General features: G+C 37.2%; 1 protein-coding gene across 4 annotated transcripts; it reads left to right on the forward strand.

Moving 5' to 3' along the window:
• The first annotated feature begins 10,882 nt into the window (after positions 1 to 10,882).
• LOC103973187 (calcium-transporting ATPase 5, plasma membrane-type) lies at positions 10,883 to 43,009 on the forward strand. 4 transcript variants are annotated; one of them, XM_009387689.3, is made up of 35 exons: positions 10,883 to 11,090; positions 11,257 to 11,398; positions 16,503 to 16,587; positions 16,667 to 16,709; positions 16,862 to 16,971; positions 17,047 to 17,178; positions 17,260 to 17,349; positions 23,158 to 23,227; positions 25,468 to 25,538; positions 25,622 to 25,705; positions 25,787 to 25,864; positions 26,261 to 26,332; positions 27,691 to 27,774; positions 27,852 to 27,934; positions 28,011 to 28,119; positions 28,221 to 28,276; positions 28,368 to 28,410; positions 28,486 to 28,569; positions 28,745 to 28,882; positions 31,539 to 31,601; positions 31,683 to 31,781; positions 32,319 to 32,429; positions 32,499 to 32,666; positions 33,335 to 33,394; positions 33,786 to 33,947; positions 37,770 to 37,886; positions 37,961 to 38,059; positions 38,141 to 38,278; positions 38,571 to 38,671; positions 41,400 to 41,445; positions 41,626 to 41,760; positions 41,850 to 41,957; positions 42,288 to 42,379; positions 42,498 to 42,592; positions 42,657 to 43,009. In XM_009387689.3, exons 1-35 carry the CDS (start codon positions 10,913 to 10,915, stop codon positions 42,695 to 42,697), a joined length of 3,387 nt encoding a protein of 1,128 aa, XP_009385964.2. In that variant the 5' UTR covers positions 10,883 to 10,912; the 3' UTR covers positions 42,698 to 43,009. The 4 variants fall into 4 exon arrangements, 3 of the variants coding, with proteins under 3 accessions (XP_009385964.2, XP_009385966.2, XP_009385965.2); XM_009387691.3 differs by having other exon boundaries at positions 10,951 to 11,090; positions 16,471 to 16,587; XM_009387690.3 differs by having other exon boundaries at positions 10,957 to 11,090; positions 11,222 to 11,398; positions 16,471 to 16,587.
• Positions 43,010 to 72,089: the final 29,080 nt, after the last annotated feature.

The raw sequence follows: 72,089 nt of genomic DNA on the forward strand, positions 1-72,089 counted from the left end.
GTTGTAAGAAATACTTTCACAAGGTAAAAGATCAAATACCCCGACAAGCTAAAGAGAGCACCAATGCAGACAGGACACCACATCAGGCAGCACACCCCAAAGTTACTCAGCAATTAGGGTTGGTTGCATGCATATAGCAATGTACAAAGAACGAGATTAAGATTTACAATTTGTGGAATTGCACTCTCTATCCCCACCTGATATATAGATACATTATAGTCTTTTCAAGCTCTTAGTTCCTTGCATCAATCTTCTGCTTATCCACCTGAGCATTCTTTCAGGTTAAGTGACAATGAATTGCCAGTGCCTTCTTCTTATCAACCTCGTCCCTCTGGCGGAGCCTGTTGTTGGAGCACTGGCAATTTGTCGTCACTTTTGAAGCTCTTCTGAATTGCCACTGCTCCAACAACAGGCTCCACTTCTGTGACGATGACAGCATTCAGATCTTGTGCGTTTGTATACCTGCTGCTTCGGAAGACGTGGATAATGGGGTGGTAGGCTGGGGCTCTTTGCCGCTAGATTCCGTGTTTCTCTGATTCACATTTAAAGCCGTGGTAGACTTGCAGATTGCTGCTGTCTTGGCCTTCGACTTAGGTCTAAGAGCATGTATTCTAGTATATAACCTGCACAGGTGCAACATTAAACCATGATAAATCTCCATCCTTTGCGCTTATCGAAAACCAACCCTCTCCATCCTATGGAGTCATCGAAAACCAACCCAAAGTGGATAAAAATACTTCCCGTAAAATGATCCGTAGGAAAGACAATTCTACTACCTATTAATGCATTTTGAGTGTTCCATTCACTCTGATAGAAATCATCAACTTAGTAACTATACATCCCAATAGCTAAAGAGCTACGAGACATATGAAATGCAAATTCACACTCAATTGAAACAAGATTGATCGTTCAAGATTGAAGTAATAAAAACTATTCTAATCACTTTATCAATAAAAAATTAATAAAATAATTAGAATAACATTTTGATTTCCTTAAAACGTCATAAACTAAGAAGTTTGATAAGTTAAAAGGAAAAACAAAGAATTTTGGGTTTTGAACACCATAGAAAAGTTTGATAAGTTTCAAAGTTCATGTACTAACTAAAAAATAAAACACTTAACAATAGTGAAAAATGATTATACTTCTGAATTACCTAGTTACAAAGGGAGTTGGCCTTGTTTATATGTTACAAATGCCAAGTATAAAGGGTAATTCATTAAATGATATTCATATTCCCAACTCGTAAATGTATATCGTTCATGAATCTGCTTTGAACTTATTTGAATGGCTAAATATTAGATCATTCGTGAATAAGTCCATAATTCCTAATATGGTCTAACATGGCTGAATGACCTTTATTCTTCAAAATGAGTTAAAATTCGTCATTCTCTCAAGGCTAGACTTTCTCTTTATGATTTGGACTTATTTGAATCATGTTGACTATTTTAGACTCTTTTTGCATCTATAGAACTTTGACCGAGTCTTGACCAGCTTGCTCCTTCAAATAAACAAGTCAAGGCTTCTTTCATTATTTTATCTTTAGTTCTTGTCAATAATCCTCCATGAATAGTTGAAGGGTCTTTGGTAGAATTGTGATCAACTTACTGGTTCATATCATTCCCCATTTCCTTGAAAGGATTCATCCTCAAATCAGCACCTTCATCAAACAAAGATAAATAAAAAACATTAAAGGTTGCACTATATTGCTATACTCACCTGATAGTTCTAGCTTGTACGCATTGTCATTGATTTTTTGAAGGACTCCAAATGGATCATCTACTCTTGCATTAATGTTTCTTTGAGTGTACCCAAACCCAATTACTAGGTTCAAATACTACTTGCTTTCGGCCTTTGTTGTGTTGTTTCTCATATTATAGAGTTTTCTTTTCAATTTGTGTCTAGACTCTTTCATGCAATGCTTTGACAAAATAATCATTTTTCTTACCATCCAAATTGGCCTTTACCAAAGGTAAAGATAGCAAATTTATAGGAGTTTATAGATTGAACCCGTACACAACTTCAAATGAGGGATGGTTTATTGTAGTATACACACTTCTGTTATAAGCAAACTCCAAATGTGACAAAGATTCCTCCTATTTTTTTAAATTCTTTTGAATTATAACCCTAAAAAATATTGATAAAGTTTGATTTACCACCTTTCTTGAAACTAGGCAAGGAACTTCTTTAGATTAATATATAATTTTTGAATTATAACCCTAAAAAGGAGTTGGCCTTGTTTATAGTTACAAATGTGAAAAAGAATTTTTGAATACAACAACCTTGTACCCAACTTGCTCCAAAGTGTTTTCCAAAAGTGGTTAAGGAACTTCACATCTCTATCACCCACAATTGTCCTTAGAATGCCATGCAATCTCATAATTTCTTTGTAGAACGACCCCGCAACATGTGTTGTATCATCTGTTTTGTGGCAAGGAATGAAATATGTCATCTTGCTAAACCTGTCAACAATAATAAAAATATAATATCTCCCTTCTTTTGACCTAGGTAAACCCAAGACAAAGTCCATGGATATATCAACCCAAGACTCACTAGTTATAGGAAGAGAAGTATATAACTCATGAGACATTACTTTAGTGGCAAAAAAAAAAAACTGATCACTTAACACATCTAAAGTTTTTCAAACCCCAAAATCCCCATTAAACCTCCACTATGTGCCTCTTTTACAAGTAATTCTCTCATTGAACATTGAGAAACACACAACTTGTTTTCTTTAAAAAGAAAACCATCATATCTGAAAAACTTGTCAAAACCCCCTTTCTCACATGCCCCATAAACTTTCGTAAAATCATGGTCAGAATTGTATAAATCTTTAAAGTACTCAAAACCCATTAATTTTGCATCAAGTTTAGAAATTAGAGCATACCTTCTAGAAAGAGCATCGACAATCACATTTTCCTTACCTTGTTTGTACTTGATGATGTATAGAAATGATTCAATAAACTTCACCCATTTAGCATGCCTGTGGCTTTGCTTTCCTTGTCCTTTGAGATATTTCAAGGACTCATGATCAATGTATATAAAGAATTTCTTGTACCAAAGATAGTGCTGTCATGCCTCTAATACTCTTACGAAAGCGTAAAACTCCTTGTTATTTATCGGGTAGTTAAGGCTTGCTCCACTTAGCTTCTCACTAAAGAATACAATGGGTCTGCCTTCTTCCTCCAACACCTATTCCACTTGCATCACACTCAATCACAAAAGTTTCAGTAAAGTTAAGTAAAGCAAGCAAAGATACTAAACTGAGTTTGTTTTTAAGCAAGTTAAATGTATCATCTTATTCTTTACCCCCCACCTAAATCTCATATTCTTTTCGATGCATTCAATTAATAGTGCAACAATTGTAGAAAAATCCTTAATGAATCTTCTATAAAAGTTAATAAGATCATGAAAACTTCTAACATCACAAACTCTAGTGGGTTTTGGTAACTCCCTAATTATTTTTTCTTGATTAACATGTATTCCTTTATTGTTTACAACATATCCAAGAAAAATAATTTCATTAGTACAAAAAGTACATTTCTTTAGATTAATATATAATTTTTCTTTTTTAAGTACATCAAAAATAATTTTTAAATATGTTATATGCTCATCAAAACTTTTGCTATATACAAGTATATCATCAAAATAAACCACTATAAACTTTCCAATGTAAGCATGCAAAATATGGTTTATCAATCTTATGAAAGTGCTAGGTGCGTTAGTTACCAACCATTCACATAAATCATGTTTAGTTTTGAAAGCAGTTTTCTATTCATTACCCTTACGTATTCTTATCTGATGATATCCAGATTTCAAATTAATTTTTGAAAACACACAAGAACAATGCAATTCATCCAACATATCATCTAACTTAGGAATAAAATGTCAATACTTTATCGTGATTTTGTTGATGGTGCTGCAATCAACACACATTCTTTAAGATCCATCCTTTTTAGGCACCAACAGAACAAGAACTACACATTGACTCGTACTTTCTTGCACATACCCCTTTTCCATAAGCTCACTTGCTTTTAGATTTCCTTGGTCTCTTTGGGGTTGCATCTATATGCTGGCCTATTTGGTATGCTTGTACATGGAATGAAATCAATTTAATGCTCAATTTCTCTAATTGGTAGTAAACCATTATGAACTTCTTCGGGAAAGAGATCCTTATTTTCCGACAAAAGATAAACAATAACACTACGCAAACTCTTGTCAATTTTATTAGAAGCAATCAAAACGTCCTTATACATAATTACAAGTAAGGGCTGCCTTATGGTTAAGGCTTTTTTCATATTACTTATTTTTCTTTCACTCAAGCTTTCCTTGTTTTCTCTCCCCTTGTGTTTCCCAACATTCTCATTTTTACCACTCAATTCATCTTTTTCTTTTTTCTCTCTTTCTTACTCCATTTCTAAAGTTTTGGTTAACGAAGACTCAAGCTCCTCATATTATTGTTTTATGCGCATTTGGTCTTCAAAAATTATCTTTGTAGGCAAAGGTCCAAGTTGATATTTTTGTCCATGGTTCTTAAACTCATCATGTATTATCCTTAGATCATATTGTCATGGTCTCCCCAACAATATGTGACCAACATACATAGGTAGTACATCACACTAAACTTCAACCTTATATCTACCAACTGAAAAAGAAACTAACACTTGCTGATTTACTTTTACTACATCACTATCATTCAACCATTGTAACTTATAAGGTTTTGGACGTTTGATAGTAGGTAATTTTAATTTCTCCACGAGTAAGGTACTTGCTATATTTGTATAACTTCCTCTATATCATATTGTACAACTTGTTAGCAATCAAACAATGAGTATGTAACAGATTTTCATGTTGTTTACCATGTTTATCAATTTTATCTTACAAACTAAGTGTGTTGAACAACTAAATTTTCACCTTTAGTATACTTTACATCACTAGCATCATCATCTTTTCTCTCACTTTCAGATTTCACAATCACATCCCTCGTGATCATAACTCTCTTATTAGGATATTCACGTGTCACATGCTCATACCAACGGTACTTAAAGCACTTAATGTCTTTAGTTTGATTAGATTGATTCTCACCTTTACCCTTGTTGCCTAATTCATTTTTGTCTTTAGTTTTATCAATTTGAGGCTTAATAATGAGTTTATCATCCTTTTTACTCCAATTTGGTTTCCAAGAAGAACCCGAATAAGGTTTTGAATCATATCTTGTGCCTTTTCTTTTGAGTTGCCTCTCAATCTTCATGGCCACATTCACCATGTCCTCAATCTCCACATAGTATTGCAACTTCATAAGATCAGTAATGTTCTTGTTTAATCCACTTAGGAATTAAGCTATGGTAGCCTCATGGTCTTCCTCCACATTAGCCCTTATCATGGCTATCTCCATCTCCTTGTGATATTCCTCAACACTCATGGAACCTTGTGTCAAAGTTTACGATCGTTGATGTAAATCCCTATAGTAATGACTAGGGGCAAACTTTGACATAAGGTTCCATGAGTGTTGATGAATATCAAAAGGATATGAAGATAGCCATGATAAAAACTAATGTGGAGGAAGACTATGAGGCCGCCATGGCTCGATTCTTGAGAGGATTAAACAAGAACATTGCTGATCTTCTAGAGTTGCCATATTATATGGATATTTAGGACATGGTGAATGTGGCCATGAAGATTGAGAGGCAACTCAAAATAAAAGGCACAAGGTTTGATTCAAAATCTTATTTGTGTTTTTCTTCTTCTTGGAAATCGAATTAGAGTAAAAAGGATGATAAACCCATTGTTACGCCTAAAATTAATGAACATAAAGGCAAAAATGAATTAGGCAGCAATAGTAAAGGTGAGAATCAACCTAATCAAACTAGAGACATTAAGTGTTTTAAGTGCCTTAGGTAGGGACATATGACATATGAATGTCTTAATAAGAGAGTTATGATCACGAGGGATGAGATTATGGAATCTGAAAGTAAGACAAAGGAGGATGATGATGATATTCCAGCTGTAGAGGATGCTAGTGATATAAAATATGCTAAAGGTGAAAATTTGTTTGTTCAACGCAAACTTAGTTTGTAAAATAAAAATGATGAATATGGTGAACAACATGAAAATCTATTTCATACTCATTGTTTGATTGTTAACAAATTGTGTAATGTGATTGTTGATAGTGGAAGTTGTACAAATGTGGCAAGTACCTTACTCGTGGAGAAATTGAAATTACCTACTATCAAACATCCAAAATCTTACAAGTGGTTGAATGATAGTGGTACTGTAAAAGTAAATCGGTAAGTGTTGGTTTCTTTTTCAATTGGTAGATATAAGGATGAAGTTTGGTATGCTGGTCACATGTTGTTGGGGAGACCATGACAATATGATCGAAAGGTAATACATGATGAGTTTAAAAACCATTATTCTTTGAGTATGGTTGAACAAAAATATCAACTTGGACCTTTGTCTCCAAAGACAATTTTTGAAGACCAAATACACATAAAACAACAATATTTGGAGCTTGAGTCTTCATTAACCAAAACTTTGGAGAGGGAGCAAGAGAGTAAAAAAGAAAAGATGAGTTGAGTGGTAAAAATGAGGGTGTTGGGAAACACAAGGGGAGAAAACAAGGAAGACTTGAGTAAAAGAAAAATGAGTGTTTGTGTCAAAATGAGTGATGTGAAGAAAGCCTTAACCATGAGGCAGCCCTTACTTGTACTTATGTACAAGGATGTTTTGATTGCTTTTAAAGAAATTGACAAGAGTTTACCTAGTATTATTATTGATATTTTGTAGGAAAATGAGGATCTCTTTCCCGAAGAAGTTTCTAATGGTTTACCACCAATTAGAGGAATTGGGCATCAAATTGATTTTATTCTGATTGCAAGCAAACTAAACTACCCTGAAAAGACTAAGGAAATCTAAAAGCAAGTAAGTGAGCTTATGGAAAAGGGATATGTGCGAGAAAGCATGAGTCCATGTGTAGTTCCTCTTTTGCTAGTGCTTAAAAAGGATGGAGCTCGGAGAATATGTGTTGATTGCAGCAGGGTCTGTCGTACCGAGCCGTACCGCCCGGTACGGGCGGTACGTACCGGTCCGACAGGTTGTCGGTATGCGGACCGACTGTTACCGGTCCGAAAGTACTGTAGTACTGTAGCACTGTAGCATTACTACAGTACTCGGTACACCTGGGTGTACCGCTCGGTATACCGTATCGTACTGGTACCGAGCCCAGGTCGAAATACCGGTACGGTACGATATTGTGAACCTTGGATTGCAGAGCCATCAACAAAATCATGATAAAGAATAAACATCTTATTCCTAGGCTAGATGATATGTTGGATGAATTACATGGTTCTTTTGTGTTTTCAAAAATTGATTTAAAATATGGATATCATCAAATAAGAATGTGTGCCGGTGATGAATGAAAAACCGCTTTCAAAATTAAATATAGTTTATATGAATGGTTGGTGATGCCTTTTGGCTTAACTAATGCACCGAGCACTTTCATGAGATTGATGAACCATGTTTTGTGTGCTTATAATGGAAAATTTGTAGTGGTTTATTTTGATGATATACTTGTGTATGATAAAAGTTTAGATGAGCATGTAACACATTTAAAAGCTGTTTGATGTGCTTAGAAAAAAAAAGTTATATGCTAATCTAAAGAAATACACTTTTTATACTAATGAAATTACTTTTCTGGGATATGTTGTTAATGATAAAGGAATACATCTTAATCAAGAAAAAGTGAAAGTAATTCAAAACACACTAGTGTCAGTGATGTTAGAAGTTTTCATGGCCTTGCTAGCTTTTATAGAAGATTCATTAAGGATTTTTCTACAGCACCATTAATTGAATACATAAAAAAGAATATGGGATTTCGGTGGGTAAAGAACAAGATGATACTTTTAACTTGCTTAAAGATAAATTCAGTTCAGCACCTTTGCTTGCTTTACCCAACTTTGCTAAAACTTTTGAGATTGAGTGTGATACGAGTGGAATAGGTATTGGAGAAGTCTTAATGCAAGAAGGCAGACCCATTACGTTCTTTAGTGAGAAGCTAAGTGGAGCAAGTCTTACCTACCCGATATATGACAAAGAGTTTTATGGTTTGGTAAGAGTGTTAGAGACATGATAGCATTATCTTTGGTACAAGAAATTCATTATACACACCGATCGTGAGTCCTTAAAATATCTCAAAGGACAGAGAAAGCTAACTTGTAGGCTTAGCAAAATGGGCAGAGTTTATTGAATCCTTTCCGTACATCATCAAGTACAAACAAGGTAAGGAAAATGTGATTGCCATTGCTCTTTCTAGAAGGTATGTCTAATTTCTAAACTTGATGCAAAATTATTGGGTTTTGAGTATATTAAAGATTTATACAATTCTTACTATGATTTTGCTAATGTTTATGGGACGTGTGAGAAAGGGGATTTTGATAAGTTCTTGAGGCATGATGATTTTCTTTTTAAAGAAAATAAGTTGTGTGTTCCTCAATATGCAATGAGAGAATTACTTATGAGAAAGGCACATAGTGGAGGTTTAATAGGCCACTTTAGGGTTAGAAAAACTTTATATGTGTTACGTGATCATTTCTTTTGGCCATACATAAAAAGAGATATTGAGAGATTGTGTGAGAAATGCATTATTTGTAAATAAGCTAAATATACATTAATGCGTCATAAGTTACATACTCCTCTTCCTATATCTCATGAGTATTGGGGTGATATATCCATGGACTTTGTCTTGGGTTTACCTAGGTCAAAAGGAGGGAGATATTATATTTTTGTTGATGTTGACAAGTTTAGAAAAATGGTACATTTCATTCCTTGCCACAAAAAAAATGATGCAACACATGTTGCAGGGCTATTCTTCAAAGAAATTGTGAGATTACATGACATTCAAAGGACAATTATGAGTGATAGAGATGTGAAGTTCCTTAGCCACTTTTGAAAAACACTTTCAACCTAGTTGGATACAAAGTTATTGTATTCAACCACTTGTCATCCATAAATAGATGGACAAGCGGAGGTGGTAAATTGAACGTTAATAATACTTTTGAGGACCATAATTAAAAAAAAAATTAAAAAATTGGGAGGAATGTTTGTCACATATGGAGTTTGTTTATAATAGAGAGAGCATGCTACAACAAACTATTCCTCATTTGAAGTTATGTATGGGTTCAATCCATTAACTCTTTGGATGGTAAGCAAAAAGTCGATTTTGTCAAAGCATTACATGAAAGAGTTCGGACACAAATTGAAAAGAAAAATCTACAATATGAGAAACAACACAACAAAAGTCGAAAGCAAGTAGTATTTGAACCTGGTGATTGGGTTTGGGTACACGTGAGGAAGGAAAGATTTCCTAGTCAAAGAAAGTCTAAATTAATGCCAAGAGGAGATGGTCAATTTCAAGTCATTCAAAGAATCAATGACAATGCATACAAGCTGAAACTACCAATTGAGTATGACAATGCTAATGTAACCTTCAATATTTAAGATTTATTTTTATTTAATGTAGATGAAGAAGATGCTGATTTGAGGACGAATCTTTTCGAGGAAAGGAGGAATGATATGAACCAACAAGTTGATCACAATTTTGCCAAAGACCTTTTACTATTCATAGAGGACCAATGACAAGAGCTAAAGTTAAAAGGATGAAAGAAGCCTTAACTTGTTTATTGGAAGACATTTGGAAGGAGCAAACTAGTCAAGACTCGATCAAGGTTCTTGGATGCAAAAAGAGCTTAAAATGGTCAATATAATTCAAATAAGTCTAAATCATGAAGAGAAAGTTCAGCCTTGAGAGAACGATGAATTTTAGTCAATTTTGAAAAATAAAGATCATTAAGCTATGTTGGGCTATATTAGGAATTATGGGCTTATTTTATTTTAGTTTGGGTTTTATTTTGTTAAAATGAAAGATCATGTGTCTTTTGATTAGTCATAGGGAATTTCAAGGCAGACTTATAAATGGTCAACATTCATGAATTGGGAATATGAATGTCATTTAATACATTTAATGGGTTCATTCCCTTTGAACTTGGCCTTTGTCCTATATAAACAAGGTTAACTCCCTTTGTGAAGAGATAATTTTCCAGAAATATAATCATCTTTCAACACTTGTGAGTGTTTTGTTTTTATGTTCTTGCATGAACTTTGAAACTTACCATGCTTTTCTACTTGTGGCATTCAAAACCCAAAAATCTTTGTTTTCTTTTCAACTTATCAGACTTCTTAGTTTGAGATGTTTTAAGGGAATCAAAATGCTGTTCTAATCATTTTATTAATTTTTCATTGATAAAGTGATTAGAATAGTTTCTCTTACCTTAATCTTGAATAATCTGTTTTATTTCAATTCGTTGGAGGGCGACAATTTATATTCCATATATATCATAACTCTTTAGCTATTGAGGTGTATGATTGCTAAGTTGATGATTTCCATCATAACTTGGATGCCTCGAGACACTTAGGCTTAATAACATTTGATAGAAGATTCTCATTCGATAAAAGAATGCCTTAACAAAGACACTTCCTTAGCAACATGGATGAACTTACTAGTTACTACTTACATGATAAACCTCCCTGGTATATACTACTTACATGATAAACGCCCCATGCCGGCAGGTCAATTGGCGCAGTAAACCGTGATTCTCACCGCATGGAGTGTTGTGAGTCACGAGGATGACGTGGACAGACGAAGGACACATGAAAAGGCAAATTACCGCCTCCGTTCCACGTGATACAACTTGCGGTCCGATGTTTAAGATGCCAACATTCCCAACATCTCAAGTCGATTGTATCTTACTTTATGGAAGTGCAGACGCTAACATTAGGAATATTTGAGGGATACATATGTAATATTATGATTTAAAGGGGTTAAATGCGTCATTTGATCGAATGTTGCTCGAGGTTGGTAATGGGCATCAAAGTGAGAAATTACCTGGAAACTTCCAAATCGTCTTCTCGGCGAAAAAAGAGCAAAGAATCCATGGATATGGGGTATAAGTTGGCGGAGGAGGCAAAGCTACGAGGAAAGCTCCTCCGCTTCTCTGCTTGGGGTTTCCCCTGCCGCACGTTTCCCTCCCCCAGAAAAGGTAAGCGCCGAGCCCCCAAACGTCTCTTGGCTTGTCGATGGCGGGAGGGCATCTCCTTTGGGAGCCCTTTTCTTCCGATCTCGATCGGTTTGCAACCGTCAAGGGCCGCTGATGCTCATTGGACGCCCCAGGTCCCGCGGACTGGGTGTCATCTTTCCTGCGACAGCATGGCCCAATCGTCGGGGAAGTCGTCACCCAGCGGGCGGTGGGACGAGGAGTGTGGCGGCGGTCGTGGTAGCGAAGACATCTGCGGTCCCTTCGACATACCTCCCAAGAATGCGCCGGTGGAGTGCCTCAGGCGGTGGAGGGTATGCTTTTTGATTCTTGAACCCTGGGGTTGTTGGACCTCCAGGGTTTTGTGTGGTTAGCATTCTTGTCGCTTCACTGAACGTCGATGGAGGATATCCATCTTGAATCTTGAATCATGGAGTAGTTATAACCGGAGTCTTATTCTATACTGAGAGACAACTTCTTTTCTGATCTTGGATGTTGAATTGATGCCAGGATAGTTATTTTTTCTTTCTTGATGTATGGTTGAATATCAATTGAGGAATAGGGCTTAAATTCGTAGGGAAGGATTGAGTGGAATAATTGGGTACCAGGTAGATGTTGGAGGGGACAATTCCCGAACAAAATATTTTCGTTTTGCATTATTTGCTGGGAGTTAGCTACTGATGTAAAACAATGAAGAGGATTTGATTTTCCAAAAGATGTATGTATTGTGTCTTGGAAAAAGCCTTTTCTGGAGTTGTTTCAATATTACAAAGGTTCAGAATGTTCAGACAAAGCACAAAAAGTTGACAAACTTTACTGGTCATGTGAACTAAATACTCCAACTGAACAAAGAAATCATTTCTTTAAGAACCTTTTGTCTTCGGTCTTGACCTTTTTCTCCTTAATAAAATAGTTGATATGCTTAGATAAGTGTCTCATAGGAGACACTTGTCCATTGTATTTTACATTAGCACTATGTTTTGTTTCTTGGAAAAGCCTTTTCTGGAGGAATTTCACTATTACAAAGGTTGTTCGGAATGTTCAGACAAAGAACAAAAAGTTGACAAACTTTACTGGTCATGTGAACTAAATACTCCAACTTAAGAAAGAAATCATTCCTTTAAGATCCATTGTTCTTCTGCCTTGAGCTTTTTCTCCTTAACAAAATAGTTGATATTGCTTACATATGTGTCTAACAAGAGACACATGTCCACTGTATTTAACAAGGATTGCTATTTCGGGTATCAGACCCGTTTCGGTGATCTAATCGGACCGGTACATACTGGTCGGTTTCAGAGTACCATTGTCAGTACATCAGTATGTATGGATGTTTTGGAGAGGAAGAAAAAGAGGGAGAAGTGGAAGGGACGATGTAGGAAGTAGGAACTAGATTAGGAAGAAGAGGAAGAAGGAGAGGCAGCGGAGGAAGAAGGAAGAAGAAGAAGGGGAAGCGGTGGAGGAGGAAGGAAGAAGACTGAGCAGTAGAGGAGGAAGAAGCCAGGGCGGTGGAGGAGAAGGAAGAAGGGGAAATAGTGGAGGAGGAGGAAGATGGAGTGATGGAGAATGGAGTGGAGGAGGAGGAGGAGAAGGAAGAAGGAAGAAGAGGAGGAGGAGAAGAGGAGGGCGTGTACTGGAGAGACAAATAGGCTGGTGACATCCAATAGCGACAGTGGCAACGGCAATGATAATCGTCGAAGCAGCAACAACAACATTGTAAGAAATGGGGAGAAACGGGTTGCAAGTTCTAATTAGGGGTGGTGTCACATGCAATTTTAGGGTTTATTCTTTTTATATATGATTTGGAATTGACCGCTTGAAATGCGAGTGGTCCGCCTACCAGTACATACTACCTTGGTTTTTAATATAGCACAACAAACTTATCAGTAATCACCCACCTGTTTTATCAAGATAACTTATGATAGATTTAAAAACATATACTGCCAAATTAAACCAAGGATGAGCCAGTAGGGTCTCTAACACTATAAATTGTTTGTCCTGATCTAACCTGATGAGATAATTGAGCTAAAATGATTAATCCCAAATTAGTAGTAGTATACCATCAGGTCATTATAGGTCAGTCTAAATCCTTGCTCACTTCTGATGTGGGGCTAAACTGGGCTTTACATTGTTATTTGAATTCAGTAGTAGGTGAAGGGAGTGTTGAAAAAGGCTTACAATTGGGCACTTCAGAGCTCAAAGTTTACAATTGCTTTTTAATTTTAAAACTTTGAGATACATTACAAGCCAAAACGTTTTATGAGAAGAATTCTAATATGCCTAAATCTTCTAGGAAGATATAAGTGCATGTAACATGAGACTATAAATGTAAGAGCTGACTTTGGAAGATGAGATTTTATACTTATCATCTATTTTAAATCTTAAGAAAATAAAAACATTATATATAAGTATCTTGGACTAAAGAATCAGCGATATTCCCAAACTTGTTTAAGACTTTTGAGTTAAGCATGTGTCAATGAGATAGAGCATAATCATCTATAGGATAATCACCATAGTTTTATGGACAAGCTAATGTTTATGAAGTTGTTCTGCAGCATTTGGAGACGAGATAAGCTTGACCAAAAGGCTGAAAATGGTGGCAAATATAAGCTCAGTCTGTTCTCTTTTTGGATTGTAAAGGAATACTAGTTTAGGTTTTCTTTCAATATTAAAGTATGCAATTTTCAACTTCCTTTCATCCTTGGTAATTTTGTATCCTGCATCTTCATAAACTTAGTACTACAAAGTTATTCTGCCTCGCTAAATGCGGGGACATTTAGGGCCAGGAGAGGGTATATCATCAGCCATGTCTTTGATAGGTGTATTGGTGTATCTCCTGCAGTTTCGTGAACTTGGTACTAAGAAAATCAGGCTGCCTCAATGCAAATCTGGCTGCCAAAATGCCATTTTTCCCTCTGTGTCTGGCATGGGATTCCCATTATATTCATTTGCATGTTTTTTTAGGACTAGTCCTTTGATTAAATTTCAAAGATAGCAAGCTCAATTAAAGACTATCTAGTTTTCAAGGACACTAAACACATTTAGGTATGAGCAGTCTTTCATAGAACTTTATTTCTTGAGGTATAGAGAATCTGAAATTTCTGATCAATGTGGGCTGGGATCCTCTTCTATACTGGAATCTAGTGCTGGGTGAATAGAAGCCACAAATAATTAAGGCCTTTTCTTATGATATGCTATATTATCTTGTCTCTAAGAAACACATTCAACATGCTATTAAAATCCTTCAACAATCTGTTGCTTGAGTTTACTTATTTTGCAGGTATCTTTGGGGATTCTAAGGTTTTTGTTAGATCTAAATTTGAAACAAACTGATGCAAAACCGATGTTGATCTACATCTATAGATGACAATGTGCACAATGACAAATGGATTTGGCTTTGCTAACAAATTGTATTAAATATTGTGTTGGCATGTTTTGACTATCAACATACACAAGACATTCTCAGTCACAGTTTGAGTGCTATGAAGAAATCAGATACCTGTATCTTCCTCTCCTTTAACATTCTCTTCTTTGCTATTTAAATATGTTCCACTGGTACTTTGGCTGGTGCACTTTGCAGTTCATTTGTGTAAGCAATATTAATGTGCAAAGGGTGCAAGTCTGCAAGATCAAAGTCAACTTTGAGATGCGGGCAGTCGAACCACAGTTTTTTTTTTGTAGTTGTTTAATCTTTTCATTTCAGTGGTGGACAAGAAAACATTGATTCCAAAGTTTTTAGCAGGGGGAAATATTATCATGGAATTTGGGATTCTAGCTCTTAAGAGATTAGAGGAGTAGCTATCTTTTATCCTCCTCTCTCTATGGGCAATAAAAGAAAGAGTTAAAGAGGTCTCAGTTGCCTTGACCAATCACTGCAGACCAATAATTTGCTGTCTATCTCAGCATTGCAACATTGTTTGTTACAATTAGAAGTTGAATGTAGAATGCCCTAGAACTAAGAGAAGGTAGTCATTCTTTCTAATATGAAAATGACGAAGCTAATAGAAAGTACATCATATATATTCAAACCATTAAATTATTACTTGGGTTCTCATTCTGCCCCTGATGAATTTTGTGTGATCCAAAAGTTGGCCATTTAGGATTCAGGTTGAGTTGTGAGTTATCGTTGCTCATTGACAGCATCGTGATAAAACATGACAAAACATATTTCCAAATTATCTTCTATATTATGGTATCGTTGAGAGATCATGACAAAACATCAAATTATCTTCTATGTTATATTTCCAAAATTTGTGATGGATTAGTGTTCTTGGATGTCAAATAACTATATTAATATGTTTTACCATTTTTTATCTTGATAAAGCCAGATGATAGGTTCATTTCTTTTTAGATCATGGATTGATGTTCTCATAAGCCATAAATTCAATGAGCAATACATAAATACTTGTTGATTCACTAGTTGAAGAGGTTCGTCATGAGTCTCCTCTACTGATATTCCCTATCTTATATATGTAAACTTGCTGGAAGAGAACCAACTATTTTTGTACTTACCTTAGGATGAGCACATGGTTGAAGTAAGAGGGGTGGGAGAAAAGAAAGAACTGAATAGGATTTTTTTTGTAATTTTTATTTAGTTAGATAATGAACAAATATGCTTTCTTAGACTTGTTTGAATGATACTGGAAATACTTTAAGAGCTAGAGGAGAAAATAAAGCTAATACAAGTATGCAATCATCCTTCCAGTATTAGGTGGTTGATCTTGCAGGTTTCATCAATTATAATTTTTAGGATTAAGAGTTGATAGAACCTCTGGGATATGAATCAATTGGTAGTCAGCTTGTATTGCTTTTAAAATAATATAGGTTTTGTTTGTTGTTCAGCAGAGTCATTTGCATCATTATGTTCTCAAAGCATAATGACAACAATTCTTATGTTGCTTAGAACATAAAAATCATCAAAACCTACAAAGTCACATGCTTATTTTGTTTATTCCAGCCTAACCTTGACTGTCATGCATTGTCAATTCTTGTCACTGACTCACTCTTTGGTTGTGTGCATATGTGGCAGGGTATATTCCTCAATAGATATTAAGACCATGGTGTTTAATACACCGGACAAAAGCTTTCTGTGTTGCTAATTCTTTTCAGTTAATGTTTTGTCTTCTCTTTTGTGGATATTTTAAAAAACACTAGTTGGCACATGCTAGATATTCTAAATCCAACAGTGCAAAGAATGTTGGCAGCATTCTTTTATCCACTAAGTGGGATAAGGCCTTACAGTTGTGCATTTTTTTACATCATTAGGGGAGCATGTGTCATTTCAGATTCTTTCCCTTGTGTCTATTTTTGACATTATAATATCATTACCATGTTGAAGTTTTCTTATTATAACTTCTGCTTAAACAACTGTTTTCTTGATTGTGTTCAGCAAGCAGCTCTTGTGCTAAATGCTTCTCGTAGGTTTAGATATACCTTGGATTTGAGGAAGGAGGAAGAAAAGGAGCAAGTAAGGAGGAAGATCCGAGCGCATGCTCAAGTGATAAGGGTATAATTTTTGGTATAAAAGGTGCAACTTTTAGGTACTTCAAAATTTCCAGTCTGCTTATAAATTTGAACTTTTTCAGGCAGCATTCCTTTTTAAAGAGGCAGGGGAGAGGGAGAAACCAGGTTTTTGATATGTTATTGTTTTGCAAATCACTTCAGTCTTGGTTTCATATTTTCTACTATATTTTAAGTTCTACTGTGGTATGTCACCATTAATTTTAAACAATATGCATGACATCCTATGTGCGTATTTTTGCTCAAACAATTTGACACAGGAATTCCTGGAGTCCCAACACTTCCAGCTATTGGTTTTGGAATTGGACAAGAAGTTCTTACTAAAATAACCAGGGAACATGATTTTTCTGCTCTACAAGGATATGGAGGGGCAAGTAACAAGTTATGTTTCAATATTGTATCTATCCTGCCCATTATTTGAATGCATAATGTACTGCTGATTTAGGTTAAAGGACTATCAAGTTTGTTGAAGACCAATTTGGAAAAAGGAATCAGTGGAGATGAAGCTGAACTATTGCGCAGGAGGAACTACTTTGGGTCCAACACTTACCCTCGGAAGAAAGGAAGAAGTTTTTGGGTATATGCTGAACTCATTCAATATCTCAACTGTTGGAGTCAAAGTGTCCTGTTGTAAAATTCTGTACGACTTGTGCTTTAGGTTTTCCTATGGGAAGCTTGGCAAGACCTAACCCTTATCATCCTTATGATAGCTGCAGCTTTGTCATTGGTGTTAGGCATAAAGACTGAGGTGAGATTGGCCTTGTAATATTTGAAGTTTATTTACTTTTTACTTAGTTCCAATGGTATTCTAAAGCCTAAGACACCACTATTTCCTGCCAATGTTTTGCCTGGTCTTAGGTCTTTTTAATAGTATCCATAAACATGTCTTGGCTCACATAAAACCAGTTTCTGTGTTTTTTAATTTGAAGGAGCACAAAAATTCTTTTTGTACTAATGTTGCTTGGTCATAACTTGTTTTTGTGCAACATGTCATATCCTAGCAAATTGCAACAGTTTATTCCTTGCACAAGAGATGAAGTTGCTTATGCAAACAATTAACACATAGGTCTTTTGGTGAGAATTATATAATGCATGCTATGCCACATGTAGAGGACGGGCCATGATACAATGGTTAGGTTACTCCCTTTGTGACCTGGGAGAGTTTGAATCATAGAAATAACCTTTTTAAATATTTAAGGTAAGACTGCGTATATTGACCCTATCAGATCTAGACCCCGCATTGGTGGGAGCCTCGTGCATTGCCCTTTTTTTTGTTGTGCCACATGTCATATGAGAGCAATGTGTTCCATCTGCTGCATCCAAAAACTTCGAAAATACTTTTGTTAGGTTGATATCGACAATCTAAATGGCTTATTGCAGTAATCACTTGCAGCTGCCATTTTAGGTTGGTGTGTAACAAATGCTATGATCAGCCAACTTTTGGTACTCAGCTGCTGCTAATATGGCCATAATGACCACTCTAAGCCCAAAATTTACAAAATGTACTCAGTTTGATGCATGATACGTTGTAAAAAATTACAACAAGTACACTATGTGACACACGACAAATTTTTTAAATATCCTAGTTATATGTCTTGAGTCTACTTTAGATTTATCTACAGTCTAATTTTTGTTTACATTTTGAGTTATGGAGTGATTTTCATCAGTATATTAGGTGATCTTTAAAGGGTGTTGATATGTTGGGTTTGGGAGGTCTTAGGAATCAGTCTTGTTGGTTATTTGAACTCAAGACGTTTTCTGTAGATTTTTTTTTTTCCTGTATCTGAACTTATAAAGACCAGAGAGCTCCTGTAGCCAACTCATTAGAGTTTGCCCTCTAGGTAGTAGAGAATCTAGAGATATTTAGAATTGAAAAGTTATGATTTGGTCCTAGGTCTCAAATGTCAATCGAATCAATTGGCATGGACCACTAATTATCTGTTCGACCAGATGCTGGTATTGAAAGATATTGCTCAATACCATACAATATGTCATATATTATTTTTTGTTATTTTATTTAATGATACTAGGTGGTCTAATTCAGAATACCACTCGTTTACGGGTACTGCACCAGTCCTACTTACTGTAGTGGTTCTGTAGTTTGTTCCAACAGAGGCTTGTTGGGTAGTTTGTTTCTCCCTAGGCTTGTTGTGCACTAAACCTCTCTCCGGCATCACTTTGCACATCCCTCTTTCTTGCTTTCTTCTTTTTCTTCTTTTTTTCTTTCCTTCTTTCCTTTTTCTGCTTTCCGGAAAGAATACAGCAGAAGATTCTCTTATTTTCTGCCTCTTCTGGTTCTCTATCTGCTAGAAGCCATGGGAAGCAGCTGAAGGTGCTCTCTTGATCATCATAAGGGCATTTGTTTAGAGATTTAGTTCAGAGCTGACACAGATATGATCTCTCTTGTTCCTATGTCAGTTCTTCAATAACAACATGCTGGAAGAAACAAATTTGCAGCAAAAACTTTCTACTTCCGTCAACTTAGCTCTATATTGAGCAATGGTTGAGCTATCCTATATCTTTTAGATATTGTACTCCCAACAAGTTGATTTTACCATCGATGTGTGTACAACGACTATCGGTCCTTTTTCTACATAAACTGGTGTTAGAGCTAAATCTGGGAGCTGATGATATTTGTAGATCGATTCTATTTTTCAGTGGTGGGAATGTCGGTCCAGTCTCATTGAAGGACTTACAGGATTGACAATTATGCCGTGAAATATGTGTTGGAAGAATCAGGCTGAGCAAGATGGTGATTGGAACATCCAGATAATGGTCATGAACTCTAGGTGCCTTTACCATGGGTTTTCTATTAGACTTTGAAAGAATCCAAAAATGCAAGGACCAAAGTTGTAGAATGCCTGAAAGATGATGACAATGACAAACAGTGATCTTAATGCAACTGTCTATTTTTATCAATTTACTTTTGAGAAGCCAATAAACAACAGTAAGTATTATTTCTTTCTTGATCATCCCAGGATATAGATAAGGGAATATCTAATGATCTACACCTGAGGGTGGATTAGTCAATTTGCAAATGAGGGTTTGGTGATTTATTTATTTGTACTTGGTGCAAGCATCAAACTTCACCATTAGATCATTTGTGATGACAGCTTGATCATTTGTTAATCATTTCAGTGGACACAATTGGAGACTTGGAGTAAGACAAATTGTTGTAGTTTTTTTTTTTAAAAGAAAACTGTTTGATTAGCCTTGAGCCATATTGGCCCTGAAAAAGTGTCCGTTTACAAAAGAGTCAGCATCATTAACTCCCAAGATAAGAGTTGATCTTTGAGTTCTACCTAAATTAGCAAAGTTTGTGCGGCAAAATGATTGCATTTCTATTGACAAAACATAACTGTGTCACATTGAGTTGTCTGGCCAACTCCAAAATATCTGCTACGAGTGACCTAAAGCTCCATGGGACCACCCCACTCATCCTATTTAACTAATTTATCACTTCCAAAGCATCAGATTGCACCAATAAGTTCTGAAGGCATTCCTACTTGGCACACTTTAAATCTTCAAGAATGGCCATGCATTCAGCTTCTTTTATGTTGGTTCCTTCACTCGCTGTTTCTAATAATGTATCCTATACCTGCAAGAAAACACGGTGAAATGAAACATCAGATTCAATCTTGTAATCTTTCATATCCAGATTCACAGGTTTGGGGTTTTTGCTTCCCCCAAAATTCCCCTCAGGTCTATATTGGTTTAGAAAGAAATCATTAGTGATTGCGGCCACCTTACACCACAAGGAGAAAGGCTTGTTTTGAGGGTTACAAATGTTGAAATCATTACGATTAAGCCAAAGATACCTAAGTGAATTCTCAATAAGACTCCCTACTAGAATAAACTACAAATTGTTGTAGTTCTAAGCTAGGTTTATAACTTCGGTCTGTACCGGTGTACCGACCAATGGTCAATATAGTATGTACAGAGACGTATCGACAATACGCCCAAAAAAATAAAAAATAGCTCCAAAAATGTCTAAAAATAGAAAAAAAATTAGATTAGGTTTCTTAAGTTGGAAATAAATATAAATTTAGTTTAATTTTAGCAAAAATAATCTAAATTAGGAAAGAATAATGACACATCCTTTTTGGGTTTTGAGGAGTAGCTTTATGGTATGTTCTAAACCATCCTTTCATTAATATTGAATTATCTAATTGTTAGATGTTAGTGAGAATGAGTTTGAGGGATTTGAAGAAATTGAGAGAGTAATATGAGTTGGAAGAGGGGGGAGGAAAGGGCTTAAAAACCCTTTCCTATGGTTCAAACGATCAATTTGACAATTTGAAATAGGGCGATCGTAGCCCTTGATTGGTAATGGTTGAAATCCGATTGTTATCGACTGGTACAGGTCGATAACGGTCGGATTTCGACTGTTACCGCCCAGTGTAGACCCCGTATCAATCCCTTGTCAGACGATATGTATTGCCCATACCAAACGGTATAGGTCAATACTGCAAACCTTGATTTTAAGTATGATTCGTCTCATCGGTTTGGACTGGTGTATCGATTGATCGTCAGTACGGTACGTACCAATCCGTACCGACACATAGTATGGTGGGGCATATTGATAGAACGATATGTACTGCTTGTACTAGTCCCTTATTAGGCCGGTACATACCACCCATATCATGTGGTATGTTGTGGTACGATGAACCTTGGTTTTAAGTTGTATATGATATATCATTATCTATGACTTTTCTATTTATTGGTTTTTTCAATTCAGTATAATTTTCAGTGGAGTTTAGAGAATCGAGATCCATTGTTTTTCATTTTTTTTCGGTCAGATAAGAGTCTTATTATGTTTTTTTTATTAGAAGTCAGAATTTTTTAGACAAGAAAGATATGAACCTTTTTTAGCTCTGTTTATTTCCTTTTCTCCATAGGAGTTTTAAAGGACTTCAGTAATTGCTTGTATCAAACAAAGGATATGGCTTTATAGATATTTAAACTATTTGGGATTGGAAAGTCACTACCTTTCCCTTTGTTAGTAACCTTCTTTTCTTGAGTTTCTCCTTCTCCCTTCCTCACCTATTTCTTCTCTCTTTCCTTCAATTTTTACCTTAGAGGGAATGCAACAGAAAATCTATCTTGTTGTTCTCTTTCTCTTCACTCTCTGCTGGAGTTTCACAGACAACAACCAAGCACAATATCCTGTTCAGAAATGCATACAATAGAACCTATATCTCCATATTCTCTTCCTCTTTTACTTCTTTTTTTTCTGAAAAATCATAGACAACAATGATGTTTCTTATGATCACCCACATATTCAATTTCTTTGTAGTCTTAGATCAGATCTAAGTTGCTTGTATGTACACCACTTCTTGAGATCAGTCTTGCTGGAAACAATAAATCTATAGCCAAATTATGATGTTTTCTTTGATATAGCAGTATCTTGAGTGCTTAACAGTGACCAGATGAGCTCAGAAATGCCTTGAATCAACTGCAAAGCATCATCTTGCTCTGATTAGTCTACAATGGCTGTGGGGTCATTTTCAATAAATATTCCTGTTAAGTCAAACTAGCAAGGATTGGTACATTTTGGGGATGGGACCTGTGCTGGTCCATAGCTGGACCAGTATGGGTCCAGTTCGTTCCAGCATACTGAGTCTCATTATGCCTGTATATACCTGAGACAGTTGGGAAGGGAGAGGAGGGGAGCAAGAAGGGGAAGAAGGAAGAGGAAGAAGAAGAAAGGAAGAAAAAGAGGAAGAAGGAGGGGGAGGAGCAGGATGAGGTGTATTGACATATGGGTGGCGGCAATAACATGTGGGCGATGGGCGGCAGTTGGTGGAAGGATCAAGACCCCTCTTATATGAGTTGCATTGCAGCCCTAGGTAGGTAAAAAGAAGAAAAATTGTTATACAACAGACTCAGACTGAACCACTCGGTTGGGCTGACCGGTTGGTGGTTGGATCAGCAAAGACTGGTTGAACTGTATCTAACTGGTCAGTTTTGCAGTTCTTGCAAACAAGTATACTTAACAGTTATTCTCTTATGTTTGTATGGGTTGATCAATAGATATATTATTTCCACATGTTTAACTTGGTTGACACACTTCACAACAGTTATAATCCCAGATCTAGATTCAGTATAAAAGGCGCCTCACCATTTGCATCATCTCTTTGACTCTGGATAAACATAAATTTCTGTGTTGGTTATTCTTAAGCTATATAAAGCTGTCAGAATGGAGGTGCCAGGAGAGAGATTGGAAAACTAGGAAACTTGGTTTGAAACTATAAGAGATGGCATGATAAAGGCTTTTATATATAGTGACATTCTTCTTGACAGAGCCAAATTCAGGAAAAAAGGATTTATATAGACAATGCCAAATAGTTGAGCTTTGGGAATTACAAATACTAGTTGTTGTTATATGCTAATTATTCTTCAAGTTGCTTAAACAAGTTTCAGTAGTCTTTGCGATACTCTGCTAATTGCATGTTTGGATTTCCTGGTATATTTTTCCTATTATATGGTGTTGTGTTATTCATCCTGCATTCATTTTATTGTTCTTAAGTAAAAAGGTAGGTATTTATTCCTTCAGGGCATTAAAGAAGGATGGTATGATGGCGGAAGCATTGCCTTTGCTGTTATTATTGTCATACTTGTAACAGGTTTGTGATCTTTCATCTATTCTAATTTACCTTGAATGGTTAACACTAGCAAATGGATTATTGTCCTGTTTGTCTACTTTGTTCATGCCAATTGTAGCTTAGCCACCTCAGGTAAGATGTATAATCTGGACATAATACAAAATTGACAAAGGATTAGGTAATATACACCGACCCTTGGGTACCTCATGCATGTATAGGTTAATTATTTGAGTTTAAGACTACTTCCTTGTAAGTTTGAACTGCATGGTGTTCCCACTTGTTCTCCTGATGACTTTTTGCTTTCCTTGAAAGTGCATGAAACTGGTATTGTTGGCTTGAACATTTTGAACGTTCTTGTGAAGGCAACAATTTACTTGTTTTGATTGAACCAAGTTGCTTATCCAATCGAATTAGACATGAATCTAGACCCATCTTCACTCGGGCACTCGCTCAAGGTGCCTGACGCTGGGCTCAAGCGAGACCGCCTAGCTGCGCTTTGTCGAAATGCCTCGCCCAGAGGTTTTGCAAGGTGCTTGGGCCTCGCTTGAGTGCCTAGGCGAGTGCTCGAGCGCCTTTTGAAAACATTGTTATTGACTGATATGTTGACGTATGTGAGATAACTTGAATTATTTCTTGTAAAAAATCATCATTGTTAGATCATTCGTTCAGAGATTTTAGAATGGGGAAGAAAAGCAACTCCATCATTATTTGAGCAAGTGGAATTTATAATCAAATAGTTTTATTTTGTTAGTGAGAAAGACTTGGACTACCTGTGATTTCATTTTTACTGTAATTGGAACTTGTTAGGAATATGTGATATTGCTTGCGGATTTGTGTTTGAAATCAGAGAGTGCATGGCAATGTGTTGCACAAATTTTAGAGGCTTGCATCAGGAGAGGGGATCAGAGTTTCGTGTTGTGGAAACCAAAATTGGAAAGGCATGCATCAATCAAAAGAGGGCCTCATATGGGGTTCAGGAGGTTATCAATGAAATATGTATGAAGAAATTAGGAAAACATGCTAAGCATCAACTAGTAAATTAAAAATGTTCCCCATCATTGTCGTCATTATTATGGAGTGGTTGCTTGATTTAGCATCTAAACCTGTTGCTAATTTGCAGACAATGCTATCTGTTTAGTAAAATTCAATTTTGCAAAATGGAAACAGTAAGCTTGTTGGACATCTTCTAGAGTAATTAGTAAAGAACCTACGAACCCATGTAGAAAAAGAAATCTTTTTAACTTGGGGCTTTTTGTTAATCTCATTTGGCACATGTTCATGTTTCAAGGATCATCATTGGTTAAGTTGCAAGCATCTTTTAAGAAATTATTGTTTGGATTAAAAGGTTTTAATCCTATGGCTTGTTGTTGTTGTTGTTGCTGCTGTTGTTGCTGCCATTATTGTTGTATTAATAGGTCCTCATGCATTCTAAGATCAATTGTCAACTAGGTGCAATGCTTTTGTTCCTCTACAATATCAAAGTTAACCATAACACTATGAAAATTTTCTATCTTATTATGATGTGTTCTTCTTGTTTGAATAGTGTATACACAGGGAACCACTGAACGCCAGAGTACTTGCTGATGTGAAATAGTGGCCTTTGCAATACGATGGGAAGAACATTTAAAAAGACTATTTTTTGAAGAGTTTTGTTCTTTTTAGCTTTGCCTACTTTTGCAGTCCATAGATATGCAACATGCTTATTTAAAACAAAATCAAGTAATAACCATGAAAATTTGTGCAATCGACTTTGACGACATTAACCAGACAGACAAAACAATAGCACATGTTTACAAGGATGAGCTCTCCTTTTCTATTGTTCTGTGTGTCTAATATCATGTGTAGCTGAGACTTCTGAGTACACTATTGAAGTTTTCAGAGAATGGGTTCTAGAAATGATTTGTTGTTGCCTTATACAGCACTTTCGCTTCTAATTGCAGCAACTAAGCTTTTAGCTACCTTAAGAAAATTAAATATGTTGCCTAGTTGCTATCTTAGGCTACATGATTCCCTCTCAACGTGTGTTTTATGGTTTGAACTTTTAAGTTTATTTGCTTCTCTTCACAAGACCAATTTATTGTCTGAAGCAAGGTTAACATATGCTGGGAGACATATATCAAAGACTCGATGTTCCATTTCATTCTGGTGTTTTGAAAATAAGGATAGTTTTTTATATGCTTGGCATACATTAGTTCTTGTTCATAATGCTTGAGATTTGTGTCTCAATATTTTTCTTTACTGGATTTCTTATCTTATGCTAGCTGTCAGTGATTATAGACAATCACTACAATTCCAAAATTTGAATGAGGAGAAGTCGAACATACATTTGGAGGTGGGTTTCACTGCACTTGAATATTTATTTGGTTTTTTCTTCAATTTTTTGTATTTTATTTTCACGAGCTGTATAATATCCAGGTAATTAGAGGTGGCAGGAGAGTTGAAGTCTCCATTTTTGATCTTGTAGTTGGTGACATTGTTCTCCTCAAGATTGGTGATCTGGTAAGAATGCAGCAATTAATCTTTGCTTCTGGGATTCCATGTATGTTCACTTTTATTGAGATATTCTTAAACTTCTTCTAGGTTCCTGCTGAAGGAATTTTTATAAGTGGTCATTCTCTTGCAATAGATGAGTCAAGCATGACAGGGGAGAGCAAAGTTGTAAGTTCTACCTTCTCTTTTCTTTTTGTTATATGCTTATTCTGTTCTGTTAGGACCCAAAATCCCTTGTTTCATATTCTTTATAGTTAATTCCACAGAAGGATCTAGAGATAGCTCACTATCTTGGGACTTTATATAAGGATCCTTTCTTTTAATTTCTAAACAGAAATGTGAACATAAACCATCGACACATAGTATCTAGTAAGATATACTTAAATCAAACTTTTTCTTGTCCTCCTAATATGACCTACAAAATAGTTGTCTCATTTGACCATTTAAGCTATTTTATTATGTAACAAATAGTGACATCATAAAATGTTCTACATAAAATTCTGTTGGTATTAAATAAAATTTCCTCGTTATTAGCATAATGGAACTTATGGTGCCTTCTTTCAGGTTCACAAAGATCAGAAGGCACCATTTTTGATGGCTGGGTGCAAGGTTGCTGATGGTTATGGCAATATGTTGGTAAAAGTTTCATATTTAAAGTCCTTTATTTTGTTTGTGAACTTGTATTTCTAGTGTATGTTGACTTGTGCTTTTGGGAGAATATTTTTAGAAGAGAGGAGACCGAGTTTGTTTTGGATTGTAAAGCTGTTTATTTTTATGTGTGGTGGCATTCCTTTTGAAACCCCATTTCTTTGAGAGATCTGGAATAATATGTCTCTAATTATTGATTTTTGGTAAAAGTGTCGTCTACTTGTTTAAATTCATGGTTGTAGGAGCAGAATTTTAATCTAGAAGTTCAACCGTGTAGGAGAGAATGGTGGGAGGTAGAATTTTGCCTGTAATGTAACAAATCTTTATTATGAATAATTTACTCAGGTCTATCTGGATCATAAACTATAGTGGAATTATATGGTAATCTCAAGCAGAGCTTCTGTGAAAGAGTTTCTCTTTTTGGATTTGAGGTACGGTCCAGTGAGTTTGTTTCTAATGTGGAAATCATGGTGCACTGAGGGTGGTGAATCTATAATCATTGACAAGCCTGTACACAGTACCTTGCTGTCACCTCGATCTCATTCTATAACTATAACAGGTTCAATCATGATAGAAACTTAAAACTGAAAAATATCCAAAGAATGAACTTCAGAAACCTGCTCAAATACTTCCTGATTATGGTAAACTGATCTGAGTTTTAAGTAGCTTCCTGGTCTCTCAAATGCAGTCTTGGTCGAGACATCGGTTAATGCAAATGCCAATATATTTATATATACTAGAGTCAAATTAATAAGGATTTCGTACAAAATGATGTGTGCAAGGAACATATCTACCTTGTAAATTTTAATGACCTCAACATGCTTATGTATATTGATTCTAGGCTTGGCCCAAATGCTAATTTGTTTGTTTTTTGCAACTCAATTATGTAGAGCTTTAGATTTTGCATATGGGTAATGCTGGCAAAGTCTAGGCCATCTGCACACTTTTGAGATGTCTCATGGCTGCAGCATGGGCATGTTATTGCAACAGTTTATTTGTTTAGGTCAAAGAATTTAAATGGACCACAATAAAAGTCATTTGAAGAAAATTCAACATCTTCCCAGTTCCCGGCCACTTAGTATGCCAGACGTAATTGTACAAGTCAGGGCAATTAATTTAAAACCTGTTTTGTTGTGACAGATCAAAATCTTGATGTCTAGCTGATTTAACAGGTAATTCTTGCCCTTATAGGCAAATATTTTCTCCAAGTTCTCAAGAATTATCAAGTACAGAAGTTCTTTAAAATATGGATGCCATGCTTGATTATATTTTCAACTGTGGTGAATATCTTGAAGCAGCTGGTAATTATTTGTATGCATCGTGTTGCTTATTTATATTATATTTAGGTTTCTGCAGTTGGAATAAATACTGAATGGGGCCTGTTAATGGCCAGTATCTCAGAGGATAATGGTGAAGAAACTCCTCTGCAGGTTTGGTTCCTTATGCAATATATGTATGACTACTATCAGTAATGAAGCCCATCTCATCAGAATCATATTCTGAATAGGTGCGCTTGAATGGGCTTGCTACTTTCATTGGTATAGTAGGGTTGACTGTTGCTGTTGTTGTTCTTGTAGTCCTTTTGGTCAGGTAAGTGACAACTCTCTTTTGCCCTTCTAACACATTTAATTACTTAATCACCACGAAGATCATTATGACTTCTCAGATATTTCACTGGACATATCAAGAATCCTGACGGATCTGCACAATTTATAAAGGGACAGACCAGTGCAAAAGCTGCAGTAAATGGAGCCATTAAGATCTTGACAATTGCAGTATGTATTTAATTCTATGAACTTATACTAATCTCCTAACTTTGCTGCTTATCTCCATGTATACTTGGTCTGAGTCATCGACGACTATGAAACTTGAGTAGGTTACTATTGTGGTTGTGGCTGTACCCGAAGGACTTCCATTGGCTGTTACTCTGACGTAAGTGCATAAATCTTCTCTCATAAGCTAGAGAAGCTAGCTTCACTTATTTTACTGTCCGGATTTTCCTTATTTCCTTTATTTTGATCAGCCTAGCATATTCAATGCGGAAGATGATGGCTGACAAGGCTCTGGCAAGTGTTTACTCGAGTTGTGATGTTGTTTTTTGACATACATAATTAAATTGTTCTAAGGTGATTGTTTTGCAGGTGCGGAGGCTTTCTGCATGTGAAACTATGGGGTCAGCTACAACAATTTGCAGTGATAAGACTGGAACATTGACCCTGAATCAGGTTGGCTAATTGTTTCGGTGATGCTTTCTTGGTGTTTGTTGTTGCACAGTGACTACACTGGTTTGGTTTCTAATAACCGTGGGGAGAATCCTTAGTAGTAGTATTTGACTTTTTTCTTGAAAAATATAGATTTTATATGTTTCTTCTTGATTTCTAAAAATAGTTAACCATATAGATGACTGTTGTGGAAGCATATATCGGAGGAAAAAAGATTGACCCTCCTGACAATGTGCGGTTGATATCTTCTTCTGTATCTTCTCTTCTATATGAAGGAATTGCTCAGAATACAACAGGCAGTGTGTTTAAGCCAGAGGTAATCTCTCCCCCTCCCTTTTACCGGTGGATATAACTTATTTCCCGTTGTGTGTCCAGATCCATCTAATGCTGTTAGTCTCCTGACCTGTTTCTAACATATTGGCTAGCAAACTGATGCAACAATATAACTATATGAAAAAAAATGCAGAAAGTCATGGAGAACAAAGTTGAGAAAGGAGAAAGTGGATAGTTGACTTAGGATGACTATTTTGCCTAAATATGAATAACCAAGACAATTTGCATTCTCCTTCTAGAAACCCTTGAATCCTTTTTTTTAATTTTTCAAGTATATAAACTAAAAAAAAACTATTCACCCTTTTTCCTCTTTTCTTATTAACACTGAATAGTGCAAAATATGGAAGAAACCAAGGTTCGCAATTTCGCTTCATACTCAGGTATGGTACGTACCGAGGCATATCGATGGTACGCTAGGGCGTACTGAGCTGTATGCCTTAAATAGCTGAAGTAGTATTTGTGAGTTGGTAGGCGTACCGAGAAGTATGCCTACCAACTCATAGAGCTCGTAGTATTTGTGCGGGGAGAGCAGAGAGGCCCGTAGCTCCAATAGCATCTTCACCGAGTACCTGAGCGCGTCCTTCAAGTCATTGGAATCCTAACACAGGATAGGAGATCAGGGTCAAACAAGAAGCAGAACAACTTTGGGCTAATGGTGAAGGTTAGGGTTAGCAATTAGGGCATCGTAAGGGGATTGGGTTCCAACCAAGGCGCAGTGCATGTAGAAGGCATTGTGCTGGATGCCAGCGATGCCCTCTGCCAGCCACTTCTCCTCATCATCGCCATGTGGTAGCATCTCCATGCCCTACAGTCAATCGATGCAGCTCCTTCTAGTGTTGCCGTGGCGATCTCCCCTTGATCTCGATCTTCTTTCTCTACCTTGGATTTAATCCCATTCTTCTTCTTGCAACTAATATTCTCCGCCATTGCGATTTGGGTTGGAAATTTGATGACGGGATTGCTTGCATCAATATTCCCTGCGTTTGCATGCTGAAAGATCGAGTTTTATGCTTCCGCCCAATACAACCCCATATCGCTTGATGCGGGGTAAAGACTTTGGTACTGCCCGATAGCGAGCGGTCCGTGTGGTAAGAAGCTCTCGGACCAATACGTACGACGCGTATCGGGCAGTACACATCAAAATTGAAAACCTTGGAAGAAACACTTATGTTAAAAACGATTACTCTAGCCATCTGGTTTAAAAAGGAAAATCATATTTGTGAATTCAAAATGGTACATATAAGCAAGGTATGCAATTTCGAATAATACCGTTCGGTACGAGCGGCACGTACCGGTTCGTCAGCTGACCGGTACACGGACCGCCCATTACCGGACGGAACGGAATACACACACACACACACACACACACACATACACACACACACATATATATATATACACACACACAAGGCGACGTCGCCTTTTATAAATAAAATATATATAATCTTATATATATATATATATATATATGTATATATATATATATATATGACCGGTACACGGACCGCCCATTACCGGACGGAACGGAATACACACACACACACACACACACACACATACACACACACACATATATATATATACACACACACAAGGCGACGTCGCCTTTTATAAATAAAATATATATAATCTTATATATATATATATATGTATATATATATATATATGTATATATATATATATATGTATATATACCGAGCGGTATACCGCTCGGTATACAGTATCGTATTGTACCGAGCGAATGTCGAAACTCCCGTACGGTATGATATTTCAATCATTGCATATAAGTAATTCATCCACAACTTTCCTAGAAGAGAGAAAATCAACAAGGAACTTTCTTAATTGGAGATTACGTTCGGTCTTATTTTTTCACTATATCTTTTAATACCTGTGACTCCAAAACAGTGAATATTTTCTTAATATAGACCATAAACTAATAATGATTAATTGGCTCTATTTTAAGTCAGCACTGCCAGCTAGTCTATCACATAAATCAAATTTTATAAAAAATACTGAAAAGCAGAAAAGGGACAAAAAGAAATTTCTTAGGAATGTACAAGGTTAACAATGGTTTATAGAGATTTTTGGTAGTAAAGAAACAAGTAAATAAGTTTAGTATAGCCAAGATGAAGGTGTTGAGGTGGATGTATAGGAAGGCATAGATGAAAATGAAATAATAAATATTTTAATTCATGAATAATTAGGTTTAGCCCTATTGAAGGTAAACCTTTTAAGATGTTGAGATATGTTCAGGGAAGACCAGTAAATCTATGGTTAGTGGAGATGAATCGATTGGGATTGATGGTGCTTGCAGGGATAGTGAATGAGCTAAGAAAACCTTGCTAGACAATGAGAGATTTGATTGCTTTTATTAACTAGCGATATTATCTTTACACCAAGCTCAATGGTGAGAGATCTATGGAGCTGACCTTAAATAACTGGAACGTTACAGCCTTGCGGCTATATTTTCTATTTTTAGGGTACTCGTGATGCTACAAAATTCTGTTAAATTGGTGATTTTCCTCGTCAAGATTTCCATGTGTAGGACTAACCCTCCTGTCATGCTATGACAGTGATCATACTTTAATTCTTTTAATTCACGTTTGATTTTGTGACCAAAATCGTATCCATTTGGACAGAGTGGTGCTCTTGAGCTTAGTGGCTCACCTACTGAAAAGGCAATTCTTCATTGGGGAGTTAAGGTATCCTATGTTGCTGTTGGTGTTTCCTTTCACCAATTTGTTTATCCAAACTTGCTGATCGTGACCAGTGATGTTCTACAGCTTGGAATGGAGTTTGATTATGCAAAATCAAAATCTTCAATTATTTATGTTTTCCCTTTCAACTCTGAGAAGAAACGTGGAGGTGTTGCAGTACATCTGGTAATAATATCGTCCAATCTTATTAAACAATTATGTCTTTGCTAATGAATATAATGAATGTGTAATGTTTAATTCAGGAACAATTTGTAATATTTTTCTTGAAATGTGTTCTGTTATCAGACAGATTAGGTGTTCATTTTGCCTTCTGATGTGTATTTTTAAATCTTATACTGGTAACAAAATTAAGGATAAATAATTGTAGACATTGACACTAAATGTTTCAGTTGCAATCTGTTCATTGTCAGGTGCTGACATTTGCTGCTGTTCAGTTTGGTAATTTTCTTCTTGGCATGAATTGCTTTTGACTACTGTTATTACAGCTAAACAGACTCATTCTTCTGTGGATGATGCTTATACTGAGTACAAAGTGAAACTAACTAACTGTTTCAGTTGTTATGGCATTTCAGCATTATAATGTATTTGGTTATCTTGTCTTGCAATATGTTATACATATCCTCTGAACTTATTTTCCTTTTGTTTTCAATTTGAATTCTGTTGTCATGCTTTAGTTATAGTGATTCATCCTTGTCATCACAGTCAGGTTCTGAAGTTCATGTGCACTGGAAAGGTGCTGCTGAGATTGTCCTTGCTTCATGTATAGGTTGGCTTGATATTGATGGTGCTATGCAGCCGATGACTGCAGATAAGGCAAAGATCTATTCATTGTTCACTTTCACTTCACTGAATTGCAAATTTTGATTCATCTTGTTTTGGCAGGTTAATGAATTTAAGAAGTATATTGAAGATATGGCATCAGCTAGCCTTCGCTGCATTGCTTTTGCATATAGACATTTTAATCTGGAAAATATTCCGAATGAAGAGCAGAGGAATGACTGGCTATTGCCTGAGGATGATCTAATTCTTCTTGCTATTGTGGGGATGAAAGTAGGTCCTAAAGATTGCACTTGCAATTATCTAAATGCTATTGTTGTTTCCTATAGTTAATATTACAATTTACATGTGCTTATATAGTCCTTCCTTACCATGGCCAAAACTACTGGTAGCGTTGGCAAGTGGCACTGAAGGACAGTATGTACGACAAGTGCTGTATGGTGCCCAACCATTGTATATGGCTTGGCATGACATATGCAATTGTAATATATGTCTATTGCTTGCCAGTAGGTATTGGTGTCATAGTGGTTGATCTTTGGTTGTAACTTTTCTGAAGTTCTACTTGTTATTTCTTCAGGAGGAGAAATTTGATTCTTACTTTATTGAGTAAAAATTGGAGTTACCGAATATTCTTGATGTAAAGTTTGTATCCAATCCTAAAAATATACGTACAGATGAGGACTAAGACTTCGGTGAATCTAAAGTTAATTGAAGTTGCTAAGTTAGAAGTTGTTTTGTCCAGTATCGTATATTCCTATGTGAATCAGAAAGCAATCAGAAGTTGCAAGTTAAGTTGTTTGTACTTCATGATGAATGCCATCACTTGAAATCTGATGTATTTCAAGTCATGATCTGTCTTGGAAGTTGCAATAATTGCAGGCACCTACCATATCTTTACTTTTTTTAATTCAAACAGCTTATTTTAGATTTTTCTGACTCAGGATCCTTGTCGCTCTGGAGTTAAAGAAGCTGTAGACTTATGCACTCATGCAGGTGTGAAGGTATCTCTTTAACTTGTGCAAAAAATTAACTGTTATAATGCATTTCTACATCATCATGCCCTTGGAAACTGATGTGACCTTGAATCATAATGTTGAGGTCATGCTGGTTGATATGAGCTTTCTTTTACCATTTTGCAACTTTTTATTGTAAAATTGGCAGTGTAACTTTGACCTTGAATGGATTGCAATGTGAAATCATAGTTGCAAATCTAGACTTGGATAATCATCTGAACATCACTCATAGAGAACCGTCATTTATGGGACGGTTATTTTAATTTGAACATCTTATTGGTAATACATTTGGATCCATTTCCTTCATTATAGTCAGGAAGAATGTGGTTTCAGACATGTTGTAATGTGTTCTGAGCTTCTTTTATTCTTGATCAAGTAGGTTCGCATGGTCACTGGAGACAATCTTCGGACAGCTAAAGCCATAGCATTAGAGTGTGGGATACTAAAGGATGCTGATGCTCCTGAACCAATTCTAATTGAGGGAAGAACATTCCGTGCCAAGACTACTGCAGAAAGAGAAGAAATTGCTGAGAAGATACAAGTAAGACAACAGTTATCCCACCACTTGAAGTTCTCTTAGAGATTTTTACACTAAATGACAAATGCCATATGAGTCATAAGATGTAATACTAGATGCTTTATGGAGAGTACAACATACCTTTTATATTTCAACTAGATGAGTTACAATAATGTCAAACATGTGTTTCCTTAAATTGCTTTACATCCTTGTGCTCTTTCCAGAATCTAAAACTTTTTTGTTTTGTTCCTTTTTCCTTCTTTTTCTTTCTTTCTGTTACTTTTGGTGGGATTGAGTGGAAGGGCAGGGGGATAGGAAGCCGAGGCTCTATTTTATCAGTGATATTAATTGTGCTATTTTATAGTGTTAAAAATTATGTTAGATACTTAAATGCATGTTTGATGCTAATGAAGTTCTTTGATTCTTTAAGTGTCAACTTCAATAATGACAATTGAGTTGGACTTTGGTGTCGACACTTAATTTTGCAACAAAACTTACATAACTACTGAAAAATTATTACTCTTCTATTTGCCCCCATATCATTTGTTTATCTTGTGTGAAACACCAATTATAACTTATTATAACTTTGCACTGGATTCATTTGTCCATATTTGTAAAATACTATTTTTTCTCTCATTATTAAAGCAAGTGTGATACAATTAAGTTACATCCCATAAAGCATATTAATTATTTCTTAATTCCTTCTTCAAGGAAGATATATTTTGATATATTTTTGGACAGATAATATTAATTATTGTTAAAATATTTTATTGATAGGCCTCATTTGTAGGTTATTCAACCATGATAAAGCTTCTTTGTAAGGATGAAATATCTAATTAAATTCAAAATTTATTACCTTTTTTCCTTGAAATCTTCAATTAAGCTTAAATTTTGTCTCCATTTTATTTGGCTTCCATTTTTGTTCTATTAGGGTAATTTAGGGGTTTAAATAGGTGCTCGGGTGAGGTGAGGCAAGGCCTGAGCACCTCAAGCCTTGACCAGGTTGTCATGAACGGTCGTTATGCACCCGCAACAACATCGTTTAACGAACTGTTCGTCGCTTTTGCATGCTTGTACAGATGCTTGGCAACATGCTTTGACTTAGTTTTGTGTGTTTTGCTTGTAAAACTGTAAGCTCGAATAGGTTGCAGTGCTGCAGTGCAACTGTTCGTCGTGTCAGGCAAAACTGCCCCAAAATGGGTCCGTTTTGACATGCCACGGCCTGTTTTCTACAGACCGTAGCTACACGCGAAACGTCAACCATCTCAGTACCTTGGAAACCCCTTGGTGCCACCAGGGGGGATGGGGTTTCGGGGTAGTGTCAAGCGTTGAACAATTTTCACGAGTTCACACATTAACTTGACGGGAACTTGCCTTTGCGCCCAACACCCGGTGAGCAGTTGTTTGTGGACTTGCAACTGTTCGCTTAACCTTCTAAAGTCATTGTTTTCTCTTTTCTCTTTTCTCTCTCTTGCACTCAAGGTGCTCGTTGAATTGCTTGTAAAGCTTTCCTCTTCGCGAGACGTCGGACTTAACCGTCGCTCGTTTTTAGACTAATCAACTTTCTGTTTTACAGGTCCTTCGGGACCTGTATGAGGTTGCAACTAGGCTGACCCTTTGAGGACGCATATGTCACAAGGGCGCTTCATGACTTAGGCAATCCCAACTAAGTCTAAGAAGTTGGCACAAGGGTGCTACCCAACGGAGCTGAGCAGACCGAGTACTTGGTGAAGTGGCGAAAGCTTCCCCGAACTGAAGCCAGTTGGGAGCCTGAAGATGCCTTACAACATGAAGAAGCAGCCACTAAAGCCTACCAGCAAGCGTCGACGAGGGCATCAATAGTTTAAGTGGGGGAGAATGTCATGAACGGTCGCTGTGCACCCGCAACAACTTCGTTCCATGAACCGTTCGTCGCTTTTGCATACTTGTACAGATGCTTGACAACATGTTTTGCTTTGGTTTTGTGTGTTTTGCTTGTAAAAATATAAACTTGATCAGGTTGCAGTGCTATAGTTCGACCGCTCGTCGCGCCTGACAAAACTGCCCCAAAATGGCTTTGTTTTCATGTGCCACGATCTGTTTTCTACAGACCGCAACTGCACACGAAACGTTAGCCATCTCAACACCTTGGAAAACCTCGGGTGGCACTAGGGGGGATGGGGTTTTGGGGTAGTGTCGGGCATTAAACAATCTTCATAAGTTCGTACGTTAACTTGACAAGAACTTGCCTTCGCTCTCGACACCCGGTGAGCAGTTGCTTGCGGACTTGCAACTGTTCGTTCAACCTTCTAAAGTCCTTGTTTTCTCCTTTTTCTCTTCTCTCTCTTGTACTCAAGGTGCTCGCTGAATTACTTGTTAAGCTTCCTTCTTCGCAAGATGTCGGGATTTGTTCGTCGCTCATTTTCAAACTAATCAACTTTCCTTTTTACAGGTCCTTCGGGACCTGTACGAGGTTACAACTTGGTTGACCCTTTGCGGATGCATATGTCGCAAGGGCGTCTCATGACTTAGGCAATCCCAGCTAAGTCCAAGAAGTTGGCGCAATGGTGCTTCACGACTTTGGTAACTTCAGCTAAGTCCGTAACTTTGTCGCAAGGGTGCCTCACGACTTAGCAATTCTAGCTAAGTCCGTGACAAGGCGGTGCACTTCGGTGAGGCATCGCTTGGGCGGTCGTTGAACTCTGGCGCCAAGTGCCTCGGGCGAGTGCTTGGTTGAAACAGAGTAATCGAACTAGTACCTTAGTTGGTTCGGTCGAACAGTAGCTCGGTCGAACAGTAGCTTAGTTGGTTCGATTGAACCAACTAAGCTACATAATGTTCCCTCCCCAGAGCCGTAAACCCTACTTCGTGCGTAGTCGTTGCCACCATCGTCGTTGCCTAAGCCGCTGAAGCTTCCTCTACTGCCAACGGATTGGTTCGAAAGTCTAGTTTTCGTGCGTCGTTCCCTTTGTCGTCGTTGCTTTTGTGTACAACTTCTTTCACCGTCAAGGGAGAGGACTAAAGCTTCCTCTGTCCACAACATCGTTTGCAGCTTTTGTCATGGTTGTTGTTGCTATCCGAAGCTTTCTTCGTCATTGCTACCGTCGTCCGCAAGTTTCTCCGCCATTGCCAACGTCGTCTGAAAGTTCCTCCGCCACCGTCGCCCTCTCTTTCCCCACTTTCCATCGTCGGTGACTCCTCTCCCCTCTTAACTACTGTTAACAATAGATTAAATACTATTAACAGTAGATTATTTACTATTATTTTCATATAATAGTCCCTATTTAAATTTTAACTCTGCTAATCTCTATTTATTTAGAATTGTTATTAGGGTTTCAGGATTAATGACAAGTGTACAAGGCTATTCAGAAGATTTATCTAAAAAATTCAAGAAAGGATCATGTTTGAAAATACAATTATTTAAAGGATCCTTTCAATTTAATGTTATATTTTTATTTATATAATCATATTTATCAATTATATTATATATTTTTATATTTTAATATTTCAGAGCTCCTCGCTTCACTCGATTGGGCGCTTAGCACCTTGGGCATTTTGAGATCTTAGCGTCTTTTGCCACCTAGCACTTTTTAAATCACTCGGGTAATTAATGTCCAAATAATTAGGATATTATGGCTTGTTGTCTGGTAACTAATGTTGAATTATAATAGATATTACCATATAACAACTTATGATATGTCCAAACGATGTTCTAAACTAATAAAATATATTCATTAAAACGTAAAAAAAAGGATCATGCAGCATATTCTATGTTTGGAAAAATAATTTCTTGTTAACTTGCCTCCAAATGTCTTCAAAAACTCTTAAGAGAGTGTCACTTAACCAAAGCCTTGTATTCATGTATAGGTGATGGGAAGGTCATCCCCAAATGATAAGCTGCTGCTTGTGCAAGCATTGAGGAGAAGAGGTCATGTGGTTGCTGTAACAGGAGATGGCACTAATGATGCTCCTGCATTACATGAGGTGTGCAATATCCTCTCTGGTTCTGAAGTTATGATTTAGAGGAATCGATTACTTAACTGTACATTTGGTTTCAGGCAGATATTGGGCTTGCAATGGGCATTCAGGGAACAGAAGTAGCTAAAGAAAGCTCTGACATCATTATATTAGATGATGATTTTACATCAGTTGTAAAGGTATATCTTCCTTTTAAGGTGATATCTGAACTAGAGCTGCCAAATTTATAATGAGATATTCACTTCTTTTGTTGTTGTTAGGTCGTCCGGTGGGGTCGTTCTGTGTATGCAAATATTCAGAAATTTATACAATTTCAGCTCACTGTCAATGTTGCTGCACTTGTGATTAATGTTGTTGCTGCTTTTTCCTCAGGCGAAGTTCCTTTAAATACTGTTCAGGTTATATATATTCCTTTCATGCTCAACTCCATGTCTACAAAACACAATGATAGCTGAAGTCACATGCAGCAATTATGATTTTAAATGTGCTTGTCAAATTGTTAGATTATTTTAAACTTAGGAGAGAGATAATACAAGGTTGTAGAATCCAGGCTATGAAAACTGGCTACTACAATACCAGGCTATGATACCTGTCTACTACGATATTAAAAATAAAATTTCTATTACATTCCTTTGGTTGCAACTGTTCCTTCCTGTTTCTTCATTCTGAATTGTTTAATTGCCTTCACAGCTTCTGTGGGTTAATCTTATCATGGATACACTTGGAGCACTTGCACTAGCAACTGAACCACCAACTGACCACCTTATGGACAGGACCCCTGTTGGGCGGAGGTTAGAAATGCTTTAGTAGTAGTGCCATTCTTTTTTTAGCTTGAGAAAATTTTATTTTCTAACCAAGTTTCTTTTTGTTTTCAACTCTTTTGACTAATGTAGTTGTAATAATTCTGGTTGCCTTATATTTGTTTATGAGAGAAATGCAATTGGCAAGGAACATTTTAATTCAAAATTCTGCCTATAAGGAAATTAGAAGCTGCAGTTATCATGATTGTCAAATACAGGATTTGTTTAAGTCTGCGTACATGTAATCTGGCTGTCAAACGGAAAAACTGAATAACATGATTGAATGTGCAGTCAGTTAAGGGACATTTACATGGCTTCCTGGAACCTGTTCTAGAATTTTATTTCGGTAGCAGCTTTTTTACATCTCTCATGCTTTCAAATCCAAAATTTCATGGTTTGTGAGGATATACTGTTAAAACTTGGACAATATCATACTGCAAGAAATTATGTACACTTGACAACTGGCAGGAGTAACCCATGATAGGACCCTACCAGTTGAAATGATTTTGCCACCAGCCTGTTTGGCCATAGCTGGTATAATAACTCGACTTGACAAGTGATGGGCATAATTTACTTGGCTATCTCGGGATAGGCAGAATGAACAGTTTATATTACGAACATCCATTGCACCAAGGAAGGTATCATTTGAGATGTCTGAAAATATACTTTATTTCTCATTTTGTATGCATGTTGGTGATGCTATCTAACAAGGACTTTCCTTCTCATAATTTGCCAGTATACTTTATCTTATTAATTTACTGCAAAAGATGTTGACTTAGTCTCCTCCAAGAGTTCGCTCTGTTGTAGAGAATCTGGTCTCCTCTATGAGTTATGTGCTCTTTTAGGATAATGAAATATGTATATAGATATCCGATTGGTTAATATATTATTGCACAAGTGATAGGTCTTAGTTTCAAGTGCACATGTGAGCATCATATACACCATTTAATATAATGGATATTTTTTCTAATTTTTTTTTAAATGTATGTAGACTTGCTCAAAGCATCCGGTAGCTATTTTATGCCTAGTTATTTAATGCTTCGTGGATTAGTTTCACCAAATTTACCTCTCTAGAGCAACAATTTCAATAGGCGCTCAAACGCTGGCCTAGGCGCTCAGGCGAGGTGAGGCGAGGCCCGAGCACCTCGTTTAATGTCCAAGCGGTGTGCTTCAAAGAGGCATTGCCTGGGCGCTCACTCGAGCTCTTGCCTCGCTCAAGTGCCTTGTTTAATGTCCAAGCGACGCGCTTCAAAGAGGCATCGCCTGGGCACTCGTCCGAGCCCAAGCGTCGGGCACTTCAGGCGAGCACCTGGGTTAACCCAGGTGATCGAACCAGCGTTATAGGTATGGTTCGATCGCATTTGTGTTCGTTGGTTTAATCAAACCAACTAAAGAACTAATATTAGCCTCTTAGCATGCCTCTCGCGACTTCCCAAACCCTAACCCTGCTTGCGATTTCGCTGCCGACATTTCCTCTCTCCGTTGTCGTTGCCTCTCTCCGCTATCGTTGCTCTTCGCTGCTGCTGCCACTGTCGCTGCTCGCCGCTGCCGCTACCGTTGTCGCTGCCACCGCTACCGCTGTCGCTGCTACTATCGCCGCTCGTCACTGCTACTACCTCTACTGCTGGCACTGTCGTCGTTGCTGCTATCGTTGCTCACTGCTACCATTGCCACTGCTCTCAATCAGCAGTCTCGATGTTTCTCTTACTCTCTTCTCACATCAACTCGACTTAGTATACTGTTAACAGTATATTAACAGTATATTGTAAACCGTGTAATGATAACAATATTTTTTATTTATTAGATTAATAATATATTATTTGATTTTAATACTGTTAATTTTTATTTATTTGAAATTATTGTTAGGGTTTCAAGATAAATGACAAGTGTACAGAGCAACTCAATAGATTCTCCAATGACATCAAAAAAAGATCCTGTATAGAAGTATAATTATTTAAAAGATTCGAAAGATCCTAATGTAGTGACTTACATCTTCTATGATAAAACTACTAAAGATGGTATTTTTCGTGCAAAACAATATCTAATAGGAAATTTTAAGAATTCAATAGTTTGCAAGGATCATATTAAATAATTGTATCATATTTTCAATATTTAATATCATATTTTTTTATTTAAATAATTATATTTATTAATTATATTGTATATTTTTATATTTTAGTGTCTTGCTTTGCTCAGGCTAACGCCTAGCGCCTCGAGCGTTTTTGGAGCTTGGCTCTTTTTGATGCCTAGCGCTTTTTAAATCACTGTTCTAGAGATTTATCTAAATATTGGTTGTTGTTTATTATTCATTAGCTTCTGTGTTACTGCTTTTTTGTTGCTAAAAGTGTTTACTGCATCATAAAATGTGGGCCTTAATTAATAGTTCTGTATACAAGTGGTTATGACTATGGAAGTAGTTCTGTATAATTGCTAAAAGTGTTTTCATGCTTCTAAATCCGTTGCATGCACTGTTTTGGTCTGTATGTTTATTTATCTTTATTTCTTGCATGATAAATATTCTTTACATCTTTAATAGCCAAAATTCTGAAGCCTCTTGAAATCCCAAGCCTTTCCTTGATCATCAAGCTTTTTATCTTTTGCGTCATTAAGTCACATAGGCCACCGAGGTGCTTTCTTTGTTTTTTTCATTCTGACAATCATTAAGCATTTTTGTGTCGTGATTGATGACTGCTGATGAGTTTCCTGTATTACATGATAGGGAACCTCTTATTACAAATATTATGTGGAGGAATCTTATGGTTCAGGTTTGTTCAGTTCAATTCCTGCTGTATCATTGACTTGGGAGAAAATTTGATTGCACACCATGTGGTTTTGCAAAGATTATATTTGAACTCTCTTTCATTACAAAGGGAGAGTTTGTTGTGATTTTTTGCATAAACATTGGGTGCCAAAGAAGTAATAACTGGTTGTCTGACTAATTGCAGGCTTTGTATCAAATCACAATCCTCCTTGTACTAAACTTTGGTGGTAGAAGTATCTTGCATTTGAAGAACGATACTCGAGCCCACGCCGACAAAGTCAAAAATACCTTTATATTCAATACCTTTGTCCTTTGTCAAGTAAGCGCATATCAGTTCTTGCAGCGGTAGCATTCAATATCTGTTGGTCATACTGGTCTTCTAATTCGTTTGATGAGTTAAAAATGCAGATATTCAATGAGTTTAATGCTCGAAAACCAGATGAAATTAATGTCTTTAGTGGAGTCGCCAGAAATCACCTCTTTATGGGGATAGTTGGCGTAACTGCTCTTCTTCAGGTGAGTGAAGTGTTCATTTTGATTCAACTTGGATTTTTCTAAGTCTTGAATTAATTTGCACCCAGGCTTAATGAAAATTTAATGATTTTGCTTCAAGGTTTTACATCCACGCCTTCTCATTCAGCAACTTCATGACTTTCTTACTCTCTTCTCCAATTGAGCACCTCTTCACCATATTGATGGGCTTCTTTCATGCCCAGAAAACGAGAACCAAAATAAAACTGTTTTTTCACTTCCATTGGAAAATTTAAAAACACGTTTGGTTTGGTTGTTATTCCAAGCAGAAAATAGTCTTCTCTGTTCCAATGTGCTGCTTTTTCTTCTCTCTAGGTATTGATTATCGAGTTTCTTGGGAAGTTTACTTCGACTGTCAGGCTTAACTGGAAGCTGTGGTTGGTTTCAGTTGCCATTGGTATTACAAGGTAAGTAATCAAAGTCTTCACCCACAAGTTACGGAGTCTTACAAATATCAAAACTCATATTGCTCTTTTGGTTTTTGGTTCCCCCCCCCCCCCCCCACCCCACCCCGACTTATGGCAGTTGGCCGCTGGCAATTATTGGGAAGCTGCTCCCAGTACCCAGAACTACGCTTGCAGAATATTTTAGAAGGTGCTCCTCGGGCAGGAGACAAGAAGGTACATGTCATAGTTGTTTACTCTTACGTGATGTTTGTGGCTGCTGATGCATTATGTTTAGCAGATGATGGGACGGCACAGGAGAGCTCCACTGCTCATCCATAATTGTGCTCGGAGATGGTGAGATGTGACTACGGCCCCTCTGATTTCCGGACACCACTGACTGCCACGTACTCTTCGAACTCTGCTGCGGACATGCTTATTCTGTGGTAAACTGGTTTGTGTAACACAGCCTGAGATCCAAAATCAGTTAATCGGATGTTTTCGTTTTTAGAAATTGCAGTGTAGAAGCCCGTCCGTGTAAGCGCAAGGGAGGGCAGAGCGACGTAGGATTTGAGTAACGGAGCAATTATTTTAATACAAGAATAGAATGAGGATAATAATAATAAATGAGATCGAATACTTATTAGATGACTAGTACTTTTCTTCGTACGGGGTCGTATGTAGGAGGCTGATGGAATCGTGCGAGCGTGTGTTGTGATAAGTACGTTTCATTCATATGTAACGAGGAAAAATCAGAGCGTCACGTGCAGATAATATAATCATCATGTATGTATACATACACGTGTGTATATATGTATATCACGTGTATATATATATATCTATGTATATGTATATATATATATATATATATATATATATATATATATGTATGTATTTATTTATTTATATTATGATATTCATGGATCGTGAAATGAGAATCGAATTGTGATGAGATCACGATAATGAGATCAATTCTCCTTTAAACACATATCCTAAATAATCATAGTCATTCGTTACTCAAGAGAGACATTTAGATATTCAAACAGATTGGTATATTATATACCTATACATATTATGGATGTGGCTGTTCTCGTAGTTGCTCGTGTGGGGACACTCGGGCTATAAAGCAGGTGCTAATTGGAGAATGAGTTCACTAATTGAGTTGCTCACAAAATACTAGATGGTCCTTAAACTTGTATTTGGTCTATAGTCCTAGTGGTGTTTCTGGTCCTTAAACTTGAGATATCAAGGATGTTTTATATGAGTACTCCACTCTTTGATATCAGACTTATATATTTGAATGTTCCAGATCTAGCATAACCGGTGATCGAAAGTGGCGACCAATCTTACGAGGACTATTGATTGTCGATAGAGGATCGTCCACTTTCGGCATCATAAGAGTAATATCTCATATGTTTTTGCTTAGACAAATTCATAACCAGGGTCATTTAGATTAAGAGAGAGAGAAAGAGTTCTCTAGGAGAATTCGATTAGAGCGAGACTCGAGTAGAAACTATATGGGCATGATAGTACCATGCCCGGTATATGGTATCTAGGATATTAGATGGATGAGAGATTATAAATACACGGTAACTAAGGATAAATAGGTCAAATGGATTGGATTCTCTAGTATCATCTAGGGATTGCGACGTAATGGTTTAGTACATCAGCCAGAAGGGTTCTGATAGATATGACTCACAACCAGTTCGATATTGGGCCTAGAGGGTCACACACATATGGTAGGCATGGTGACGAGTAGATATTCGAATATGAGATATCCACCATAGCCCCTATCTTATTGGATATCCAATAAGCCTCTGAATTATTGGATCCTATGGATGAGATCAAATAAGAGCCAATGAGAGATTATTGGATAGAGATCTAGTAATCTAAGAGGCTAGGGTAGTTGGTATTGAATCTTGGATTTTGATGATGAAACCAATTGATAGTATTCATGATTTAATCTGTGTTTTGAGTGACACAGGAAGCTTCGATCAGAGAGAGACAATTAAAGTAGGAAGAATCATGTTGGGCCAAAGAAAAATACATCAAAAGATTGGACATCGCGTTGGAGGAATCGTCGACGTATCGATAAGGCTTCGGGTTATGGTTTCAAGCATCAGACCAAGAAGAGCATATATCGGAGTTGCGGAGGTCAACTGGCCAATTGGGCAATAGGCCGCAAGAGAGGACGATGCGCCAAAGAATCAGACGAAACGTCGATGGACCAATGACATACCAAACAACATGATTCATGCTTAGTAATAATTGTCTAGATCGAAGTGTGTTTTATGTGTGAATGATTAATTACGATAGCAAGGCATAAAGCAAAATGAAGTTTTGGAGTCAAGAACACGATTTCGTTAGGAGTTCAAGAGTTTGTCGGAAGTCCGGACGTTCGTCGAAAGTTCTATCGGAATTAACCGAGAAGTCTAGGAGCTTGCCAAAGAAGCTCATCAGAACTCTCTAAGAAGATCGTTGTGAAGCCCAAGAGCTTGCTGGGAGTTCACTGGAACATTGCCGAGAGATCGTCGGAAGTTTGCCGGAAGATCGCCGAAAGCTCGCCGGAAGAAACCTAGACTTACAAACTTTGTTTAGCTTAGTAAATATCTTAAAATTCATAGTTAGCACATAATTGAGATTAGAATTGGGCCAACCCAATTAGGGGATAGTTGAGCCCAAGTTTGAGCTGTGTTGGGCCTAGAGAAAGACCCAAACAATGACCAAACATATGAAATCGTCGTGGCACAGTCTCCGAGACTATGTCAAGCGGTGGTACCGCCAGACTAGGTGGTGGTGGTACTACCCAAATTCAGGCTGCAGGCAATGGTACCGCCCAATGTAGCTGGTGGTATCGCCCGTACCTTGAAATTTTGGGGATTTTAATTTTGGCTCCATTTTTTAAGTCATTTGGGGTCTATAAATACCCTAGCTATTCTTGCATGGATAAGGATGGAAAGTGAACAAAAACTCTATGTTTCTAGAGTTGAAAACTTTTGTAAAGTATAGAGTTTCTCCTCTTAAAGTTTAGAGACCATTATATAGGAGAGTGTGAAGGAAGTTTTGTAAAAAGGGGGTGTAAAGGTTCTCTCCTTAGCCTGCAAAAGAAGAATAGAGTTGTAAGAAGGAGGTTGATCTTTGCCTATTAAAGGAAGATCGTTAGTGGATGCCGGTGGCCTCGACGGAAGAGGAATCAGTAGAGTAGATGTAGGTCATGACGACCAAACCACTATAACTTGGTTTGCATTTACTTCTTACAATTTACATTTACTATAAAGTGCCCTTCTTTACTCTCCTTACTTTACATCCACTACACTCTTCCGTATGCTTTCATGCTAACATATTTTGAAACAGGTTTAATCGCAACGAGATTTTTTAAACTGACATGATTTTTACCGCTGCACTAATTCACCCCCCCTTCTTAGTGCCGACTCGTTCTTAACAATAGGTATCAGAGCCAGGTTTTTCTCATTTGGTATAACACTCAAAGAGAAATAACTCTTTTCAGCTTTCAAGAGGGTCACTCTCTCATTTGTCCTCCGACGTTCAATGGGATAGACTACACATATTAGAAAACTTGAATAAGAGTTTTCTTGCTTTTGTTAAATCTCAATTTATGGAATATAGTCGAATTTGGTTTTCAAAAGTCTTTCTCTTCCAATAAACAATTGGAATGAGTTGGAGAAGAAGACTTTATCTTTAAATGCAAAGGCTATAAATGTCTTATTTTGCGCTTTGGATAAAACTGAGTTTAATCGGGTTTCTACTTGCGAAATGACTTTCGATATATGACATACTCTTGAAATCACACACAAATGTACTAGTAGAGTAAAAGATTCTAAGATAAATCTTTTAATGCATGATTTTGAACTTTTTCGAATGAAGCCAAGCGAAATCGTTGTTGACATGTGCACCCATTTTACGGATGTCATCAATGGTTTAAAAGCTCTTGGTAAATGCTTTTCTAATTTTGAACTCGTTAACAAGATCTTAAGATCTCTTTCTAAAAATTGGGAATCAAAAGTAACGACAATACAAGAAACAAAGGATTTAAATAAATTTTCACTTGAAGAACTCATCGGGCCCTTAATGACCTATGAAATGACTCATAATGTACTTAACGAACATGAGAACCACCTTCTAAAGAACAGGACGGATTTGGCACTTCGAACAATGGAATACCACTTGAGTAATGACTCAAGCGATGATGATGATGACCTTGAACTTCTCATAATAAATCTTAAAAACCTCTTAAAACAAGAATCAAAGAATAAAAACAAACTTAAAAAGAATGTAACTACTTGCTATGAACACAAGAAGAGAGAACCACTTTGGGATGAATCGAGCTCATCCGAAGATGAGGAGAAAATCAACAAATGCAAAGTGGCAAACTACGTCTTAATAGCTTTTGACAATGAGGTAATCAAAATCCCCTTAGTTTATTTCGAAATTACATGATGCTTTTCATGAGTTAATTTTAATTTAGTTTTAAAAAATATTTTTCTTGAAAATTGCATGTTTAATAGTATAATGAAAATGCTAAAAAATTAGGGATCATGCTTTTCCTTTTCTAAGCTAATTTTGAAAATGATTATAAAAATTGCATGTTTAATGATGTAATGAAAATATTAAATGTTTTGAAAAAATGCTTGATGTTTTAATAAAATAATGTAATGATGATTTGATATCATGCTTAATGAGTTTGTCTTTCAAAATTATGCATGATGATTCTAGTGATTTATGGATTATCGATCTTTGTACCATAATAAAAGTTACTTTTTTTGTTTTAAAAATGATGTATTTTTTGATATGGCATAAAAGAAAAAGGTATGCTTATATGAAATAATGTAAGTATCATGCTTGACGATTTTATATTTAAATTATGTATGATGATTTGAAGTAATGATTTGATATCATGCTTAATGAGTTTATTTTTCGAAATTATGCATGATGATTCTTGTGATTTATGGATTATCCATTTTTACCATAATGAAAGTGACTTTTTCAGTTTTAAACATGATGCATATTTTTGTTTGATATAAATGACAAAGGCATGCTCATATGAGATAAATCACATGAATTGAAACAACTATAAAGAGGAAAATATTTTTCTTGATTTTTTTTTTTAATCTCTTGAACTATGAAGGTGATTTTGATGGTTTGAATTTGAATAATTTTTTTTTATCCAAATCATGATCTTGATTCCTTGATATTTACAAATTAAGATTTATTATGAATCAAGATTTTTCATTAATCATTCTTCTACGATTCTACTTGGTATTTTCTTAAGAGGAAATTTTCTAAATAAATCATGATTTTTCTTATGAGTTCTTGGATTTATTACTTAAGATTTTTTTAAAATCAAGATCTCTTCTTTGTACTCCTACAATTTTTATTCTTATTATTTTATTTAAAGAATAGATTTACTATATAAATAATATCTTTTGGTATTCAAGTGGTCTTATCTTTCATGACATTATTTCTTTGTATTTATGGCTTGTATGTCTTGAAATGATTGAAATATTTTACACTATTATGTTCTTCCCTTATTCTTTCTTGTTTACAATGACAAAAGAGGGAAAGAAAATAGCTAGCATCCCAAGAGAACCAATATTGCTAGCTTGAATGATAAACTTAGATATGTTAGAACTCCTAAATGTATAAATTCTTCTTATATATTTTTTAGATCATGATATTGATTTCTCGAATTTTAGACTTGATCTTTCATTTTTGATGATTGAAATAATGATTGGAATATTGATATAATTATGAATGATGATTTGGTATTATGCATGTAATACTTCAACTTATGATAATGATGCATGCAATGTTGAAATATTCATGATGAAAAATTATTTTGACATTTATGACTTGATTATTCATCTTTGTTATTTATCCTTGTCATGATTTGAAGATTATAATAAAAGAAAATGAATTACACTATTATATTGTTATTCCCCTCTTTTTACCAATGACAAAGGAGGAGAAAGAATTGATAGCATGCACATCACGAAAAGAGGCAAACTTGCTAGCTTGCTCATCTCAAAAAAGAAGCAAGAAGTGCTATCTTGCAAATCTCAAAAGAAGCAATATTTACTAAGTTGCACATTTCAAGAAGATACAAAAATAGTCTATCTTGCACATGTCAAATGATGTAAAATTTTGCTAATTTCATATGAGTAAAATTGCTAGCATGCATACTCTAAAATGATATAAATTTGCTAACTTGCATGATGTAGAACTTGCTATCTTGAACATTACCAAGAAGTGTTATCTTATCTATCTCAAGAAGCAAAATATGCTAACTTGTGCATCTAGAAAAATTTACAAACTTGCAAAACTTAAAATTTGTTAGCTTGTATATTGTAAACTTGCTATCTTACTACCTTGCATATCTACAACTTGATAGCTTGCATGTTCTAATATGATGTGGCACTTGCTAAATTTGCTAGCTTGCATGATGATTAAACTTGAGATTTATTATGCAATGATTTGAACGATAATATCTCAAACACTGGATAGTTGGACTTCTCCTTTTTGTTGATGACAAAGGGGGAAAAGTATGATGTTATGCATAAGTTTATGATAATATGTTCCTTGGATTTTTGAATCCAAGAGTTCTATCAATATGACATATCGAAAGGGAGATTTTGGTTAAACTCCATTATCAATTGGTTGTCATCATAAAAAAGAGAGAGATTGTTGAATATCAGATTTTGATAATGAAACCAATTGATAGTATTCATGATTTAATCTACATTTTGGGTGGCGCAAGAAGCTTTGATCAGGGAGAGACAATTAAAGAAGGAAGAATCATGTAGGGCCGGAGAAAAACACGTCAGAAGATTGGACGTAGCGTTGGAGGATTGGTCGACGTATCGATAGAAGGCTTCGGGCCATGGTTTCGGGCATCGGACTAAGAAGAGTGGATATTATGCCAAGGATATCGAAGTTGCATAGGTCAATTGGCCGATTGGGTAATAGGCCACAAGAGAGGACGATGCACCGAAGAATCAGACAAAGCATCGATGGACCAATGACATGTCGGACAACATGATTCATGCTTAGTAATAATTGTCTAGATTGAAGTGTGTTTTATGTGTATATGATTAACTACGATAGCAATGCATAAAGCAAAATGAAGTCCCAGAGTCAAGAACGCGATTTCGTTGGGAGTTCAAGAGTTCATCGGAAGTCCGGACGTTCTGTCACGGACTTAGCTGGTTTTGCCTAAGTCGTGCGACACCCTTGCGTGTCCGTCCACAAAGGTCAGCCTCCCCGAAGCCTCCTATGTCTCTTAGGACCCACAAAAGAGAGAACGGGTTAGAAAAAACGCCTCAATCGGGATCCACAAGCAAACATCTCCGAAAAACACTTCATAGACAATGCAAATTATAAACAGACTTTACAAGCTCTGAACAGTTGCACAACAAAAGGGTAAAATGGTCCATTATAGACCGAAAATCACTCACACGTGTCCATATGACACAACCTTTATTTACAAGCCTAAAGCGACCACCAACCTAACTGAAATGAGACTATTAAGCCTTTGGTCGTCCCTCTATATGCTGTACAAAGCATGAACATACCAAAAGACACGGACATATATAAGCATTACATCAAACATCCTGTTTAGAAGTTTGTTCGTGACATTCTCCCCCACTTATTCCTTCGACGTCCTCGTCGAAGCCTTTGTCGACACTGCAACTCCTCGCCTTTGCTGAGTCTTCAATCTTCTGCTCCAGCTGCAATGCGTCTCTTGGCTCCCAGCTGCTCTCTGTTGCTGTCTTTGAGTAGTCGAACCTTTGATCTGCCATGTTGCTTCAACTCACCAATGACTCTGACTCTGGTGTGTGGTTGGCTGAGTTGTGTTGATCCTTGTTGATTCCTGCGGATCCTCCAAATGAAGGAAAAGACCATCCTTACTGCACCAGTCTCTCAAATGCCTCATGCTGTTTGAACTAGGTGGATGCTTGTTGGAGCTTTTAACGAGCATCGTCTTGCAAACTTCTGAAGTTTTGGGTCCTTCCTCCACAAAATTTACTCTCTGACTCTTCTTTCACTTAGTTGTCACATCTAAGTAGGTTCACATCACTTCCACTTTCGATTGGCATTTCGTTGGGAAATGAAGCGGACAATCTACTCTCAGTAACACTGATCACCGTTGGTAAGGATTTGACAACTATTGTCTTCCATTATCTTCGAAGGGTCTTTGAACATATGCAGAGCTCCTCTGCTGGATAGATAAGAGAATTGGGGTACTCGGTTTTGCCCATTCTCTTAAGAGTTGAGAAGGCAAAGGTTACTTGACTTCACCCGCCTCCTCGAGGTTGTACTCCATGCATCGAGCTGGTTACTAGCCTTCGCCTGCTCTTTGCTCACACTTCTGAAGCACTTGAAGTGTTTGCACTCCTTGCGTTGAGTTAGCTACTATGATTCATCTTCTCAATGCCATCAAACTTCTAGAATGCCGGAAGTTTTCACCCCAACTTGGAGTAATTCTCTAATAAATTTGGTCGCCTCTGGGATTATACCGTCTTCTCCATCAACCCTGTAGCTTACTCCCCTGAGTAGCGAAGGTACAGCACCGCGTACTGCCTGCTTCGTGTTGAATCTTGGATTTTGATGATGAAGTCAATTGTCATTTGTTATCTAATCTATATGTTGAGATAAGTGTGCAGGATTAACTACGATGAAAGTAAGACATGCAGCAGGAGTTGCGCCGGAGTCAAGACAATGATCACGTTGGGAGTTCGAGAGTTCGACGGAAGTTCGGACAGTCGTCGGAGGTTCTACGGGAACAAATCCGAGAAGTCCATGAGCTTGCCAAAGAAGCTCGTCGGAACTCGCCAAGTGGATCGTCGTAAGCCCAAGAGTTTGTCGGAAGTCCGCAGAAGCATCACCGAGGGTTCATCGGATGTTGACGGAAGTTCGCCGGAAGCTCGCCGGAAGAAGCGATTGACGCACCGGAGCAAGTTGCAGTAAATGTCTTAGGGAATATCATAGTTAGCACATTGATTAAGTTGGAAATGGGAGGTGATCCCATTAACTTAATCTTGGGGCAATTGGGCCCCTGAAAAACCCAAATTGGGCCGAATGGATCAACCCATTCGGACCCTGATTACTGCCAGGCGGTTGAACCGCCCAAGGCAGGAAGTTGCACTGCCTAGGCTCAGTCTCCGAGCGAGACTGGGAGGTGCAACCGCTCCAGCCAGGCGGTGGCACCGCCTGGGCTCAGTCTCCGAGCGAGACTGGGCGGTGCAACCTCCCCTGATAGGAGGTGGCACTGCTTGGGCTCGGTCTCCGAGCACTGGCCGAGCGGTGCAACCGCCTCAGTCAGGAGGTTGCACCGCTTGAGCTCGGTCTTCGAGCTCTGGCAGGAGGTGCAACCACCCCTGACAGGAGGTAGCACCGCCTAGAGGCTCAGTCTTCGAGCTCTGCCAGGCGGTGCAACCGCTCCAGTCATGAGGTGCAACCGCCTGATCCCGGAATTCCGGGAATTGATAGTTTTGAGCTCCAAATTTGAACTAGGTTGGGGCCTATAAATACCCCACCCATTCAGCACTGAGTATAAACCGAAATCTTGATTTTGTTCTGTGATTTTTAGAGCTCAAAATTGTTGTAAAGGCCAAAAGTTCTTCTCCCTCTATTCTTCCATGTTCTGAGCTGTAAAGAGAGGAGAGAAAATTCTGTAAGGGTTGTCTCCTAAGCCCGTCAAAAGGAGTGAAACTGTAAAAGGGTGGTTGGCCTTCGTCTATTGAAGGAAGGCCTCTAGTTGACGTCGGTGACCTCGTCGGTGGAGAAAGCCAAAAGTGGAGTAGGTCAAGATTGACCGAACCACTCTACATCTCGGTTTGCATTTACTTTGAGCATTTTATCTTTACTGCAAACCTCCTCTAAAGCTTACTGCTTTCTGCGCATGTACGATCGGGTTTCAAGCTTTGCACCTTCCGAATCAACATTTAGACGTAAATATGTTTTTTCGTACGATCATCATATATCAGTTTGCGTTTATGTTTTGATTTCTATCATAACTGCAAACTGTCTTTATATCCTTGCTTAAACTGCATCTCGCCTAATCAAGTGATTTACGAATCAGCATTTAGACGTAAATCAGTTTCTTCGTACGAACATCGTATTTCAGTTTACGCTTATATTCTGGTTTTCATCATAACTACAAACTGCCTTCGTAGATTGACTTTAACATCATCTCGCTTGATCTTAAGTTAAAGTAATCTTAGAATCGGCTTTCACACCGAAATCGTTTTTATCGTTCGAACGTTTTTTATCGTTGAAAGATTTCCGCTGCACTAATTCACCACCCCCCCCCCCTCTTAGTGCTCTTGATCCTAACACTTCGTTCCTTGGTCGTGCACTCTTGCCTAACCCGAAGTCCTTTCGGCTATCTTGATGAGAAACACATTGACACCGGTCTTACGAAGTTCCTTGGCTTCTGCCCTTCAGCCTTGTCTCGGTACTTGGAGATTGCCTCTGCATGCTCCACCTCCTCGGCCCCTTTCACGAACAAGCGCTCTCCCTCCATGAGAGCAAGGGATCAATGACTTTCACGAAAGTCCCGCCTCTGCGGTACCATAGCGCTGCCATACCCATGGCCCTACTATTCGTTGCCTCGCATCTGCATTCCTTTTCTTCACGATCAGTAGATATGTCTCTGTGGCACTCCTCTAAGTCCACCTACATTCTAACTGATGCTTGATTTTGGATAGCTAAGTCCCTCTGGACTCGTCGTCGCTTCCTCGCCCCTTTCGACCCCCTGCTTCAACACCTCTGTATTCTCCAAGCAGTCCGTTTGGTCGATGGAAAGACAGACTGTAACTCCCATGCATGGCCTCTGCCATCACGTTGTAGGGTTTGCACCGATTCTGTTCTCATTAGCTTCCTTGGTAACAATGTTCGCTTACTCGACCTTGTCCTCTGACTTGCCGGGCTCCCTTAAGCGAATATGCGCTCTGGAGTAGTCCAACTCTCCAACTGCTTCAATCATACCTCTGTATGATCAAGTCCCTCCCATGGGACTTACTAGTACTTGCATTCGAACTTTCTCCTTGGTGGAACACAGCCCCCATATGTTGATGACCAAGGCTTTCATCCGATGCAAAATTCGATGCACGCACGGAAGACTCGCCTCTACGGTACCATGGCCTTCACTCCTTGAATCTATAGCCCTTCTTACCATCGTGTTGTTCACCGAAGTGGAGCTTCCAGTAACTCCCGATCATACCTCCGTATAATCTAGTCCCTCACGGGACTAGATTGTGTGTATCGCATTGCCACGAACTGTTCCACTACGATCCGCTGCACCATGTCGCCTCCTGGTGACATCTCTATTGCATTCTGATCCTTGTGGGATGAACTCAAATTGTGAACCCTCCATGTGTGGCCTCTGCCAATACATCGCAGGGTCTCTTCCACCTTCGATTTTGTTCGCTCCTTTGGCAATCGACCTTCATCCACCCACTCTTGGGTCACACCTAGATGAAGCACCGCTCTAGGACAGTATGTCGTCTAGTAGCTTCCGAAGTCCACCGACTTCACTGTAATTTGTGCACCATTGTCTGGATCCTGGGCCTCTGCCCCTACCAGCACAATCTCCGCTGTGCACCACTTCCTTCATAGCAACTTGAATGGCAACACTGTGGCATATTCTTCAAGAGTACCCACCTCTGAGTCCTCTTGCCCCATGCTAAGGCCTTCTGAACCCAATTTCGCCTCCGCAAATTGAGTCGCCTTAGTTCCTCCATCAAATGCTTCTCCGAGATAAGGTGCATGTGCCTAGAAGCTCCCTTCGTCTTCGGCACCAAGCAAGATGAGTCCGCTCCGTCAGAATGAAGTAACCATGGAACAACATGATCCTACTCTTGCCTCTGCAAGAGTTCATGTCCTTGACCTCTGTCTAAGGAAAGCACTGTGCCTCTGCTCCATATTCTAACTTCTATGCTGGCTCCCTTCATGCGGCTTGGGTACTTCGCCAAGTTACACCCAAGTTGCTCCGCTCCTCGTTTTTGCATTAAGTTGATGGTGGCCCTCGCGCCCACCATTCCACGGATCAGCCCTCCCTTGAGTCCGATCTCCATATTGACTCCAAGTGTGCCTTCATTTGAGTTGCTTTGGGTCGCTCCCCCACTTGATCTCGCAATGCATCCACCAATGCATTCTCTCGAGCGAGATCATGCGACGACTCTTCGCCGCTTGCTCGGTCCATTGAGCTTCGTGGAGTTATTGTTTGTTGAGGTACTCCTCCTCAACATGTGCGGTCCGTCCCACATGATTCTCCCTTTGGAGAGCCGGGACTTATCCCTCCTGGATAACTGTCCCATTGGAGTAACATCTCTCTTCGTTTCGGAGACCACCATCCCCTTGGACTACTCTGATCTACTGAACAAACTGTGCATTGTTCTGCCTCTTGCAAACGCACTTGTTAGATTGCGACTCCACGTTAATATAGCCCCCCGCTGCACCACTCAAGGCCTAGCAACATGCTGAACTCGTTGCACACTTCAGCCTCCTACGGACGTATCCTTCACATGCCGAAGAGAAAGTTTCAATGCTCCATGGCGCCGAGTTTCGGTCGCCTTGGGATGGCCGCGAACATTCCATCGTCTGCATACAAGCCCATGCATGAGTATCGAATTCTTCGAGTTAGCAATTCCTCTCACCTCTATGAGCTTTGCACAACTCTTTCGGTCGCTGAGCAACTCATTCCACCTTGGATGGTCTCATCCTTTACCAAGCGCCTCGCTTACCTTGAGCACCATCAAGTATGGTTATTAACGTTGAGCCGTAGCTCAAACTCAACCATCCCAACCTTTGTACGCTCCACATTCTTCCAAGCTTGTTTGTTCTCGTGGTGTCTCTTGCGCGAAGGGTTGGCCATTCCCCTGAATGCCAATCTCAGATGCCCGCTCCTCCGAGCGACTCCTTTTCCCTACATCTCCATGCCTGTTTTCCCCCAAACGGTCGCGCGTGTGCTGACTGCCCTCAACGCAGCCCCGCTAGGTCCCCCACGTTTGCATGCTAAGTGTTTCTATGAGTGCTTGTCCCGCTCTGATACCATCTGTCACAGACTTAGCTGATTTTGCCTAAGTCGTGCAGCACCCTTGTGTGTCCGTCCGCAAAGGTCAGCCTCCCCGACGCCTCCCAAGTCCTTTAGGACCCACAAAAGAGAGAACGGGTCAGAGAAAATGCCTCAATCGGGATCCACAAGCAAACATCTCCAAAAAACACTTCATAGACAATGCAAATTACAAACAGACTTTACAAGCTTTGAACAGTTGCACAATAAAAGGGTAAAATGGTCCATTATAAACCGAAAATCACTCGCACGTGTCCACATGACACAACCTTTATTTACAAGCCTAAAGCGGCCACCAACCTAACTGAAATGAGACTATTAAGCCTTCGACCGTCCCTCTATATGCTGTACAAAGAATGAACATACCAAAAGACATGGACATACATAAGCATTACATCAAACATCCTGTTTAGAAGTTTGTCCATGACAGTTCATCGGAAGTTCTACCGGAATTGATCGAGAAGTCCAGGAGCTTTCCAAAGAAGCTCATAGGAACTCTCTAAGAATATCATAGTGAAGCCCAGGAGCTTTCTGGGAGTCCGCTGGAACATTGCCGAGAGATCGTCGAAAGTTCGCCGGAAGATCGTCGAAAGAAACATAGACTTACGTACTTTGTTTAGCTTAGTAAATATCTTAAAATTCGTAGTTAGCACATGATTGGGATTATAATTAGGCCAACCCAATTAGGGGATAGTTGGGCCTAAGTTTGGGCAATGTTTGGCCAAGAGAAAGGCCCAAACAATGACCAAACAAGTGAAATCGTCATGGCACAGTCTCCGAGACTGTGTCAGGCTGTGGTACCGCTAGTCTGGGTAGTGGTACCACCCAGTCTTCTAGTCGGTGGTACCTTCAAACTGGGCGATGGTACCGCCCAGTGTCAGGCTGCAAGCGATGGTACCGCCCGGACCTTGAAATTTCAGGGATTTGAATTTTGGCTCCATTTTTTAAGCCATTTGGGGTCTATAAATACCCTAGCTATTCTTGCATAGAGAAGGATGAAAAATGAACAAAAACTCTATATTTCTAGAGTTGAAAACCCTTGTAAAGTATAGAGTCTCTTCTCCTAAAGTTTAGAGACCATTCTATGGGAGAGTGTGAGGGAAGTTTTATAAAAAGGGGGTGTAAAGGTTCTTTCCTGAGCCTGTAAAAGGAGAATAGATTTGTAAGAAGGAGGTTGATCTTCGCCTATTAAAGGGAGATCGTTAGTGGATGCCGGTGGCCTCGACGGAAGAGGAATCGGTAGAGTAGATGTAGGTCACGATAACCGAACCACTATAACTCGGTTTGCATTTAATTCTTGCAATTTACATTTACTACAAATTGCCTTTCTTTACTCTCCTTGCTTTACATCCACTACAGTCTTCTGTATGCTTTCAAGTTAACATCTTTCGAAACGGGTTTAATCGCAACAAGATTTTTTAAACCGATGTGATTTTTACCGCTGCACTAATTCACCCCCCCTTCTTAGTGCCGACTCATTCCTAACAGTTGGATGAAGATTCAATGCCCAATAGGGCAAGATCCATTAGGGTTAAGTTGATAGGAAGCCTCTATAAATAGGAGGGAACCAAAGGTTCATAGACTAGAGCTTTTCTTGGTTGTCATCTCTTATTCTCCTCTCCCCTTCTCCTCCTCAGATAGCAAGCTTGGAGATTTGAGAAGTGTCATTGCAGCCTTATCGTGTGGATCACCACTAGAGAGGAGGACGCTTGACCTCCTTCACCCTCTCCTACAGATCTGTAGGGATTCAAGGATATACGATCTCCCTAGGTAACACAATCTTTCATATACGTAGTTTTCAATTTTGCAGATTTTGCATACTAGTCTTAGCACGATGACAAACACAATTTATGGGAAATTTGGAGATTTTGTTTTATGTTCTTCCGCTGCGCATATGATGTCGCACCTAGAATTCCCTACAATGGTATCAGAGCTAGGTTGTTCATGCGAAAGATTAGTTTTGAACTACGTGTGTTGTGTTTTAGAAAAGTTTTTGACGTCAAAATCGTTAATGCAATAGCAAGAAAGGGCAACAACTATTGCTGCCCTCGAAATGACAGCCTTACTGCCATCTACGTATAGGCAAGCCTCCTACAACGGTGGTCACAAGGGCGACGCCCGCAGGCAGGCCGCCTGTAGCGGTGGCTGCAAGGGCAACACTAGCAAGTAGGCCGCGTGCGTGTAGTTGTAGCTGCAGGCAACCGACCATCCATAGGGTAGAGCCGCCTGCGCACAGGCACTACACCTACAATGCAAGCGACGACACCTGCAGGCGCTACTTATGGACATAGTGCCCCTAGCGGCGATCACCCGCGGGCTAGCGGCCCGCAAGGGCAACCGCCACCTATAGCGGTGCCCATAAGGGCAATCGCCCGCACGGGTAGTGCTTGCGGGAGCTGCGCCCACGGGTAGAGGTGCCCGTAGGTAGAATCGCCTGTAGGGGCAACAGTGCCTGCAGGGGTGCCCGACCATAGGGGCAGTGCTGCCTGCAAGCACAACGCTCAAGAGCGATAGAGGCGGCACTTCGCCCCCCTACAATGGTCGCCACCAGTGGGGTGGCATCGACTGCAAGGCAGCAGGGGAGAAGGAGAAAGGGGAATTACGGTTTTTTTGGAACAATGATATATTTGCTCCTTAGAATTTTTGAAATTTCAAGTCTATCCTTTCTGTTCAAATTACCAAAATACTCCTCACAATTCAAAAAATTTCTTATATGTCCGTAAATTCAGAAAATATTAATTAATTAAATAGTTTAATTAACTATTATTATTATTATCTAGTAATCCTACATGATGATGATGTGTATATGTGATATATGATATGGATGGATGATTATGGACTATGTGATGTGTGTACATGTGATGTAATTATTATTATTATTGGGGCTTGTGAGCCACCACTTTATTTCTCGTTTATTGTTGGGCCTACATATCTATGATTAAGTTGTAATCACACAAGGAGACGCAGTGGGAGCGTAAAAACGATAGTGGGACCCACAAGACCGAGACGGATGATCGTGATACATGGAGATACATCGAGATGCTGATAGAACCGATGAATATGAGATAGACGATCACAGTGCATGGAGATGCATTGATACACACAGATCTTGATATGAGTGATTAGGCCCACTGGCTCGGGCTTGATCATATTAGGTTGTGGTCCATGATCATTTGGTGTGATTACTCATAAGATGTGTGATTGTTTGTACACCTACTAGATATGTATATATATTTGCATGTGATGATATATATTGAATATGTACATGTGTGATATTTCATAATAGGAGTCTAAATCAAAATCCCCTCTCTTAATAATATTAAGTCGGTAAACGTGAGGTAATTGGATTGACCCATGTGGCCTTCCATCGTTATAAGTAGGGACCGATTCTCAATGTAGGTTGAGTTGGTCGAGTCCCTTGAGGCTCACCTATATCATGATTCACTATCTTGCCTACGACATAGAGATATAATCGGTAACTTGAGGACATGGTATGCTTAGTCAAGTCTCTCAAAGGTATATCATCGAATTAGACTTATCTTATAATGATGGTGTTGGCTTAACCGAACATCATAGTTGATTGAGTCCCTCGAGACCATGATGATTCAGAGGCTGAACAGGATGAGAATCATAAGGAGTTATGATTGGCAAGAGTTGCCTATCTTTTGTGCTTAGTGTGATTTGTTGAGTCCCTCGAGGTTACACTAAGATGCTAATTGGATCCTGATCCCCACTAGAAGTCTGCTGGAGACTTCCGTTTCACGTGCTGAGGGTGTCGTATGACTCTTTAGAAAAATAATGGGAGTAAATCAAGATAGAAGCCCATATCTTGATTGTTTATTTTTCTACAAAATCTATATGTTATTTATTTTTGCTGCATCTTTATTTTCAGAAACTATCCTCACTAGTCCGAATTATACGAATTGGCCTCGCAACTTAAGAATTATTCTCATGATAGAGAAAATCACGTACATCCATGATATAGTAATGCCTACGCCTAAGAATAAGGCAAGCGAGAATAAGATCGCTTGTTAAGTGAAGTACATAGATGACTCCACTCTTGCTCAGTATTATATGTTAGGCTCCATGACTCCTGAGTTACAGAGGCAGTATGAAAAGATTGATGTCAGATCCATTCTCCTACATGTTTGTAAATTGTTTGAGGAACAGGAAAAGACTTAGCGATATGAGATATTCAAGAGCATCTTCCGCGCTAGGATAACTAAAGAGACACTAGTTCAGAACCATGTCCTAAAGTTGATTGAGTGGATAGAGAAACTCATAGTCAAAGAATGGTCCTAAAGGAAAACCTGTGTGTAGATCTTGTGCTTCAGTCCCTACCAGATTCTTTTTCATAGTTCATAATGAATTTTAATATGAACAAGTTTGAGGTGACTCAACCTAAGCTCCTCAATATATTGAGAGAGGTAGAGAGCACTATCAAGAAAGAGAAGTTAGTTCTATATACTGGTGAGACTAGAAAGAAAAGGAAAGCAGCAAAGTCCCTTAAGAAGGGCAAGGGCAAAGGCAGATCGGGTAAAACAAAGGTTGTTAAAAAGGACCCAACAAAAGATAAAGGCTAGTGCTTCCACTGCAGCAAAGATGGGCACTGGAAGATGAACTACAAATAGTACCTTGTAGAGAAGGCGAAATAGAAGCTTGGAGAAGCTTCAAGTACATTCATGATCAGTCTCCATTTGTTAGACTCTTATGATAATACATGGGTAATGGATACCAATAGTGCTTATCATATTTGTAATTTATTGTAAGTTCTGGCAAAACTTAGGAGATTGACGAGAGGTGAGATAGACCTCAAGATGGGCAATTGAGCAAAAGTTACTACAGTAGCTGTTGGCGAGGGTACCTTATATCTGTTTGGTGGAGCTATTATTGCATTGGATTCATGCTATATTATTCCTTCTATTATCAAAAATATTGTTTCCATTTCATGTTTGAAAGTTAATGGATATAAATTAATTTATGAGAATAATGGTTGTTCAACACTATTAAATGATGAGATCATTATGAGAGAAACATTGTATAATGGTTTATTTATGCTAGACATTACTTTACATATCACAAATGTAAGTGTGGCCAAAAGGAAATAAGATAAGGTGAACAATGTATGCCTATGACATTATAGGCTAGGTCACATATACGAGGAAATGATTCAAAAGTTGCTAAAGGATGGATATTTAAATCCATTCGACTATGAATCATATGCAACTTGCGAGCTTTGCCTTCATAGAAAACTAGCCAACTCTTCTTTTAGTGGAACTCGAGAGAGAGCCACTAAGCTGCTTTTAGTGGAACTCATACACAGTAATGTATGTGGACCCGTGTCAACTCATGTTATAGATGGTTACTTATACTTTATTACTTTTATTGATGATTTCTCAATGTATGGACATGTGTACTTGATGAAGTACAAGTTTGAGCCCTTTAAGAAATTTAGAAAGTATAAGAATAAAGTGGAGAACCAAATTGGAAATAGTATCAAGACTATTCAATTAGATCGAAGAGGTGAGTACTTGAGTACAGAGTTCACCCAGTTCCTTAAGGACCATAGGATTCTATCATAATGGATATCTCCTTATACACCTTAGCTCAATGGTATATCAGAAAGGAGGAATTGTACACTATTAGACATGGTGCGGTCCATGATGAGCTTCGTCGACCTACCCATCTCATTCTGGGGATACGTCCTAAAGACCACAACTTACCTTCTAAACAGAGTTCTAACTAAGTCGGTATTGTCTATACCATATGAGATATGGAAAGGGAAGTAGCTCAATCTTAAGGTTGTTAAGATTGGGGATGCCCTGCCCACATTAAAAGACACAACCTTGATAAGTTGGAATTGAGGATGGAGCGGTGCAAGTTCATGAGATACCCCAAGAAAACTTGTAGGTATTATTTCTGTCATCCTAAGGACCAAAATGTCTTTATAGCTAAGAGAGCGATGTTCCTTAAGAAGGAACACATTCTTGATGGAGATAGTGGAAGTATGATAGAGTTAAGAGAGGTTGGAGAAATTAGCTTAAGCACCACTCCACAGCTCGAGTCTGTTCAGGTACCTAGAACACAAGTTTCGACTTTACATAGGTCCGGTAGAGTATCCCCATTCTCTTGAGAGATATGTGGGACATATTAGATGAGAGGATATTGAGGATATTGCTCCTCAGACCTATGAGGAGGCTATTATGAGTAGCAAGAAGCCATGAATTCTGATATGGGTTCCATGTATTCCAATAAGGTTTAGAACCTAGTTGATGCACCTAGGGTATTATACCCATGGGTTGTAAGTGGATCTTCAAGAAGAAGATCAGAGTCGATGAAAAGGTAGAGACCTATAAAGTAAAGCTAGTGGCTAAGGGGTATCATCAAAGGCAAAGTGTTGACTATGACGAAACCTTCTCACCCGTAGCCATGCTAAAATCCATCCGAATTCTATTGGATATTACAATACACTATGATTATGAGATATAGCAGATGGATGTGAAAACCACGTTCCTCAATGGCAGCCTCGAGGAGGAGGTGTATATGATACAACGTGAGGGATTCATGTCTAAGGACTACCCAGATAGGGTGAGTAGGTTGCTTAGATCCATTTATGGACTAAAGCAAGCTTCCTAAAGTTGGAACATAAGATTTGATGAGGCGATCAGATTTTATGCCTTTGTTATGAATGAATATAAGCCTTGTGTGTATAGGAAGGTAAGTGGGAGCGCTTTCACCCTCTTGGTGTTTTATGTGGATGACATTTTGATAATTAGGAATGATGTAAGAGTGCTATCCACAATAAAGGCTTAGTTATCTAGACACTTCTCTATTAAGGACTTAGGGGAAGCATCCTATATCTTGGGGATTCGGATCTATAGGGATAGATCCAAAAGGATGCTTGGCTTGTCCCAGTCCAGGTACATAAACACCATTATCAAAAGGTTTAATATGAAAAATTTTAAGAGATGTCGCATATCGATGAGACTTGGGTTATCGCATTCTAAAAGTATATCCCCAAAGACTCTTGAAGAAAGGGCGGACATGAATAGGATACCCTATGCCTTAGTGATAGGGTCTATCATGTATGTCATGCTATGTATTAGGCCTGATATAGAGCATGCTCTGAGTGTCACAAGCAAGTATCTAGCAGATCCAAGCTTGGAGTATTGGAAAGTAGTAAAGTATATCCGTAAGTACTTGAGAATGATTAAGGTTCTTTTACTAGTATATGGAGATAGTAGCCTTAAGGTTGAAGGCTACACGGACTCGAGTTTCTAATCTAATGTCAATGATAGCAAGTCAAATTTGGTGTATGTGTACACCCTGAATGGAGGAGCAATATGCTGAAAAAGTTTAAAGTAAGATACTACTACTGACTCGACCATAGAGGCAGAGTATATTGCTGTAGTAGAAGCAACAAAGGAGGGAGTCTGGATGAAGAAGTTCATCATAGATCTAGGAGTTGTGCTAGGCAACAAGGAGCTGATTTCCTTATATTGTAACAATAATGGAGCGATTGCTCAAGTGAAGGAACTCAGGTCATATTAGAAGTGTTTTGAGGAGGTTCTATCTAATCAGAAAGATTGTGGTCCGAGGAGATGCAGTAGTGGAAAGAGTTCCATCCAAAGATAACATCATAAATCCACTAACTAAGCCGTTGTCTTAGATTATCTTTGAGAATCACAGGAGTATGATGGGGATCAGACACGTAGGTGATTGACTTTAGGTCAAGTGGAAGATTGCTAGTCATAGGTGCTCTGCAAGTCAATCATGTGAGTGATGGCACGTGTAACATGATACACATTCTTTTTGCTGATTATATTATTTAGCATTTTACCACTTTATATTGCTTATTATTATTATTATTATTATTATTATTATTATTATTATTATTATTTTATATATATATATATATATATATATATATATATATATATATATATATATATATATATATATATATTGTGATGTCCATGGATCTATGCAATAGGAATCGGATTATAATGAGATCATAATAATGAGACTGATTTGCCTTTAAATATAGATCCTAAACAATCTCAATCATAAGTTACTCAAGAGGGACATCGAGATAACTGGACAGACTGGTATACTGTATACTCATACATATAATGGAGGCGGCTAGTCTCATAACTACTCATGTGAGAATACTAAGGCTAAAATGTAGTTGCTTATTGGAGAATGAGTTCATTGATTGATCCGCTCACGGAATGCTGAATGGTTGATAATATCATATTGTCAGATAATGATTTCGTAGTCCTAGTGGTATATCTGATCCTTAGACTTAAGACACCAAGGATATCCTGTATGAGTACTCCACTATTTGATACCAGACTTATAGGTCCAGAGGTTTCAAATCTAGTACAACCGGTCATCAAGAATGGTAACTAACCTTACGAGGAATATTGAGTGTCAATAAAAAATCATCTACTCTCGGTGTCATGAGAGAAATCTGATTAGAGTGAGACTCAAGTAGAAACTATATGAGCCTGATAGTACCATACTCGATATGTTGTCTCTAGGATATTAGATGGATGAGGGACTATAAATACATGGTAATTAAGGATAAACAAGTCCAATGGATTGGATTCCCTTGTATCATCTAGGGACTGTGACATAGTAGTATAATATGTCCATAGTCGATAAGTCGAGTCACTAAGCCAGAAGGAGTTCTAATAGGTATGACTCATAGCCGGCTCGATATTGGGCCTAGAGGGTCACATATATTTGGTAGGCATTGCGAGAGTAGAGGTTCGGATATGAGATATCCATTAGAGCACATATCTTATTAGATATCCAATAAGCCCCTGAATTATTAGATCCTATGGATGAGATCCAATAAGAGTCAATGAGAGATTATTGGATAGAGATCCACTAATCTTAAAATTTGATGATAAAACCAATTAATAGAGTTTATGATCTAATTTGTGTTTTGAGTAACACAAGACTAGCTTCGATCATGAAGAGATAATTAAAGTAGGAAGAATTAATATTTGGTTGGAGTGGAACATGTCATAAGATTGGACGTCGAGCCGAAGGATCGGTCGATGTGTTGGCAGAAGGCTTCATGCCATGAGTTTGGGCATCGGGCCTAGAAGAGCAGATATTACACTAAGGATCAGAATTGTGGAGGTTAACATGCCGATTAGGAAAAATATCGCAAAAGAGGATGATGTGCCAAAGGATTGGACGAAGTGCCTATGAACTAATGACATGTCGAAGAACATTTGAATAATGCTTTGTAATAATTATCTAGATCGAAATAGTTTTAAATTATAATTGGCTAGGAATTAGGCCAACTCAATTAGGGGACTAATGGGCCTAGGTTAGGGTTGAGTTAGACCATATGGATGGCCCACTCGGCCACTTAGAGCCAGACCAAGCAATGGAACTACTTGGGGCTCAGCCTCCCAAGTGGTCTAGGTGGTGGTACCGTCGGCAGTTAATGTTGCTAAGTGGTGATACCGCCCAGTGTTAGAGTATCAGGCGGTAGTACCACCTAGTACTAATGGTGGTATCGCTAGTACCTCGAAAACTAAGGATGAGGTACTTTTTGGCTCCAAATTGAAATCAATTTGTGGCATATAAATACCTCATTCTTTCCTACTTGGTAAGGCACAAAATTGAGTAGAAAAGGAGAAAACATTATTGAGAAAGAAAGGTTGTAATCTCTCTTGAAATATAGGGTCACTTCTTCCTAGCATTTAGAAGTTCCTCTAAAGGGAGAAGTGAGGTCTCAAAAAGAGAGGTTGTAAAAGTTCTCTCCTAAGCCTATCAAAAGGAGAAAGAGTTGTAAGGGTAGTTGATCTTCGCCAATTAAAAGAAGATCAGTAGTGGAAGTTGGTGGCCTCAAGTGAAGAGGAATCGAGAGTGGATATAGGTCATAACGACCGAACCACTATAAATCTGGTTTGCATTTACTTTAAGTTTTTTATTTTTATTACAAGCTGATTTCTTACTTTTACTATGCTTACAAACGTGTTTTCAAATTAACATCTTTCCGATACGATTTTCATTAAATAAGAATTTTTAAGCTATCATGTTTACGAAAGCACTAATTCACCCCTCCTCTTAGTGCTGACACGGTCCTAATAGTTTGTATTAGAGCCAATTTTCCTTAATTGGATTAACATGTAAGAGAGAGTTTTTTTTTTTGCTTTCAAAAGGGTCTTTCTATCAATCGTCCTTCTATGTTCAATGGGACAGACTACACTTATTAGAAAACTCGAATGAGAGTTTTCTTACTTTCTTTGAACTTTGATTTATGGAATATCGTTGAACTTGATTTTCAAACCCCCTATAAACTTATGAATAAATAAAATAACTTTGAGAAAAAAATATTTTCTTTAAATGTGAAAGCTATGAATAATTTATTTTATGCTTTAGATAAAAATAAATTTAATCGTATTTCTTTATATAAAACTGCACATGAGATTTGGCATACACTAGAAGTAACTCTTGAAGGCATGAATAGAGTAAAAGAGTCTAAAATAAATCTTTTGATGCATGATTTTGAGGTGTTTCGAATGAAGCCAAGCGAAACTATTATTGACATGTATACCTCATTTTATGGATGTCGTCAATAATTTAAAAGCTCTTGGCAAATGTTTTTAGAATCTTGAACTTGTTAATAAAGTTTTATGATCTCTTTCTAAAAATTGAGATTCGAAAGTAACTACAATACAAGAGGCAAAAGACTTAAACAAGTTTCCACTTGAAGAACTTATCGGGTCTTTGATGATATATGAAATGACTTGTGTGTCACATGATGAACTTGAGAACAACCTTCCAAAGAATATGAAGGATTTTGCACTTAGAATAAAAGAAGACCACTCGAGCGAGAGCTCAAGTGATGATGAACTTGATCTCCTAACAACAAAGTTTAAAAAGTTCATAAAACAAGAATCAAAAAATAAAAATGAACTAAAAAAGAAGAGATTGCCAAAGAAGAAAAAGACACTCAAAGCGACTTGGGACAAATCGAATACCTCCGAAGAAGATAAGCAAACCAACAAAGACAAAGTGATGAACTATGCCTTGATGGCTCTTGACGATGAGGTAAATGACTCATCCGTAACATCTTTACCTTACAATGAAATTACTTGAGTTGTTTGATGATTTTAAATTAATAATAAAATAAATATATAAAAAATTTATGCTTCTCTTTCTAGTGATTTTAAAAAATAAAAAATGAGCATGACAATTGCATATTAACTCCTTACACTAAATGCAATGAGTTAGATTCACTAAAGAAGGAAGATGCATTACTACAATAAACAAAATTATTTTGATTGAAAATACTTTATGTTTAATGAAATCATACTTGATGATTTAATAATGCATGATAATTTATAGTAATGATGATTTTTTTTGTGATTTATGGTTTATTGATCTTCATAACTCTTGTGATAAATCTTGTTTTCATTTTTAAACGATGATGCATGTTTTTGTTTGGGATAAAAGACAAAGGCATGCTTGTATGAAATAAATCACATAAATTAAAATATATAAAAAAAAGAAGAATGTAATTTTCTTGAAAATATCTCTAAAGCTTTTCAATTTTTCAACAAGTGATTCTAAGTGATGAATCTATTTTATGAATCTCTTGAACTAGAAAGTGATTTTGATGATTTTACATATTAAATTTGAATGAGTTATAATCGAATCATGAACTTTCTTTTGATTTCTCTACTTGAGGTATCTTTTATGAGAATCAAAATCTTTTCTATCTTTGATTATTTCTTCTTACCATTTATTAAAAAAGAAACTTATGCAAACAAACTATGACCTTGATAATGGTTTGAAATTATGCATGTTATACCTTGAAAATTTGAAACTATGTTTTAGTATCATGCATACCCAAGTAATGATGATTTAAAAATTTATTATTTTGGTATCATGCCCAAAGCGATGATGACGATGACTTAGCATTTCTTACAAGAAAATTTTATGGATTGAGATTTATTTATTTTATCCTAATTATGTTCTTGATTTCTCGATATTTGATACTTGAGATTTTTTTTTGTAAATCAAGATCTCATATTTATTCTCTTATGTTTCTTTTTGTCATTTACTAAAGAGGAGAATTATCCATATGAATCATGGTTTTTCTTGATTTCTCAGAATCTTACCTTGAGAATTTTTTTTATATGAATCAAGATTGATTACTATGATTCTTTCTTTTCACTATTTGACCTATCTAAATACACCATGATATGTCACTTGACTTTTTTTTTTTTTTTTTGTACAACTTTATATCTATGGTTGTATACCTTTTGTCATGATTTAAAAATTAATGTAAAGAGAAAAGAATTATAATATTATATTCTTCCCTTCTATTTGACAATGATAAAGGGGAAGTAAAATTTACTAGCTTACATGATATAAAACTTGCTAAAAGTGTTATCTTATACATCTTAAGAAAAGCAAATTGCTAACTTGCAAAGAAAGACAAAACTTGCAAGCTTACACATCTCAAGGGAGAATGTCTTGCTAGCTTGCACATTACAAAACTTAGCAAAAAGGTGCTAGCTTGCACATTATAAAGAGAAGCAAAATGTTGCTATCTCAAGAGAAGCAAAAACTTTGCTAAACTTCACATTCTCTGGTTTGCATTATATTCTTGCTATTACCTTACTGCAAACCTCCTTAAGTGCTTACTTCCTTCAATTCATTACGTACGCTTTCAAGTTAAGTTTTTGAAATTGGTTTTTCGTCGAAAATGATTTTTATCGTACAATTTTTTTCAAATCGACGTAGTTTTTACCGCTATATTACTGTTGACAGTACCACCGCTTAGTCTGGGCAGTACCACCGCCTAAACCACCTAGGAGACTGCTTCCTAGGTAGTTCCACCGCCCCAACCTATCGGTGCCACTGTCAGACAGGGTTCAGCAACCTGGTTGGGCCTTGAATCTAGCCCAAACCAGTCTAATTACTGGCCTAGTTGGCCCTTAATAGGGTTAATGGGATTACCTCCCAAACCCAACCCTAATTATGTGCTAACTATGATTTTTAAGGTATACACTAAACAAAACAAGCTCGGTAAGTCTTGGTTTCTTCTAGCGAGCTTCCGATGATCTCACAATAATCTTTCAATGGACTTCCGGCAAGTTCTTGGACTTTACGATGATCTTCTTGGTGAGTTTCGACGAGCTTCTTCTAGGTCAATTCCGACAACATTTCTGACGAACCTCTGGTCTTCTGACGAACTCTCAAACTCCCAACGAAATCTTAATCTTAACTCTAGCACTTCATTTTGCTTTATGCCTTGATCGCTATCATAGTTAATCCTACATACTTTTCTCAATATATAGATTTGATCAAATAATTTACCAATTGATTTCATCATCAAAATCCGAGATTTAATAATCTCCTCCTTTTTTATGATGACAATCAATTAACGATAGAGTTAACCTTAACTCTCTCTATCTATATTCCATACTTGAGAAAAGACACTCTTAAATTCAAGGCCTTTGAATTCAAGTATTAAACCGATAAGTTATATGCATTTAAACTTATCGACATGCACATCATAATATTAATCATGATTTACTAACTCAAATCATAATACAAATGATGTTAAGGCATGATATCTATTTTTAAGTTCAATATTGAATGATGATAGACAATCATCATTTTCAAATATGATACGAATTTCAAATATGAAATTTAGCAATATTCAAATTTCAAAGATGACAATTCATCAATCCGAGGTATGATATCAATTGTAAGTAGAAAATTAAGCTCATAATACCTTATCATAATGATAGACATTTATCAAGCATTCATGAAACATTTCAAGTATCTATGATACATATGATGCATATGCAATGCATTTTGATATGTTTCAAGTATTTGTGATGTGTTGCGATGTATTTGACGACTCCAATCATATTTCAAATATTCGTAAAATATTCAAGCATTTACGATAAGATACATTTTACACATTATTCATAATGTCAATTTGTCATCAATTTGCCATATTTCTCCCCCTTTGTCATCAACAAAAGGTAGAACGATTCAACAATGCAAGTGTGTTTAAAAAATTCAAGCAAGCTCCACACCAATTTATCCCAGCCAAAAAGGAAGGTAAGCAAATACTTTGCATAACTACTTTTGGTTTTTAAAATGGATAAGCTAACATTTTTACTTTAGATGTGCAAAAGATTTTTGGTTCTTATTGAGATGTGCAAGTTTCTTTCTTCCTTTGTCATAAAACATAAGAAGACGAGGAAGAAGAGTAAGGGAGGAATTCATCAAAAACCAAATTCATGAAAGGATTTGAACCAAGTCAAATCCAAAACAATAAATGAGTTTCATCAAATCACACTTCTATTTTAACAAAAAGAAATGATTCATTAAAAGGATCAAGATGTCCATACAAAATCAAATCCTTATTCTTACAAGTGATCATCACATACTAAAAATCCATAAAAATTCTTCTTTCATAAGAAGAGTAAGGAAGAATTCATGGGAAAGAAGCATCAAATGAAGGATAAAAAATCCACGAATGAAATCCATAAGAGATGTATTTGTCAATAAAATCCATGAGTGAAGGGACTAAATGTATCAAAAATCATTAAGTGATGAAGCAAGGGTATGAAATAAATTTGATACCAAGTAAATTGATATTTTAGATTTCATGAAAGCTTTATTTATAAAAAAAATCCAAGAAAGTCCAGAAAAGATATACAACAATCTCATGCATTCGGACAATTTAACATCTCTAACTCTCTTCTAATAAAATCAAATTATTCTTCATTTAAATATTTTATAAAAAAATCAGCTAATTGATATTTTGTATCAATAAACTCTAAAGATCTATCATTGTTATTAACATGATCTCTTATGATGCCTAATGTCAATATGTTTAGTTCTAAAGTGTTGAATAGGATTTTTTGTTAAATATATTACATTTGTATTATCACATTTTATGAGAATATTCTTAAGGTGAATCTTATAATCTTCTAATGTATTTTTCATCCATATAACTTGTGCACAACATGCACCAACTGCTATATATTCTGCTTCGGTTGTAAATAATATAACTGAGTTTTATTTCTTAGAAGACTAAGAAACAAGTGCATGACGTAGGAATTTAATGTTTCGGATATGCTTTTTCTATCTTCTCTATATCCAGCAAAATTCTCATCGGCATAAATAATTAATTTAAAGTTTTCAGATTTTAGATACTATAATCTTATATTAGGAGTTCCTTTAAGATATCTAAGAATTCTTTTAACTACTTTAAGATGAGATAGCTTAATATTAGATTGAAATCTAGCATAAAGTCATGTGCTAAATGTGATATCTGGTCTAGTTGTAGTGAGGTATAGTAAACTACCTATCATACCCCTATAAGTTTTTTATCAAAGCTTTCTCCACTTTCGTCTATGTTTAACATAGTAGAGGTACACATAGGAGTATTGATAGCTTTTGAACCATCCATATTAAACCGTTTTAGCAATTCTAATGCATATTTGGTTTGACTAAGAAAAATACAATCACTAAGTTGTTTGATTTGTAAGCCTAAAAAGAAAATTAGTTCACCCATTAAACTCATTTCAAACTCTTGGCTCATACTCTTTGGCAAATGATTCGTATAAGAATTCATTTGTATAGCCAAAAATAATATTATCAATATAAATTTTAATAATAAAAAAATTATTTTTAAAATTTTTAATAAATAATATAGTATCGACCTTACCTTTAGAGAAATTATTTTGGATAAGAAATGAGCTAAGTCTCTCATACCAAACACTCGGGGCTTGTTTTAAACCATATAGAGCTTTAGTTAACTTAAACACATGATTAGGAAAAAGAGAGTTCTCAAATCTGGGTGGTTGTTTAACATACACTTCTTCGAAAATAAAGTCATTTAAGAAAATATTTTCAACATCCATTTGAAATAGCTTAAAATTATTACTAAGTATAGGCAAGGAGCATCCTTATGGCTTCTAATCTTGCCACAGGAGCAAAGATTTCTTTATAATTGATACATTCTTCTTGGTTGAAAATCTTGGCCACTAATCTAGCCTTATTTCTAACCACGATACCAAATTCATCTTGCTTGCTTCTAAATACCCATTTAGTACCAATAACTAAATAGTCACTAAGTCTTAAAACAAACTTCCACATCTAATTTCTCTTAAATTGGTTCAACTCTTATTGTATTAGAATAGCCCATGAATCATCTTTCAAGGGTTCGTCAAATCATTTTGGTTCAATTTGAGAAAGAAAAATAGTGTTGGTATAAAAATTTTTAAAAGAAGAGCGAGTTTGAACAACCTTTGATGTGTCTCCTATGATTAGCTCCTTAGGATGAGTGTCTACATACTTCCATTCCATAGGTAAGGATATTTCAGAAGAAAATGTATCCAAGTTGCTAGTTGGATGAGAGGGTTCATTTAAATTCAAAACAGCAAAATTAAGATCATCATCAAAATCATTTTTCTTAAATTCAGAGACTTCATTAAAGATAATATAAATAGACTGACCAAAGTTCTTTTATTAAAGATACAAAATACTTTTGAAATAAAAGAATAACCAAGAAAAATACCTTTATCAGATTTTACATCAAATTTTCCAATGACATCTTTTTTATTCAAGATAAAACAT

The sequence above is a fragment of the Musa acuminata genome, chromosome BXJ1-9, assembly GCF_036884655.1.
Source record: "Musa acuminata AAA Group cultivar baxijiao chromosome BXJ1-9, Cavendish_Baxijiao_AAA, whole genome shotgun sequence".
NCBI classification, from domain to species: Eukaryota; Viridiplantae; Streptophyta; class Magnoliopsida; order Zingiberales; family Musaceae; genus Musa; species Musa acuminata.

Bases quoted from the DNA above. Each gene is read 5' to 3' on its own strand.
- LOC103973187 (XM_009387689.3), top strand. From the start codon at position 10,913: ATGGGCATCAAAGTGAGAAATTACCTGGAAACTTCCAAATCGTCTTCT. The intron at 11,091-11,256 runs GTAAGCGCCGAG...TTCCTGCGACAG, and splicing joins GTTTCCCTCCCCCAGAAAAG to CATGGCCCAATCGTCGGGGA. The intron at 28,277-28,367 runs GTAAGTGCATAA...TATTTTGATCAG, and splicing joins CCATTGGCTGTTACTCTGAC to CCTAGCATATTCAATGCGGA.